The sequence below is a fragment of the Toxorhynchites rutilus genome, chromosome 2, assembly GCF_029784135.1.
Source record: "Toxorhynchites rutilus septentrionalis strain SRP chromosome 2, ASM2978413v1, whole genome shotgun sequence".
In the NCBI taxonomy this organism is placed as follows: domain Eukaryota; kingdom Metazoa; phylum Arthropoda; class Insecta; order Diptera; family Culicidae; genus Toxorhynchites; species Toxorhynchites rutilus.
The window spans coordinates 168378341-168450429 of record NC_073745.1 but is presented as its reverse complement, the minus strand read 5'-3'; the positions used below and the strand labels follow the sequence as shown (position 1 = coordinate 168450429).

Below are 72089 nucleotides of genomic sequence, written 5' to 3'. Positions count from 1 at the left end.
TTTGTGAAAACTGAATGATCAATTTAAAAGACCCTAACCACCAATAATCTCAAAAACAAGCATAAACAAAATAATTCAGTTCATATTATATGTCATATTATGTCACTTATGCATTGGTATTGTGAATGACTTTTAATAACTCTTCTTTGAAAGGGTCAATGGCCCTGAAAAGCGCCGTGTTTTACGGTGGCTGGTTTTGCCACCAAAGCAGTCTGTATAAACAAACTTTTTCCTTCTTCTACCTGCTGCCGTTTTGCGATTGCGTTTGTCACTCGCTGGAACTAGTTGTTGCCACCGAACCGAATGTGGTATGTTCTGTAGGCGGGTTGGTGTTGTGAATGACTTTTAATAACTCTTCTTTGAAAGGGTCAATGGCCCTGAAAAGCGCCGTGTTTTACGGTGGCTGGTTTTGCCACCAAAGCAGTCTGTATAAACAAACTTTTTCCTTCTTCTACCTGCTGCCGTTTTGCGATTGCGTTTGTCACTCGCTGGAACTAGTTGTTGCCACCGAACCGAATGTGGTATGTTCTGTAGGCGGGTTTTCTTATTGTCGTGAGCAGCTTTGCAAGCCAACTCGAGCACTCCGGCGGCCGAAACTCTATAACCGCTGTTAGGTATACTGGTGCTCCGGCACCAATCCGTTCGGCCTAGTTACCCTTGCGGAGCAGTCAGTGAATGCGACCAACAGGGAACTGCAAACCTGCACGATTCAAGTGGGACTTTGCCTTTCCCTTAACTTGTCCTCCTTTGTCACGTCCACACGTCCACGTTGCTGCTTGTGTTGCTTTGTTGATGTTATGCGATACGATGTGAAACGATGCCATACAACCACACTGATTTACGGTTTGAAAGAGAATGATATATTTTTCAGCGGGTCCGCGCGTTTTGTACTATAGCGGTACACGCTCACAGGATAGAGTCAAATCAGCAGACTCAGCCAAAGGGGCGAGTCCAACGAGACGAACGAATGAGCGTTAAAAGGCATCGATGGCAAAAAAATATATTCATTACGATTTGTTCGTTCACATGCAGTATTTCTAACATACACGAAGGCACCGAAGACTACTGGAATAGTGGAAAAGCCGCCAAAAAGTTCGGCACGGCGCAGAAGAATATCTCGGAAACCGACAAGAAGAAGGAGAAGGAATCATATGCTATCTACATCATAAGGTGCTGAATTAGGATCATTCCGACATCGGTTTCTCATCGAAGGCGAGGAGTGTCATGAGCTTCGTCAATGCATCTTTGAGCGTATCGTAGCGGAAGCCTCGCGTCTGACCCACTACAATAAGCGGTTAACCATTACGGCGTGGGAAGATCGCAATCAGTCTGTTGCTGCCCGGTGAACTTGCAAGCGGTTTCCGAAGGTACCAAAGCGGTGAAGAAGTATACTTGCACCAAATAAAGATTCGTAAGCAAACCCAAAAAAGGGTCCTTTACAGGACCACAAAATCATCTTTAATCTAAAGAGTTTATTGTTTTGTTATCACTCGATATCCTCATCTTGTTCGGATAAACCTGTTTAGCGATTTCGTTTGCCACTCGCCACAGGATTCACAGTTGGAAAATTTCTTCCCATCCAGCTTGGGACATGTTGTACTGTAAATTATATTTAATGCGACATGCCGAAGCACCACTCAGTGTCGCATTGGAGGCGATTTTAACCTGTTATTGAACATTTGCGATGACAGTGGTACAGCTTTCACAGTTGCAGAATTTCTTCCCATTCAGCTTGGAACATGTTGGGTCATAATTTGGCCCCCAACTCTATGTTTACAAAAATGTCCAACTAAATATGTCACATTACAGGTCCGTCCAATTAGCTAAATGTCGAACTAAATGTAAATTACTGTACTTTCAATCTGGAAGCAATTTAATTGGTGAAAATTGAATAATCGAGAAAGTCCCCAACCATCAATAAGCTCAGCACAACTGCCAAATTCTCATACTCATCATATCCTGGCAACAAATTATGAAAAAAATCAATTTGTGTTTAATTATTATTTTGGATAATATTTTAGAATGCATTAAACTGTATTTCGTAAACTCTTTTTTGAAAGGTTTAATAGCCCTGATAAGCGCCGTGTTTTATGGAATGGTTCCAATTTAGAAAACTTTGTACTCGTGGTTTTGAAAAAAACCATTTCGAACGCCCTCGATGCCGCCTTGTTCTGGATTTGCCACCAAAGCAGTTTGTATAAAGAATAAACTTTTTTTCTTCTGCTGCCTGCTGCTGTTTTGCGATTGCGTTTGCCACTCGCCACTCGCTGCAACTGCCCGTTGTTGTCTTGATGTCCACCGAACCGAATGTGGTCTGTTCTGAATGCGGGTTTTCTTATCGTCGCGAGCAGCTTTGCCAGCCAACTCGATCACTTCGGCGGCCGAAACTATATAACGGCGGCTAGGTGGACTGGTGCACTGGTACTAACGAGCTCGACCTAGCTACCCTTGCGGAGCAATTGGCGGATACTGGATACTACGGGGAATTGGAGACCAACATTGTTCGAGCGGGATTTTGCCTTTCCCTTCACTTTTCCTCCTTTGTCATGTCCAGACATGGCTGCTTGTGTTGGTTTGTTGGTGTGATGTGATGCGAAACGATGTGGTGTACGGTTTGGATGAGAATGATCGTTACGGCAGCGGAGCGGGGATTTGGGGATTTTTAAGCTGAATAGTTGGCTCGAGAATTACGCATGTGTGAGATTGCGACCAATGTTTCGTTCATATTTTTTCTTTTTCCTTTCCAATCGTGCTTCGTTGTATTTCGCTGCTGTTCTAGTTGCCCGTTTTGGTCGGTACGATTTGAGGAGCACAAAATGGACCAATCAAAAATGGGCACATAATGCATTTGGACAATGCTTGATATTTCACAATTATTGATATTCACCGTCTGCCACTCGTGTGAGCCAGACGTGTTTAAACTTGTTCGATTTTCAATCGCGTTTCGTTTGTTTTATAAGTTGTGCAAATTGCACTGTTTTTCCCCCGCGATTTCGGTTCCGTCTCATATTTCTCCGGCGCTAGGCCACCTACTTAAGGTGGCTAGCATCAAAACTGAGTTGAAGAGGCTAGCAGTAAAGCCATCATCAGTGACAACTGTTGCGATGACTCGTAACAAAGAGGCGAATGCATCTGCTGCAGACCGGCATGCAGAGACAAGTGCATCAAAACAACGGGCCAGCGGCTCAAAAAGACCGCGAAGTTATGATGCCGATTCACAGGATCCCAATTCTAGACTTCTAGCGAGTAACCATTTTGCTGAGCGAGCCAGCGAGTCGTCGATACCGAGAAAAGTGAAAGTTCCACCGCTCTTTACTACCACGAAGGAAATTGCAACGCTCCGGAATGAGCTTGCTGAGAAGCAAATTCATCCATTATTCAAACTGTGCAGTATAGGCACGAAAATCATTTGTTCTACTGTTCCAGACTTCGATACAACGGCAAAATATCTTCAAATTAAAAAGTATGAATATTTCACCTATGATGCTCCAGGGAACAAGCCACTGAAGGTGGTAATTCGTGGCCTTCCGGAATGTTCTTCAGAGGAAATCATCAGCGAGCTGAAAAAAGTTAAGCTCAATCCGTTAAAAGTTTTTCCCATGAAACGTGCTGAAGGCAAAAATTATAGAAATTTGCTCTACTTGGCACACTTAGAGAAAGGTTCTATTAACATGACTGATCTCCGAAAAATTAAATCGCTTTTCAACGTTATTGTTGATAGGGAGCATTACCGTCCGAAGAAACGCGATGTGACACAATGTGAAAATTGTTTATCCTTCGGCCATGGCTCTAGGAACTGTCACATGAAATCACGTTGTGGAAAATGTGCTGGTTCTCACGAAACATCAAAATGTGATCGGATGGAAGCAAATGATGAGCCAAAATGCGCTAATTGCGGTGCCGAACATGAAGGAAACAACCGTGCCTGCCCCAAGAGAGAAGAATTCATCAATATTCGCAAACAAGCGTCCACAAAAAACCATCACAGGCTTGCCAGACGACAGCCTCCCTCGATGACAATCGAGAATTATCCTCCTCTCCGACACAATGTACCAAATCTGATGCCACTCCCTCTGAATCATGGACAGTGTGTGGTACACAATAGTAGTACGACCGGTTTGAACATGTGTTCTCACAAACATACAATCAGGCGTACTCTTAGCTTTGACGTCATAACGGCAGTGTGAAAGTAACCGGAACCGCATAAACCGTTGCTTAGTGATCATTGATCCTTGACCTCACTTCCATCATCAACGAGCACGAGGTAAGACGTTTCTCTGTTAAAACAGCTACGCTGGGTGATTCCCTAAAGAAGCTATATTCTGGAAACTCACATTGGCGATCCTGCCAGGAGTTGCTTAATATAGCAACATCTCAAATCCTGTAACCTGTCGATTTTTGCCAAGGTTTCAATAAATTAATAATTTTGAAAAGGGAATCACCCAGATATTGGTTGGTGGTTATTGTCATTTTCTAGCTATCTAAAACTAAAAGCGTTGTAGCGGAACGGGATGTCCGCGGAAGATAGAAGGGTAAAAAAGACCTTTGTGTTTCAGCGGAACGGGATGTTCGCAGCAATTTGAAAATGTTTGTTCGTAGAGTTGTAGCGGAACGGGATGTCCGCAGATTTCCATTATGAGGTAAATTGAAGGGAAGTGGTCCAGCACTTTGGCGGAACGGGATGTCCGCAGATTTCCATTATGCAGAAAATTGAAGGGAAGTGGTCCAGCACTTTGGCGGAACGGGATGTCCGCAGTGGAAGTCCGCAAGTTTCCATTGTGAGGAAAACTGAAGAGAAGTAGTTCAGCATTTTAGGAGGCGATCTGGCGTAGTGGTAACATCCATGCCTCTCACGCTAAAGGTCACGAGTTCAACTCTCACTCCCGACATTCTTCCAAAAATGGAAGTATAAGTGACGAACCAGCCAAATGAGTTGAAAGTCACTATAATACAGAAAAAAAAAAAGTTCAGCATTTTGGCTGAACGGGATGTTCGCAAATTGCTTGTAGAGCAAGAAAACTGTGAGCGGAACGGGATGTCCGCAGAGTAAGATGTACACAAACAAAACTGACTCAAATGCCGTTGCAATCGTCCTTCTAGCGAAGCGTGATGCCCATATTGGATCCATGTTCGGCAGTGCCAAAAAAAATAAACTGAGATTGGACGAGAAATGCGCTACATCTATTGTGTGAATCCAGCGAAATGTGGAGCAATTCGCCACAAGTCTTGTGCTGTAAATGGCACATTACGCAGCTCGGAACCGAGCACTGGGGAGAATTTATCCTGCATCATCGTGTTCTATTTTCTCATCGCTGCAATGATTTGGTTCGCCATCTTCACGTATGTGTGGCATATGAACTTCAAGACGATCGGAACGATTCATGATCGAATTAGTAAGAATGTATGGTACTTCCTTTTGATTGCGTGCTCCTTGCCTCTGGTTCTGAAGGTTACGGTTATGCTTCTGAGTGAAGTCGATGGAAACCAAACAGTTGAGGCTTGTTTCGTGGATTATGTAAATCCTCCCATAAGAGGGTTACTTCTAGGTCTAGGGATTTTGACTTTTGAGATGAGGATTATCGACGGTAATTAAGTTGAAAAATTCCTGTGAGACAATTATTTCAACTCGTGTCAACAAAAAAGATTCGCCATATCATCGTTCGGATGGGAATCTGTACCATGCTTGCGTTCTTGTTTATCATACCTACGATTTCCTATCATTTACAGGAGTACACAATAGCGAGAGTTGATCAATTGATGAAATAAATTATTCGTGAAATATCATCGATATACAGAGACTTGACAAGTGCGTGCAAGATTCGGCATCGATCGAGTATCGTTATCCTCCGAATAGATTTTTATTTGTCTGTTCGTATCCGCTATTGTTATATCATTGTGGATAGGGACATACTCGACCGTGGAAACCTGGGGTCGTTATTTTCGAAGGCGCTTCAGACCAGACGTCAAGGAACCAGTTAGATTGAAAAACACAAGGTGAAATCGCACAGACCTTCGCGAAACGACAGGAAATCCAAAATCAAGGTTGATTGCCGATTTCCACTATGGCATGGGCAGGTATCATGTCCTCATGTGTGTTTATTTTGTGTAATAGTAATCCACGAAACACGGATGCGAAAAAGAATCAGAGAAAAAAATGAACTTCCACTGAATCAATACTCCCTGTTTATTTACCTTCTGAGATGCTCCGGTCTTCGTCAAAGTATTTTGTTTGTCATTTTATGTTTTGTTTACATCCAGTCATTCGTTTTATGCTTTCCATTTCGCATCGACTCCTTACAGGGGAATGGACAGCAGCATTTTTCAGTGCTCCCAGTGCAAGTACAACATGACAAAGGTGGGTACCCGATGCAAAATCAGTGGGTGAAACATCAATTCGGCTTTAATTAAGGATACCTTGTCGCACAGAGAATATTATTTTCAGAAATGTTGCATATTTACCAATCAAGTTAGATGTGCAAACGAAGCGATTACTGTTATCAGCATATACTATTTTTCACTTTAATTTTTTTTTTTTTTGGAGAAGAGGGAAGATGTGTGGTACACAATAGTAGTACGACCGGTTTGAACATGTGTTCTCACAAACATACAATCAGGCGTACTCTTAGCTGTGACGTCATAACGGCAGTGTGAAAGTAACCGGAACCGCATAAACCGTTGCTTAGTGATCATTGATCCTTGACCTCACTTCCATCATCAACGAGCACGAGGTAAGACGTTTCTCTGTTAAAACAACTACGCTGGGTGATTCCCTAAAGAAGCTATATTCTGGAAACTCACAGACAGGATATTCCTCAACGATCCACATCCGTTCAATCACGACTCGCAGCTGCTGTCCAGTCAGTGCAGTTAAATCCAACTTCATCCTGGGGTTCCCCAAGTACCAATGCCACCTCAGTCCTTCCGTCGAATGATGACTCCCTATTTACACCTGACCAAATGATAGTGTTCGTCCGGGATATGTACAGAGAGCTGCGCATTTGCCGTTCCAAGGAAGATCAAATTGATGCTGCAACTAGAGTGCTGCTAAATTTCATGAACAAATATGGACCCTGAAGACACTCTCAAGACCCTAAATTGGAATGCTTGTTCTGTAAGGAACAAAAATATTGAACTTACTGATTTCCTTAAGAAAATTGACATTGCCATCATCACGGAGACGCATCTCAAGCCAGACCTGAATATTTACATCCCCGATTTTCGCCTCGTACGACTTGATCGGATCCATTCTGGAGGTGGTGGAGTGGCCATCGCGCTGCAAGGCAATATTGGATGTCGCCTGCTACCAAGCTTTCAGCTCAAGATGATCGAGGCCATCGGTGTCGAAGTGGATTCTACCGCCTAATCACCATCATAGCAGCCTACTGCTCCAAACATTCCACTCTTAGCGACGGGTCGGCTGAAGCTTTTCATCAAGACATATCAAACTGACTAGGCGACGAGGTAACAACGGCGTAACGTCAACGGTTCCATTATCCAGCAAGGACTTGAGGAAGGTCTCTATACGATCCTGAGCCCAGATACACCCACCAGGTTAAATACTAGGTCTGGTGTTCACGCTATCATCGATATTTTCATTACCAACATGATGAACATCTCTGATCCTGTCGTTTATCAGGAGCTCAGTTCTGACCACTATCCTGTGGTGGTCGAAGTGGGTTCTTCTGTTAATAGAACCCAGTTTTACCGACGCAACTACCACCGTGTCGACTGGGCAAGGTTTCAACAGTGTGTCGACTCCTTCGTTAATTATGCTGCCATGCCGGAGACAATAGATGACATCGATCAGTGTCTGCAACGGATTGATGATGCGATAACCCGGTCTCGTGACCAATATGTACCAACACCTCAACTGGTGAGTAATTCTCTGAACCTAGACAGTACAACCAAAGAGCCTATCAGGCTCCGTAATACAATTAGAAGACAGTACCAGCGTACGAGCCACCCTCATTTGAAGACAAGTTGTAATCGTCTCAAAAAGATTATCCATGCCAGAATGATGGATCTCAGAAATAGAAGATTTTCAAATCATCTCCGCTCGCTTCCAGACTGTGCAAAGCCTCTCTGGAAACTAGCAAAAATTTTAAAAAATAAGCCAAGACCCATCCCTCCACTTTCCTCTCCTAATCAGAATTCGAATTCTTTCCTACTCATTACTCCAATTGAAAAGGCTAATGCCATAGGTCAGCACTTCGTGAACTCTCACAATCTTGGTCGCACCATGATCAGTCCACACGAGCCTGTAGTAGTAGAGGACATAGCTAGGATTGCAGAACAACCAATAGTTTTATCAGAGGATTCAAAAATATCAGCTGATGAGGTGATAGCGGCCATAAAATCCACCAAAAAACATGAAGGCTGCTGGAATCGATGGAGTGGTCAATCTGGAGTTGAAAAACTTGAGTGTTGACTTCTTTAATCACCTGACAGCAGTATTCAATAAGTGCTTGGAGCTTGGCTACTTCCCTTCTCAATGGAAGTCAGCTAAAGTTATTCCAATTCTCAAGCATGGCAAAGATCCCACCAATGCCAAAAGCTATCGCCCAATCAGTCTGTTATCCTCCATCTCGAAAATATTCGAAAAGATGATTGTCAGTCGTTTACTGGAGTTCTCAAACCAAAATGATGTCATCCTTCAGGAACAATTTGGATTCAGAAAAGGTCACTCATCTGTACATCAGCTTGCACGGGTAACTAACATCATTAGGCGGAACAAGAGCATTTCAAAAACATCCGCGATGGCATTGTTGGACGTCGAGAAGGCGTTCGACAATGTCTGGCATGATGGCCTTGTGTCCAAGCTTCATAGATACAACTTTCCGATCTTCCCGATCGTCCGATCGTCAGTAGCTATTTAGCGGGCAGATCTTTCAGGGTCTTTCTGGGGACTTCTTATTCTGATACGTTCAGAGTAGATGCGGGGGTTCCTCAGGGTAGCGTTCTAGGACTTATCCTGTTTAACATCTTCACATCAGATGTTCCTCCCCTTCCAGGTGGTGGTATTCTGTCTTTATTCGCCGATGACACTGCCATCATCTATAAGGGTCGAGTGATCCGTGCTCTAACGAGAAGACTGCAGGAGGGCCTCGATGTTTTGTCCGGCTATTTCAGTAGCTGGAAAATTTGTATCAATGCGGCTAAGACACAGGCCATTCTGTTCCCACACTCTAGATCACATAAGCTTGTTCCGCCTAATGATGTGTATGTCAGCCTCAATAACACTCCCATTGAATAGTCGAGGGAAGTGGTTTACCTGGGTCTCACAATCGATGCCAATTTACTATTCCGTCCCCATGTGGACAAAATAATTAATAAATGTAATATCCTCAAGAAAGTTTTATATCCACTGATCAATAGGAGATCGTCATTGTCCATCAAAAACAAGCTTGCTATACACAAGCAAATAATACTTCCGTTGATAGAATACGCTTTGCCGGTTTGGGAGTCATGCGCAAAAATACATCATACTAAATTGCAAATTGTCCAGAATAAACTACTTAGGATGATACTTGACAGTCCTCCAAGAACTAGAAACACTGAGATCCATCGTCTAGCTGGTCTTCAAATGTTGGTTGAGAGAAAAATAATAATTCTGGCTAGGTTCAGAGAATCTTGCCAAAGATCTGATCATCGCATCATCAATGATCTGGCAATTTAGTTCAGTATAGTTTAGTTTAAGTTAGGATTAGTTAGGTAGAATATCAAATTTTCTTTTCATTAAATTAGCTCTATATCTCCTATTGAGAAGAGATGTATACATGGTTAGAATACCTTCCAAATGAAAAATCTATGTTGGTCATAGGAAAATAATTTATATATTAAAGCTGACGGGCCCTTCAGGCTTAACACTTAAACTGTAAATAATATGTAACCATAAACCAGTGTAAATAAAACATCATTTTTACTACTTTTTACTTCACAATTATTCAATTGTTTATCTCAAGAAAAATGAAATGCTATTCGTTATGATAGATGCGTAGATATATTTCCTATCAATTGATGCAAAAACCTTTGCGATCTATTGAGAAATGCTCGAGTTATAAGCGTTCCAAATCTTGCATTTTTTCCTACTTGTGTAGGGATTAATAGTTTATTATATTCTACAATATAAGTATATTATAATACAATTCGGTATATTTTCAGATATGCGTGTAAATGACAGACGAGGAGTGGATCAAAGGAGCCTAGAAGAAAGAGGAGCGGAAAAAGGTGGGACAGAAAAAGGTTATCGAAGAAGAAAGAACAAGTTTTATCTGACGGAATAAACTGAATTTGTGACCCATCATACAGACAAGTTTTTGGAATCTTTATAATTGGCGACGAGGAAAAGAGGATTTTTCCTAAGGTAAAGGTTTAAAATTCGCTTAGTTTGTTTTGTGAGTGAAAATAAAGTACATATAAAAGTGGAGCTGAAGTGGAAAAGAAATTGAGGTAATGTTTTATGCTCACTGCGATTGAAAATTTTTCTGTTTACTCTCTATGGCAACGGTAAATACCACTGTACCCAAGTGGTATTTACAGTTGTGTAGCATTGGCAACAGCTGTTTTCATGTTCCCAAACGGTATATGTTAGAGCCGTTATATATAAATTATGATTTATGTCGATTTGCATAAACTGATTTTAATTTTATGCTGTGTTTTCGCTAATGATTTTTTGACGTAGGACTATGTCTAACCGGAAGATATAGGGGGTGAAATGGAAATCTAGGCACTGAACAAGTAGGAAAAAATGCAAGATTTGGAACGCTTATAACTCAAGCATTTCTCAATAGACCGCAAAGGTTTTTGCATCAATTGATAGGAAATATATCTACGCATCTATCATAATGAATAAGATTTCATTTTTCTTGAGATAAATAATTGAATAATTGTGAAATATCAAGCATTGTCAAAATGCACTATGTGCCCATTTTTGATTGGTCCATTTTGTGCTCCTCAAATCGTACCGACCAAAACGGGCAACCAGAGCAGCAGCGAAATAGAATGAAGCACGATTGGAAAGGAAAAAGAAAAAAAAATGAACGAAACATTGGTCGCAGTCTCACACATGCGTAATTCTCGAGCCAGCCAGTCAGCTTAAAAATCCCCGCTCCGCTGCCGTAACGATCATTCTCATTCAACCCGTACACCACATCGGTTCGCATCACAACACATCAACAAACCAACCCAAGCAGCCATGTCTGGACATGGTAAAGGAGGAAAAGTGAAGGGAAAGGCAAAATCCCGCTCGAACCGTGTTGATCTGGAGTTCCCCGCAAGGGTAGCTAGGCCGAGCGCGTTAGTACCAGTGTACCAGTCCACCTAGCCGGCGTTATATAGTTTCGGCCGCCGAAGTGATCGAGTTAGCCGGCAAAGCTGCTCGCGACGATAAGAAAACCCGCATTCGGAACAGAACACATTCGGTTCGGTGGACATCAAGACAACAGGCAGTTGCAGCGAGGGGCGAGTGGCAAACGCAATCGCAAAACGGCATCAGGTAGCAGAAGAAAAAAGTTTGTTCTTTATACAAACTGCTTTGGTGGCAAATCCAGAACAAGGCGGCATCGAGGGCGTTCGAAATGGGTTTTTTCAAAACCACGAGTACTAAGTTTTCTAAATTGGAACCATTCCATAAAACAAGGCGCTTTTCAGGGCCATTAAACCTTCCAAAAAAGAGTTTAGGAAATACAGTTCAATGCTTTCTAAAACAATATCCAAAATAATAATAAAACACAAATTGATTTTTTCATAATTTGTTTGCCAGGATATGATGAGTATGTTAATTTGGCAGTTGTTCTGAGCTTATTGATTTTCACCAATTCTTAAATTGCTTCTAGATTGAAAGTACAGTAATTTACACTTATCTCGACATTTAGCTAATTGGACGGACCTGTAATGCGACATATTTAGTTGGACATTTTTGTGAACATAGAGTTCGGGGTCCAAATTGTGACCCCACATTGAAAGTCGACACTGTACCACTGTCATCGTCAATTACAAGTTAAAATTACCTCTAATCCGATACTGAGTGGTGGTACTGCGGCGTGCCATTGAATGTAATTTACTGTAAAATATGTCACAAGCTGGGAAGAAATTTTCCAACTGTGAAAGCTGTGGCGAGTCGCAAATGCAATCGCTAAACAGAAAGGTTTAGCCGAACAAGATGGGGATATCGAGTGATAACAAAACAATAAACTCTTTAGATTGAAGATAATTTTGTGATCCTGAAAAGGACCCTTTTTAGCCTGCATGTGAATCCAACGAGCGAACAAATCGTAATGAATGTATTTTCTTCTTCTTCTTCTTTTTGGCTTTAAGAGGGTTTAAACTTTTCAGTTCATTCGCCTCTAGCTCTGAGAAGAGCCATTGAGCACCAGTCTTGAGGAGGCTGGTGAAAAAGAAGAAAAAACCATATTCAGCGGACCTGTCTGCTCAGATGTAAAACCGGGCGAATGCAGGAAAGGATCCTATGCCATATAAGATGTTTAATATGAGCTGTAACGTAATTGTATTGTTATTAATTAGTACCAAAGCGGCGACGAAGCATCGTAGAACCAAGCTCTAGAACAAAGGGAAAGGGAGGGAGTGGGGGGTGGGTGAAAAGGAAAGGAAAGGTAAGGAGAAGGGGTGGGATGGAGTGGGAAGGAATGATGTGATGTTGGGTGATTTATAAATGTAGTTAGTTTAATGGTGTTAGTAAAATGCTGGATAAGTATGAATTAGTGTTGTTAGAATTGAGTAAATAAAATAATAATATGTTTAATAGGTATGCTGTTTGATTATATAGTACTGCTGCATATGCTGGAAAAAGTTAATTTGTGAGTTATATATGGAAGATGTTTATGTTTATATATTTTTATTTGTTTTAATATTTTTGTATGTTATATGTTTATAGATGCATACACATACATACGCCATTTTTGTTAGATTTGTAATTTTGTACATAAACCTGTGCATGCATGCGCATGTACATGCATACATATATATACATTTTATTTACTTATATCTACATGTATATGCATACGCGGCGGTGAAGTGACTAACTGAAATAAGAGTGTATTTTAGATTTTACCAAAGAAGCCGGTTTCTTTCAGAAACGCAATCAAATTGGTTTCCTGTGTCTCGTCTCTACTGAGAATGTCTCGGAGACTCTGACCTATATTGTGTCGGACACAAGCATCTTTGGTGTGTTGGCATTCTAGTAGAAGATGCCTAACTGAAACTTGGGCTGAGTTACATGCGCAAAGTGGTCTTTCGGTTTTCTTCATTAGGTGTGAGTGTGTGAAAAAAGTGTGTCCAATTCGAAGACGGGTTAGCACCCGTCTTTCTTTGCTGTTGTTTTGATCAAACCAAGGAAGTGTGGTATTTTTGATTTGATGGAGATGGGTGGGAGGGCTATTTAACCAGCCTATGTTCCAGCATTCGCGAATTTGCTGTTTGACCCAGCGAACTATATCAGTTCGAGGACAGGGTATAACTGGTGGTTCCATTTTGCTACCCTTTGAAAGTGAGTAGCCGTGAGATGGTTGAAGCAGGCTTTAATTTTTGGTGGAGGGTCGCCTGCACGGACAGTCTTGAGAAGATCAAGATTCACGTTCGGCGGTATGACGTTCCATTTTCTTCCCGTGGCAGTTGAAAGTGCGCATATATCGGGAAGGTCCTGATTTGTGAGGTCTTTGAACCAGTTTTTAGCTCGAATTACTAATGGTACATGGGGGTCATTGTCAGGAAGTGAAAGTTGTCGGATGGCTTTACCTGTGATAATTCTTGTCACAAGGTATTTGAAAGGTAGATGGCCACTTTCCGCCATGACGGCAGAAGTGGGACTCGTGATGAAGGCTCCTGTTGCTAGCTTTATTGCTTTGGTGTAGATGGGTTCAATGACGTTGAGTACTCTGTCCCCACCACGGCTGAAGATGCCTGCTCCGTAGAGAATTTGAAGGATCAACCAGACATTGATAATTTTCAGCAATGTTTCTCTGTGTCCAGAGGATAAACTTCCTGTAATAGACTTCAGGATATTCATTTTACCGTTCGCTGTTTTTTTGACTAATTGAGCATGATGTAAAAAGTTAAGCCTGGTATCGAAGGTTACGCCCAGTATTCTTAGTGTTCTCTTCTGAGGGATTTCGGTTTGATTAAGCTTTAGGGCGGATTTCTTTTTGAGTGTTTTGCCAATGTGAATGAATCGGGATTTTTCTGGCGAAAATTGGAATCCTATGTTTTGGGCCCAGTTTTGTATGGAATCAATTGTACTTTGAAGTCTCTTTCTCTGTGCTAGCCCAAAGCCACTGACAGAAACAAGAGTGATATCATCAGCATAAACAAAAATGTTTATACTGTCGGGAATTAATTCAAAAATAGGTTGCATGGCAACATTGAAGAGTGTTGGAGAAAGGACTGAACCTTGGGGAAACCCGTTTTCAAAAATTTTCAATGAAGACTTGTGATTGTTGATGATTGTTTTAAAGGTTCTGTTTTCCAGAAACCCTTTGATGAAGAAGCCTAATCTACCACGAACCCCCCAGTTGAAAAGATTTTTCAGAACTGGGTACCTCCATGCTCGATCGAAGGCCTTGCTAAGATCGAGTGATACAACATCTGCGTGCAGATTACTTTCAGCGGCGTCGTCTAGGACTTTTTCGAGAGCTACGAGGCAGTCTTCTGTACTTTTACCCGCGCGGAAGGCAAATTGTCTAGGGTCGAGCAGCTTGTTTGACTCTAAAAAGGTCGTTAAGCGCCGGTTGATAATTTTTTCCATGATTTTACCGACGCAACTCAGAAGAGTGATGGGACGGAAGTTGTCCAGCAGGTGATTATTCTTGTCTGGTTTAGGCAGAGAGACCATTAGGCCCTCTTTCCAGCAATTTGGGAAAATTCCACTGTTCCATACATTGTTGTAAAGTTTTAAAAGAACTTTTTTCCCAAGATAGGGTAGGTTTTTCAGCATTGGGTAGCTGATGTCATCTGGTCCAGTGGAGCCGCGTGTTGCTTTGTTTAAAGCCCATTCTAGTTCTGAGAATGAAAGATTTCTATTGAAGTCAAAATCTGCATCGGTGTCAAAATCTGCATCGGTGTCAAAATCAATGGGGATTTTTTCGCATTCTGCCTTGCGAGTTTGGAAGGTAGTATCGAAGCTTTGGATAGCTGAGGTGGAGGCAAAGAAATCTCCGAAGGCCTCTGCTATCGTTTTGCGATCATTTGTGTACTGACCGCTGATTAGAAGGTTATATTCATTGTTCCTTTTTTTCCCATGAAGCCTGCCAATTTTGCTCCATAATTCCTTTGACGACGTGTTGGGATTAATATCGTTGACAAATTTAATCCAGCTGTTATGCTTGGCTGTTTTAATAATAGCTCTAGCATTTTTGCGAGCCCTTTGGAATTCCTCTAGCAGAGTGTGCTTAGATGGGTTATCCGGATGGGCCTTTCTTAGTTTGCGTAAGGCTTTTCTTCTGTCTTTGATAGCTTTATTTACTTCAGGTGTCCACCATGGGACGCATTTTCTACCAGGATTTCCGCTGGTTCTAGGAATGTGCCGTATTGCAACCTCAAGGACGGCTTGGGAAAAGTCTTCGGGTGTCCAATCTTGTTTGGTTGAGAGGCAGCTTTCAATGTCACATTGATAGCCAGCCCAGTTTGCATATTCAAATTTCCATCTCGGCCTTGTTGAAACTTCTGGAGAAGGTTGGCCAAGGGAAATACATATTGGGAGATGATCGCTGTTGCAGCAATCATCGTGGGTGTTCCATGAAAGCTTTGAACAAAGTTGGGGAGATGCGATGGTGAGATCTATGGCCGAAGAAGAGCCAGAAGCAGAATTGATTCTGGTGTGTTGGCCGTTGTTCAGAAGAGTGAGAGTATTATCGGAGAGAAAATCCTCTAAAATGGACCCTCTTCGATTGAGGTATGAGCATCCCCAGGCATATGAGTGTGCATTGAAATCACCCATAAGGATAACTGGGGAGGGAAGTTGGTTGAGAAGATTGTCCAGTTGACCCCGTAGAGGAGCCACATCGGACGTAGGAGAAATGTATATGCTGGCTACTGTGATTGGAAACGGAAGGTTTATGCGTATTGCCACTGCTTGTAGAGCGGTGTTAACGGGGAGAAAATTGTGGGGGGTGCCGATTTTTATTGAAGTTGCAACCCCGTTGAATGAAGGGTTGGGTCCTTCTTTGAAATAAGTGGTGTAACCTTTGATAGAATCTTTGTGAAAATTTCTCTGCGTCATAGTCTCTTGTAGAGCTATGATTGTGGGATTATATTTATTGATTAATGTTTGTAATTCCGGAAAATTTCTTTGGAGACTTCGAATGTTCCACTGAATAGCTAGTTTGTTCATTGGAGTGAATGTATTGGCGGGTTTGGTGGATCTTATTTGCCCTTGGAAGGGGTGCTGTTCTTTCCGGATCTCTTGTCATTTTTGTTTTGTTTGTTATTTTTTGTGTTGTTGTTCTGTGTGTTGTTGTTTTGTGTGTTGTTGTTTTGTGTGTTGTTGTTTTGTGTGTTGTTGTTTTGTGTGTTGTTGTTTTGTGTATTGTTATGTGTGTTGCTGTTTTGTGTGTTTTGGTTTTGCGTGTTATTTTGTGTGTTGTTTTTTTGTGGTGTGGTTTCCTTTGATTCCTGATTGTTTCGTGTCTTCTTCCTTTGTTTCTCTTTATTTTGTCGAAGTTCATCTTCTGAGGTTTTTAGCTCTTCTGAAGATGTGTTTTTGGAAGATATCTTCCTCTTGGTTTTCCTTGGGGCCTCAGATATTGTCATTGAAACATCGGAATCATATTCTGATTCGGTGGTCGAGGTATCAGATTCGGACATAGTAGTGTCAACTGTGGATGGAGTACTTTCGCGACTTGTTGCCGGACTGTTTTCAGCTGAAACGCAACTACATTTGCACTTGTTGCAGCTAGCAGTCGGTTTTTGAATAATATTTAGCCTGTCTTGTAGGACACTTGAATATGAAGGTCCATTATTTTTAATGTTGTAAAGATCCTTGGCTTGTTTATATGAAATGCCTTGATCTATTCTAATCTTGGTTATTCCGTTTTCTTTTAGCCATGTTGGGCACTTCCTGCTTGAAGAGGAGTGGTCCCCTTGGCAATTAATGCAGTGGGCGACATCGTTACATATTTTAATTTCTGTGTCATGTTCTTTGCCGCAATTTCGACAGAGTGGATTCTCGCGTTGGCATCGTTTCGACGTATGTCCAAAGCGGAAGCACTTGAAACATTGCATCGGGTTCGGGTAAAAATTCCGAGTTCCGATGCGAAGGAATCCAAATAAAATTACTTCTGGGATCACTGTCCCACGAATGGTAAGAATAAGGGTAGCTGTGGGGATAACTATATTGTTTTCCTTCCTAGTGATCCGTTTAACATCGATCACTTGTTGGTCGGCAAGTTCAGTGAGAATTATTGATTCAGGAATATCAATCACTTCCCGGCATGTGACAACGCATTTGCGTTGATTTAATGTTGGATGATATATTACCTCAACAGGTGTTTTATCGAAGAGTTCATTTATTAAGAAGAGCTTACCGATGGTGTCCTCGTCTCTGGCCGTTAAGATGTACTGCGTTCTCTTCTTATCGTCCTTTGATGGTCGGGCGTTGTTTTTATCAAAATCTTTCACGAAATTGGCGATGGTTTTGCTCACAACAAATGGGTTGGATGGTAACACATGATCTCCTGTAGCACGCAAGAGTAAAATTTGAAGATTACCGTTCAGAGGGTCAGCCCACTCTGGAGCGGTACGTTGAGTCGGCTTTCCTTGGTAAAAATTTGTAGCCCGGCCTCCCGGAGGCCCGGAGCTACTGGACGCCATGATATTGCCTAGCTACACCCTGGGTATAGCCGGCAGAATGGTTTCGGTTTACACAAACTTCACAAAACACTATTCGGATATGTGCGAGAAAACGTTTAACACACTCAATGGAGAAAAACGAAATAGCCCAAAACTGATTTCACTGTAACGCGAAAATTTGGAAAAAACGTACTAAAATTTTTCAGTCGTATACACTTTCAGTTCAATCACTTCACCGTTGAAATTCGTTTGCGTATATTCACGCTATGTATTATTTGGTTCTAAACACTAAAAGAGTCACTATGAGGGTAGCGTCAGTGATGCCACGAAAGCGCGCGCTTTTTCCGGCTTTTTATCAGTATGTTCGGACCTAGATTCAAGACGCAGAGGCTCGAGCTCACGTTCAAATGCTTCCTTGTAGTTTCCATGAGTTAGCCAATTGATGGATTTTCTTCGTTACCGAAAAATAACCCACTCCTTGGCAAATGTCGAGTGATTTCTTCTGACTATAACAACAACAAAACTGTATATCTAAATAGATAAAACAACGATACGATGATCACAATGTTGAATTCTAAACCATTGTACAATGATCCAGGAAGTGAATTTAAATGGAAATTAGCAGAGATTACATATGATAGCGCGCTCTAGAGATTACATATGATAGCGCGCTCGTTTTCATGTTGTCAAAAATAGGGTGACCAGAATTTTCGATGAAATGAAAAATGTAACTTTCTTATCTTTATAGATTGAGGTAAACAGAGTTCGACAATGTTGAAGCCCCAGTTTTTTGAAGCAACTTTTTAGAACAAAGTGTTTTCCTTTTTCTCGAAATAACCGATATAGCGTTTTTTTCTAAGTTACGATAACAAACTTCGATTGGAGAGGTGACACTTAGACGCTACGCCACTGTGCTAAGTTATGTTTGTAAGACATTTGTAGTCTAATTTTTATGTAATAATTTTATGTGCGATGATTTGTTTTCAACGGAAGCATGCGGGAATGCCCTCGATAAAAAGGCGAACCAGCCCAGGAGGCTGGGAACCTCTCAAATAAAGAATTAAAAAAATAAATTAATGCTTTCATCTGAAACAGAACAGTTGCCTCACAAATTGGAAAGTTATTATTTACAGATGTTATCCACCTATTTACTGCACAATGTTTTATTTACACCTTTTAATACATATTGTTTTCACATAAATGATTTTATTTGTAAATATACAGATTCTTACTACTCTAATAAAAAAAAACAGCTTAAATTGAAAAATATGATTCCGTTTACAGTAAGTGTTTGTCATTAGAAATATCTATCAAACTAACTGATTTTTTTACCTCTGCTAAACATAAGTGAAATGCAAATTTGAAATCGCAGTGTGTCTCTGCGATTTTGATAATATGTTCTGCACAATCATCAATATGCGTGTTGTGCAGAGCGATCAAATTTTGTATCTCTCTGATGCAATACTCCTTGAATAAAAGCGATTCTCCATATACATTGAGTTCATTTCTGTCAAACACTCGGGACTGAAAAATAAACGACTTTTATATACTGGTACATTAACCACTGCATTTTGAATATACCTCCGATTTCTCGCTGCGATCTGGGATTTGTTCGTCGTTCTCTGTTTCGTAAGCCATCAAAATCAGTATCATAGCTATAACGTGCTTAATTGTGAATTTCCTAGTTAACATTACTTTTGTTAGAGTTTGGAGGAACACTTTTTGTGCATACGAAGGGATAACAGTAACAATATCTGGAAAGAATAAACATTAGCTTGATAGAAAGAATATAGCTATCGAAAGCTTACGAATTTTTGTTTTCTGTGTGTAACTAAAAAGATTTGTAACCAACTCGGCCGCTTCCTCTCTGATGTCTGAGTCATCATCGTTTAAAAGCGCTATCAAAGTTCTGCTAAAATTCATATATAGCTCGAATGTTTTATACTCGGGAAATCTTCTCGAAATGATCCTCACGATTCTTATAGTGGTTGCCCTAAAATCAGCAAATCAGCTGTTTGATTATCTAATGATATTTTTTTTGTAACTGAAATTACCTGATACTGCTGCACTGAGTGGCTGAAGACATACGTGGTAGTAAATTTATGCCAAGGGAATCGTTTTTCAATTCCACGTAATATATGCATTGAATACACTTGTAGATGCTCGATTTGAGTTGGTCAGAGTTGCAGGTTGTCATTTCGAACATCGTTTTAAGATTTTCAACATTGTCATTATTCGTCAACAAAATCTGTATACCTGTTATACTGTAGCTCAATATAGTGTAGGCTTTCACGACACAGCTATGATAAATATTGCGTTCAATGATAGTTTTCAGATGACTATGACACTTTTGGGACTTTATAAACTCGCTTCTTATCGCCTTTATTTTCGTTCGTTTGCAATCATTAAGATGACGTATGTAAAAAAGCTCCATTTTGTCCAGTTCTAATTGGTCTGCATTCGAGCTATTTTCATTGAAATCCAGAACTAACAGAATAATATTCATAAGCGACTCTATATAATCGTAGGTGTATTTAGTCGAATCAATGTCACAGAGAAAACATTCACTTGACACATTCTCGTCATCGTTATACATAAACATCACCAGCTTTATTAAGACAATTCTTCGCATGATTGAATCAATACCATAGTAAGCTTTCTGCTTTGTTAGATTAAACAAATAATCGACGATGTTACTGAGATCATCTAGAAACTGGTCGTCCTCAGTAAAAATTACATTTTGACACCTGCGAAGAATATGTTGAATACGATGAAGTTTATAATATAAATTAAATATCCTACCTGGCCAAAATTTCGATCAGAATATCTATAATGGCACCATATAAAATAAAGTTGGATTTTACCTCAAACAGATAGTTTGATATTGCGGTGTACAGCTCAATCCAGTTGTTTAGTTGATTACTTGATTCAGGCATTACACCAAGTGTTCTAGTTTTCACTAAATATAGAATTTGTAAAAGTGCACCATGCAGTGAATTTGGATTGATCTTCTTGTTGTTGGATCTATTCAAGCTTTCCAGTAATAAAAATATTCTATCGAAAATTAAGTCTGGTGAGACAATTATTGCTATAAATTGTGCCGCAAGGTGCCGCGTTTGTAGTTCTGCACAACCGGAGCAAATTGACACGATAGGCACGAATCGTGATAACTAGTGGATAAGAGGGAAAAAACATTAGACAAATAGGGTATGATGCGTTTATAGAATATCGAACCTTAAGATTGGATTCACTTCCTTCCAACGCTGAGGGATATAATCGGCTTAGGAGCAGAAGTAACGGATGAAGTTTTTTACTCCTTCCGCCACTAACGATCAGTTGACTAGCTTTCTCCAACTCCGTAACAAAAAAGTCATATAGTTGAGGGTACCTATTAATATGTGAGGGTTAAAACAGAACGCATCCTATAGAAACACTAACCGTAAAAAGAATATCCGTCCTGTCATTTTGTTCCTGATGTTTAAATTTTCCGAATCCTTCGTTCGCTGTACACCAAATACTCTTATCATCAGTGCGGAATACAGCAATGTAGACGAGTTTCTCTCCTAGAATCGTAAAAAAGGTATTTTTATTTGATTATTTTTTTATTTTATTTTGTTTTTTATTATATTTATTTTTGCAGACTTATCTCACTTCTTAACTAGGCGAACCTAGCCAGAATTTTCACCTGCCCCCGGGCTTCTGAATGCCAAAGGGGGACTAGGCTCTGCGGAATGCACGTATCTGCATGCTCGTGCTGTTTCAGTCCTGACCGAGGAATTGTCGGACAATCGCACAGATGCTAAGAATGACCGACTTTTGGATGCCGGCCAATTCCTTCTCGATGTTCAACACCTTTAGCGCTTCCAGAAGTGTCTTCGGGATAATTCCAGTTCCAGAGAGAACGACTGGAACAATTCTTGGGACCTCCCTTAGCCCCCACAGTTCCTTGAGTTCCACGGCCAATGGTCGGTACTTGCAGATTTTGCGACCGTGGGTCTCCTCCAGATTCAGTGGTTCAGTGGAATAGCGACATCGATGATGGTGACTTTGGGGTCGCTCTTGTCGTAAACCATTATATCTGGGCGGTTGTGGTGGATCGAGAGGTCGGTCAGAACAGTGCGATCCCAGTACAGCTTGAAACGGTCATTTTCCAGGACAGGTGCAGGCAGGTACCGGTAGTTTGGTACGTTGTCTTCCAGTAGAGCACGCCAGTTGTCGATGAACAATACGGGCCACGTTGGTGTGGCGCTCGGTGTAGGCTGCGTTGGCCAAAACGGGACAGCCGCCCATGATGTGCTCTATGTTTTCCCCGCGTTGAGGAAAGTCCTCAGGACACGGTTTACTCGACTCAAGAACTTGTCTCGCAGCTCCGTCTTGATATCGGAGTGGCGAATCCCGGTGAGCTGTCTGAATCCAAGATATTTATAGGATTCGCCACTAACCATGTCTCTTATCAACTCTCCGTCATAGACCTCGTAGCCTCCGGATTCGGTGAGTTGTCCTTTCAGCAGATGGACACAGCGGCACTTGTCGAGGCCGAACTCCATGCAGATGTCCCTGCTTATATCTTCGACAACCCAGATAGCTACAACTGGACGCTGACGTGAATCAGCGTAGACCTTGAGATCGTCCATGTAGAAGGTATGGGTCACTTCTTCGGTGGCGCCGTCCCCATACCTTAACTTCTAGCCATGACCGTTCCTATTGAGCGTCCTACTGAGGGGGTTCAGTGCCAGACAAAACCAAAGCGGGCTGAATGAGTCGCCTTGGAATATCCCCCTCTTTATCTGCAGCGTTCTAGTCTGCAACACATTTTCCCCATCGCTAAGGTGCAGAGACGTACTCCACTGCCTCATCGCATGCTGCAGGAACCTAACGACGACGGGGTCAATTTTGTAGAGCTCCAATACCCGGACGAGAAACGAGTGAGGTATGGAGTCATAAGCCTTCCTGTAATCGATATAGGCCATGCTTAGGTTCCGCTGGTTATAAACCGCCTGGCCGACTATGGCTGCGTCGATGATGGCCTGGTCTTTGAGGCCATGCGTATTTTTTCTGCATCCTTTCTGCTCTTCTGCGATGATATGGTGTTGTTCACAGTGGACAGAAACTTTGGCGGCACGTTATCGGTCTGTACTTTGATGGGTTCAATGTGTTGCTGTCTTTCGGGAGGAGGAATGTGACGCCACGGGTGGCGAATTCAGGGAGGTTGTGTGGGTCACGTAGCACCTTGTTGAAGCACTCAGCTATCTTTTGATGTGCGACGGTCAGCTTCTTGTGCCAGAAGTTCTGAACACCATCGGGGCCCGGTGCTGCCCAGTTCCTCAGGTTCCGCGAGGCTTCGCGGACATCGTTCTCTTCGACGATGATAGCTGGCATCTCTCCAATTTCACCACAACTCTCCTCCTCCCGTCTTAACCACATTTGCCCTTTCGCGATGTTGTACTGGGGTTTCCCAAATACCAGCCCAGAAGTTCGTCACATCGCTAATATCTGGCAAACCTTCGCGGTAGTCGGGCTTCTCGTCGCTAATGTGGTCGCAGAACGCTTTTTCGTTATCTCTGAACATCCGATTTTGTTCCTGGCGCTTTGCAGAGTCAGAGTAACGTTTCAGCCGTTTAGTTAGGACGTTCAATTGCTGTACCAGTGTGTCGAGTTTTTCCGTCAGCTGGTGAGCTCCCAGCTGGCGAAGTTCAGTAGGCCGCACGATCACAGCAACTTGGCGACATAATTTCACCGATCTGCTGCCTCTTTTGTACGCCATCAGTCTTCCAATTGCGGCGCGCTTGTTTAGGATCCGTTGCTCCAATCTCCTTCGCCATGGAGGCTCACGCCTTTCACGGAGATGTTGGAGCAGTCCGCCTCTTGGCCTAATAAGGCTTCCTAAACTTTTGGCGGTCGCCACAGCAGCACAGTAAACTTTCAGTTGCAGCTCCTCCATGTTCTCAGCATCAACCAAGTGCAGCGGAAGAACGTGCTCGTTCATGAGCTTTACTGCACTTGTCAGCCTGCGGGAATGCTGCAACTTCGGGATCCTGGGGCGCGACAATGGGTCTGTGTCGCGGAACTGTGAGATCGCCTCGTCGTAGTGGGAAACCAGATCGCGTAGTAGTTGTTGATCTGGCTGTGGATCTTCCTGCTCAGTGGGTTGTTGTACTGTGGCCTCCACTGGTGCTGATTCGCGTGCCCCACTCGCGAATGAAATGCTCAGCCGTACTGAACTTCGTCTCGACACATCGCTTGCTCTGTTTGTTCTGGAGCTTAGTTCTCTCTGCACCTGCTGCTTGATCTCGTCGACTTGCGTTTGGGAGAGCATGTTGTTGCGTACTATCGCTCTACGCCTCGCGTTCATCGCGTTCTGATCAAGCCTCCCGACGAACTCTGGATACGCTTCCTCGAACATTGTTAGTATTCGAGGGCGACCGCTCATGTCCGTCTTCAAGGCAGTGCAGATGTAATAGGCGCGGATCACAAATTCGTTTATTTCGTGTGTCCACATGATCCGGCGCCTAGTGGTACCCACAAGTGTGGACGACTGTCGTCTGGCAGTCGCAACACGTCTCGTAGGCGCAGCGTTTCTTGGGTGATGTCGATGGCTGCTGTTTCCGTGTGGCGGTAGCTCTTTGGGTTGAACCCGGCTGGTGGCCCGCTCTTGCACCTTGCCCTCCAGCCGCTGGCCGCTCGCTCTTACGCCCGTTCCAGGACCAGCTCCAGTTCGGGGACCCTCCTCGGGTGATCGCATTCTTATTACTCTTCGTGATCGTAGCTCCATTTTATTGGGTGTATCTCCTTTGCCCGAGAGACAGCGGGGCGGCAAGGTATATTAGAGTCCCACCTTGCCAGAGGAATCTTTTCGGGGCGCCGCCCCTAACATGGAGACAGACGCACCCCTAAACCTCCAATGACCCGGGAGGCCTTCCCCGGGAGAGATATAGCGCTCTGACTCGCTCGCACCCCCTCACTTAGCCACTTTCGACACCCGTTCTCGGAGCCAAGACCAGGTGTGTGTTTCCAGTTCACGCCCGATCCAAAAATGTCGTCATATGATCTTCGTGGAGGCGTGAGATAGGAACATTTGAGACCAACGGGCAGGCTCCTACCCTAGTGTTGATCCCCATTTGAGAACCGCTATTTTTATTTTTTATTTTATTTATTTTTTATTATATTTATTTTATATTTTGTTTCCTTGTGTGAGGTCAAAAACAAACAGAACTGTTGCTATATTACATCGTTCGCTAAGCAGATTCAATTCTATGAGATTGGAACGATCCTCGTACCTAGGGAGGTTCTGAGAATCATTCCAGGGTAGTCGACGTAAAGCGAAGCGTATAAATTTGCGTTGAATGGACTCAATTCTCTGGATGCTGTTTCCGTAATACGGAGCCCAAACTACGGATGAGTACTCCAAGATAGAGCGAACCGGAAAACAGTACACAGCTTTGAGGCACTGTATGTCGGAAAAATGTTTGGTGATACGAAATATCTAACCAAGAGCTTTGGAAGCTTTAGAAACTACGAATGAAACATGTGTTAACTTTGAATCCAAAATAATTCCTAGGTCCTTAATGTTTGTAGTTCCATTCAGAGTAGATCCATATAGTTCATAATCGAATCGTATCGTTGATCGTTTCCGAGAGAAAGAGATGACAGAGCACTTTGAAGCGTTGAGCGACATACGATTGGATTTACACCATTTGGCAAAAGTTGTCAACTGTTTCAGAAGAAATGCGGCATCTTCGTAGTTTTCCACGCACATAAAAAGTTTGAAGTCATCCGCATAAAAAAGTTTCTTACATTCTAGAATCAAGTTGACGTCGTTGAGGTATAGCAGAAAAATTAAAGGTCCCAAATGACTTCCTTGTGGAACACCAGATGTAACCTCGAATGATAAGGATGTAAAGTCTCCTATTTTACACGCATTATTCGGCCGGTCAAGTATGACTGCAGCCAGAGCAACAACGATCCATTGAAGCCGATGCGATGCAATTTAGCAATCGTGATTTGATGATCAATTTTGTCGAAGGCAGCGGAAAAATCGGTGTATACGGCGTCGACTTGATATTTAGATTCGAGTACTCTGGATATAAATGACGTATAAAGCATTAGGTTTGTTGGAGTAGAGCGTTTAGGGACAAATCCATGTTGTTCTTCAATTATGTAATTTTTACATGCGTGTTGGATAAAATCGAGGGCAATTATTTCGAAAAGTTTGGAAATGGCGCATAAACAAGCGATTCCGCGATAATTCTTCACATGCTTCCTGCACCCTTTCTTCAATCCAGGGATAACATAAGACTGTTGCCATGCATTGGGGGAAGATTCCGCATAGAATAGAGTGATTGAACAATGGGTTGATAATGGCAGAGACAAGCTGTCGGCGCAATGTTTCAATACAATGGATGGAATTCCATCGGGACCAGAGCAAGATGATGATTTTAGCTTCGAGCAGTCGTTATATACGTTACAGGATCAGGTTACAGGTCTCCAAAAGTCGTTACGATGTCTCGAGAATTTCTTCAATGAACTACTTTTAATAGTCTTCAATCGGCGAAGGGTAGTGTTGGACCAGGGTGGGTGAACCGGTTCTTTCTTCCGTTTCTTCGGAACAAATTGGTCAATTGCATATAGTAGTACATGAGAGACTGTCATAGCATTTCATCATCATTCATTTTGAAGTTCATGCCATTTTATAGCTGCAAGGAAGCGGCTCATAGATAAAAAAAAATCGCATGCTGATAATTGTGGTAAATTGAATCAGCGGTATTTGAGAAACTTTCTCTTGTGGGCTGGGAAAAGGTCACGAGTAGCGGAGGATAGTGTTGACATCGTTTCACAAGAACAGAGGGTGCTCCAGTAATGATAGTGCTGGGTATTAATTCATGACTTATGTCACAGAGGTCAAGTATCCGATTGTTTTCATTGAAAATGTCATTCATTTGACATAATCCAGCAGTACTATACAATCTCTAGCAATCTCATTAAGTTTTATTATTATTAGATCTTTTATTTTCACAGGCTCAGTTACATAAGTTTGAAGGAGCCAAACTCCTAGCTGTATTGTTACTAGTACACCCAAACTAGCGTTGGCAGAAATGATGCCATTTCGTGTGAAATCCGACATATTTTACAGTACTACTATGACAAAGGCAAAAATGCATCTCAAGCTGCCAATAAAATTTGTGCAGTTTATGGACCCGATACAATTTCCACCGCACAACGATGGTTTCAACGTTTTCGTTCTGGTGTAGAGGTCGTCGAAGATACGCCACGCTCCGGAAGGCCTGTCGTCGAAAATTGCGACAAAATCGCTGAATTAGCCGAGAAAGACCGGCATAGTAGCAGCCGTAGCATCGGCCAAGAGCTGGGGATATGTCATCAAACCGTTATTAACCATTTGAAGAAGCTTGGATTCACAAAGAAGCTCGATGTATGGGTGCCACACACGTTGACGCAAAAAAACATCTTTGACCGTGTCGACGCATGTGAATCGCTGCTGAATCGCAACAAAATCGACCCGTTTCTGAAGCGGATGGTGACTGGCGATGAAAAGTGGGTCACTTACGACAACGTGAAGCGCAAACGGTCGTGGTCAAAGCCCGCTGAAGCGGCTCGGACGGTGGCCAAGCCCTCATTAACGGCCAGGAAGGTTCTGCTGTGTGTTTGGTGGGATTGTCAAGGAATAATCTATTATGAGCTGCTTCCCTATGGCCAAACGCTCAATTCGGACCTGTACTGCCAACAACTGGACCGCTTGAAGGTAGCACTCATGAAGAAGAGGCCATCTTTGATAAACAGAGGCCGCATTGTCTTCCATCAGGACAACGCCAGGCCACACACTTCTTTGGTGACGCGCCAGAAGCTCCGGGAGCTCGGATGGGAGGTTCTTTTGCATCCGCCGTATAGTCCGGACCTTGCACCAAGTGACTACCACCTGTTTTTGTCCATGGCGAACGAGCTAGGTAGTCAGAAGTTAGCCACAAAAGAGGCCTGTGAAAATTGGCTATCCGAGTTTTTTGCCAATAAGGAAGCGAGCTTCTATAACAGGGGTATTATGAAGTTGGCATCTCGTTGGGAACAAGTCATCGAACAAAACGGCGCATATTTGACTAAAAACAGATGATTGTAACTAATTTTATGATCAAATGAAAATTCAAAAAAAATACCGCAGGACTTTTTTGACAGACTAATATATCTGCGTAAGATGCATTTGAAAACTCTTAATAAACGTTACATTTTTCGTAGAGCGACCCCCCATATATAAAAATAAAAGACGTAGTTCTACGTCAATAATAAAATAATAATCATTACAATAATATGGACAGCCCAGTTAACGAATTCTGCTCATTAACTGGGTTGACTTTTCAAACGTCAAAAAACACCGAGGAGAACGTCAATGATTAATTTGAAAATATGGAAGCGCAAAATAAAAACTTATTGATTTAGCCTACAAGGAGAAATTGTTAAACATATGTGTCAAGCAGCACTATGATTCGAAAGCCGAATATCGGCCACATTTATCCGGTTACAATAATATCGAAACTCTTACCTCCGTATTGTCTAATGACAACAATCAAGATATTTAATGCGTTTTTCTCACCACAGTCTTCAGACATTCAAGTGTTTTTCCGCTGTTGGCTGAACAAAAAAGCCTATAACATGTGCGTCACGTTTCAGTGTTTAGGTGAAAATATGAAAAAATTATCGTAATCTCTCTCGCTCTAAATCTTCTGTGCTAGAAAGTGTTTGGAGTTGAGATGAATTTAAAAGCAATTACTGACATTTGTTTTCATTAATTGTTCAAATTGTTATTTCATTATTTCGTTTTTAGTTCGTTACAAAATATTTACATTATGTTTTGATTTACCTCTAAGCTAGCGATGTCTGTAATTCCGCTAGCTCTATTAATGGAATTAATATATTCGAGGGAATTTCTCAATAGTCCAGTTTATTTCGCATAATTTATATGTTGTAATAATGGTCTCACATGATCGTTGTTGCCATCTTTCTCATCTTTTGACGTAGGACTACGTCTTACATTAAGGGTGCCAAATCAGAAAACAGGCCACGTTTTTATGAAATAAAGTTAACGTTAATAACTATTTTTGCTGCGAACGGATTTTAGCGATTTGCATATCAATCGAATCGGAATTTTTCTAAGATTTGTTTGATATGCTATACATTAGAATCCTATAGTCTGTATATGGTTTAAATTGATGGAAATTGGAAGCATTACTATTTCCTCATACATTCGTTCTGTCCATTTGTGTGCTTTCCCGAACAGATCTGTCAATAACGGGCAACTTATGCAGCCGCTTGAATAGAAACAACGAAGGGTAAGAAACTTGCATACTAAGTGAGGTGTCGCTAGCGTATAAGTATTGCATCTCCTCTGAGGAAATTCTCAGAATCTTTCTGTGCTCGAAACAAAAAAGGTCGCTTATTGGCGATCTAACGCAAAACGTAAACGATCGGTGAGACATGTGGATTTTGTTTTTGAATTAAGAAAATGATGCTAATGTAACCTAAACCTCAAAAAACAAATCACGAATATTTTACTTCCGTGCTTTCCAAGGTAGTTCTCACATGCAGGAATCGTGCATTTTTCTACTTGTGTTTGATTGTGCTCTCGAATTTCCTTCTTTAATTCAACCATTGTCAACATTTTTATAGTTTTCACTACTGAAAGAGGTAAATAAATAACATGTTATATATAAAATTGCGCAGAATTAAATTTCTCATAAACTCATCGCAATCAAATATTCTTTTATGATTATAACATTGTAATTTGTGGAAAGAACTACAAACCTTCCATAAGCCCACATGTCAAAATTTGAAACCATCATCACTTTCACCGCAGCGCCGCCTAGGTGTAGATTTGTACGTTAGATCGCCAATTCTGCTCGTTTTATGTTTTATGTGCTGTGAACGCTAGCGAATATTTCACTTCAAGTACATCTGGCATTGCAATTAATACCAACCATCCGAGCTATGGCAAAGCAGGAGAAACAAGAGAAGAGTGCAAGCTAGCTTTGTTGACGGTTTTGACCGAGAATGGAGAAACGATTTTTCGTAAACGGTCATTCTCGCGATGTTCATTCATTTTTATCGCTGCAACTGTGTGCATCTGTTAGACGCATGTTTGATGCTTGTTAAATGGCGATGTACAGAAGATGCCTCTCGTTAAATACTCAGTGCAATGCGTGCATTGATATAAAGAAACAAAATGCGACATATGACCAATTCATCATCTTGTGTGGACACCGACTGGACAACATCGTTGCTGGACGAGCTGGACGGCGAGGGATCGAATGCCTTTCTCAAGGCAAAAGGGTGGAGGTGGTAGTGCTGGAGTAGAGTAGAGTTTTCAAAGGGCCTTTCTCATGGCTAGAGACGAATGAACTGGTTTTATGAATAAGGGCTTCAGATTCTGGACTGGACATGATTGTACGAATAGAAGATGCAGCTTACAAGCAGTATGAGAGATTTGAAGAGCTTGAACGAACAGTATCCTCTGCGTAGAACGAGATACACACTAAACCAAAGGTCGAGATTTAATTTTTAAAGTGGCACCGATAGCATGACTATCGAATTTCATCCATAGTCGGAGAATTCTTTCACCGGAATCATCTTTGCAGTGTTCAATAAATTTGAGTTCTCCTATCGCACCGTTAACTAACCCATCTTCAATATCAGTGTTGATAGTGATCATGTAGGGCATGCCGATGATTAATCGCAATAAATAAGGTAATCCGCCGGTCTCAACAACGCTTATTTTATGAAGTTTAGTTCGAGCACCTGTAGCCTGTGAAAATATCATCAACAATAAAAACTCTTCCGTCTCGATCACGTAATATTTTATTATTATACTTTTCTATGCCAATATTATGATGGAAGAGACGTATTGCATTCGGTACATTTTGCCTGCACCACTCGGCTGTCCGAAATCGACTCTCAATCCTTTTAGTTTCAGATTCAGTAAGTACCACGCCATTACCAATTTTAGTGAGTATGGAGGAAAATTCAATATCGGTTTGCCGCATAACTTGCACTAATGGATAGAAATGGAGAGATTGCCATAGTATAGGTCCATGAATGCAGTTTCTACATGGTTTGAACACTGGTCGCGCATTGACAGGAGGCAATTGACGAAGATCACCACAGAATATAAGATGAATTCCATCAAATGGATCATCGTAATTTCCAGTGATGTCTTGCAATCGAGTGTGGATTGTATTAAGTACATCTGCACCTATCGTACTTGCTTCATCAATAATTATCGCTTGCCTAAAAAGGCATTACGATATAGTTGAAGAGCTTCAAATCCAAGCTTTGAATTTTGTCTGCGTGCCATTGTAATACGGAAAGCGGAATGAATTGTAGTACCACCAATAGCTACAGCTGCTTTTCCTGCCGATGCACAAGCAACATATGCATTTTTCAGCGAATTTTGCGCTTGGCCAAAACGATTAAATCTCCATTAATATTCGAAGGGTAAAAGTTTCGCCACACACTGCAGAACCATTGAAAAATATCTGCAAAGGTGTGTTTGTTCCATCATAGCTGTGCAAGATATCAATCAAATGTAGAATAAAATTTCGTTGTTCTACATTTGTAGCGCACACCATAGTACAATGATCTTGTTTACTCAAAACATTGATACGTTTCTTAATAACCGCTGCCAGAGCGCCAGTAGGCAACTGATCGATATCATCTTCGTTGTGCATGGTAATAGCCCTTACGAATTCATTGTGTTTCTCGGTTGCCCTGTTTCGTTGATGATCATTTGTACTCTCTTCGGATATACGAAGATATTCATCGACGATTTGTTCGAGGTTAATGCCACAATCATATTTTTTCAGCATGCTCAATATACCAGTCTCATTTTGGTCATACAAATCAATGTAATTGTTATTGTCAAAAAGGTCGCGAGCTTCGTTCCGAAATGACAGAAACAAAAGAACCATTTCACGCTTGTAATCATTCAAGTCTGTCATTTTATAACATGTCCACCGCAATACTCGAGATTGTTTTCGAAGTTTCTCATACTTTTGTATAATGTTTAGGGTCCACACATCGGTAGAGTCATCACCGATGCCTTCCTCGTCCATTTGTTTTGAATGTTTTCTCGATTTTATACGTTCATGTGGCCACATAGTTGGTATAAATTCCACTTTTCTACTGGCCTCTGATATTGGTTGTAAGTTACTGATTCCCCTGTTTGTTTTATTTACATATTCGACAACATACGCAGCACATGAATACTCTTCCAAAATAAATTGAAAATTCATGTTCGAGAAAAGTTCATTGGCAATCCATGGATTATATGGATTGGTCCAGAGTTCATCCATGGATCATTTCAAGAGAACGGTCGGTCGATCTAATGAAGCTCGAATAACATCCAAGTAATCATAAGAGCAATTACAATCAGAAAGATATTCATCAAGTGTTGAATATGTCTTTTTTATTTTCATATTTTCATGCATTTTCTTCGCTTTTACAACAGTTGTTTACGAGCGGAATTATTTGATGTCATTGGCAACAAAATTCTAGTTCGATCCATGGGCCAATAAGGGATGTTGAACCGACATTGTTCTTCAATCCGCTTGTAACAAGTGAAGATGTGCTTATGAGTTTGATTACTAATAGGGGCTGTCCACATACCACGTGGACAACTTTAGGGGGGGTAGGGGTTACGAAAATGTCCACGCTTGTCCACGGTGAGGGGGGAGGGGGTTTTGATATTGTCCACGTGGAAACGTTAAGTATTTTTTAAAGTAGAACATTCAAGTTAGAAGTCAAAATTGAATGAGATCTGTTTTGTATTTACACAATTTTTAGAACTTCACGCCCGCCCTAAGTACTCACTATTCATCAATAAAAATACTGAACTGCCTGAGAGTGCTGCTCTGTCAAACATCCATATTTTTTCATATGACTGAACCTCTTTCCTGAAATGTATATTCTGAAGGTAACGCACATGAACTAGGATCCAATTTATTCCAATCGGTAATAAAGGGCCATTAAATCCACCAGGATATAGACATCCAATAACACAAAGAATGTTGGATTTTGTGTAGTATTAAAAATCACGACTTAAGTGCGGATTGAATTCAGCTTTTGCTCTTGATGACAAAACTGTTTGGTTTGTTTTCGAAAACTCCCAAGGATTTCTGAACGAAAAACAAATTCTTCCATGAGTGTACGGGCCGTATCTCTATAGATCTTTTTCTTGCACTGATGTTGTTCTTCATTGATGTCTGGTAATTTTTGTAATACGCTTGTTTTGAATTGTCTGGAAAGTTCATGCTGCTACTGCTGATTAATTAAAAGAAAAGATTAATCTTTCATGCACATGAATTAGTAGATCCACTACAGATGTCGAAAATCACCGAAATCACAGAAACGAAACATCACGAAAAACATGCATGAAACATGCAACAATGCATGGACTACATATTAACCCATATTACGGAACCCGATCGGATTTGACAAATCGCAATCCGAACGAAATAAACTTTTGCATTCTGCATTTCAAGGTTGCAATATTTGTACAATTCGATAGGATTTGACTCGATCAGATTAAGGGGGATAGAGACACGAATTTCGGACGTTTGTTCGAGCTCCGAAAAAGTAAAACGAAGAATATTTTTACCATCCATTATATCACTATTTGTTATATCAATAAAACAAAAATTGAACGGAAAAATATATATCCATAATTAGAAGCTGATCGAGTGAGGGGGTTCAAAAAAAAGTTGTGCCATGGCGTACAAGATTCCAGCACTTCTGGTTCTCTGAAACAAACAAATCGAACAGATTCTGAATCAGTAAAGATGCCACTATCGTATGAACCTCGGACAAGTCAAAAACGTGTTTTTTGATAAAATGGCGGAAATTTGAACAGATTCTGAATCAGTAAAGATACCACTATCGTATGAACCTCGGACAAGTCAAAAATATGTTTCTGGATAAAATGGCGGAAATTTGAAGGAAAAAAATGCTGTTAAAAATTTTTTTTGAGTTTCTTGATTTTTTTAAAATAGTAAAGTTACGAAATTATGATGTTTTATAGGTTCATGCGATAGAAAGATACATACAGATTGTATTCATATAAACATAGATCGGATAAGTAGAACTTGAGATATCGTGTAAACCAGTTTGAAAAACATATTTCGAGAAAAACGCGTTTGAAGTTAATTGTTATGGCCGTACTAGATAAGATATCGCATCACTAAAATGGCTATAACTTGGTAAAGAATGAGATTTCCAAAAAGTCTCTTCTATGGTATATTCTCAAATGTCTGAATTAGAGAAATGTGAAGAAAAAAAAATTATTTTTTTTTCAAATTTTTAGACTAGAATACCCTCTTAAAGAACGCAACATTGTGCTAATTTCAAATCCGACCGATTTCAGGAATATGGGTTTATTTTACCGAAAACACTTGAAGAGACTTATCCCAAGCTGCGATTCGTTCGCGACGCGACGAAAATACATATTTGTAGCGAATTGTAAAGGGCAAATCATTTACAAGAATATTGAGTTAAAAAAAATCTTAGCAAGTGAATGGAACCCCGAAGCAGGTTTTCGCTTGAAGAAAGTTATGGCTGGTTCTGGTAGGACTGGAAGAAAATCTGTATCATGAGCTTCTACCAAGCAACTCGTTTCGATGAATTCCAACAAGTACTGCTAGCAGCTGAACGTATGAAAATCAACGATCCAGAACGCTTCTAGGGCACTTCTAAAACTCCACCCGCCTTACACACCAGATATTGCATCTTAAGATTATTAACTGTTAAGATTCTTGTAAGAACTTCAACTTACTGTAGCATAAGTTTTGAGAGGATGGAATTCTCAAGTTGCATGAAGGATGCTGAAATATTCAGGAAAAAACAGAGCATCTATGATCGAAAAGATGTATGCCTACAAAAATATGCTTTTGGTTTTTTCCTTAGAATCGGCATGAATCTTTCAGGACAATATTCAGCATGATTTAACAATTAAGGGTTGTAGGTCAACGGAATCATCGATCACGATGATACTGCAGATGTTTTGTTTTTACTAAAGGGTGTGTCACATCAAATTGCATCACGGAAAAAACGCTGTAGAAATTTAATTTTTAGGAATTATATCTTCAGCTTTCGCTTATAATCAGATAAGAGTGTATAGATCACGTTGGCCATGCTTCACTGTCAATTTTTCGTAAATTTGGAAAAATGTCGTCGAACGAAAAAGAGCGTCGTGAATTAATCCTTTGCACTCATTTCGAGAATCCGGAGTTGTCACATCGGGACATTCATAGTACTCTGCTGACCGTGGATTGGACGATTCCCAGCATCTTGAATCGTCCAATCCACGGTCAGCAGAGTACTAAAACGATACTTCGAGAACCTAACCATCGACCGGAAGGTGAAGAACGGCAAAAATGGATGCTCCGTCAGTGAGAAAGATCACAAGCGCGTAGTTAAGCAGTTTAGACGTGATCCGAGAAGTTCGGTGCGGGATGCCGCCAATAAGCTGAATTTGTCAAGTTCATTCGTCCAGCGGATCAAGCAGCGGGAGGGCCTGCGTACATACATGGTTCAGAAGGCTCCTAACCGCGACGAAAGGCAAAACATGGTGGGGAAGACGCGAGCCCGGAAGCTGTACACCGAAATGCTGACGAAGCCGCATTGCCTGGTAATGGATGACGAAACCTACGTCAAAGCGGACTTTCGTTAGCTGCCGGGCCTGTTGTTCTTCTCCGCAGAGGACAAATTCAGCGTTCCGGAGGAGAGTCGCAAGCAGAAACTATCCAAGTTTGCCAAAAAGTACATGGTGTGGCAAGCGATCTACTCTTGCGGAAAGCGGAGCGCCCCCTTCGTGATGACCGGCACGGTGAACGGGCAGGTTTACCTTAAGGAGTGCCTACAGAAGTGCTTACTACCACTATTGAAGCAGCACGAGGGCCCGACCATCTTCTGGCCGGATCTCGCTTCGTGCCACTATTCAAAGGACGTGTTGGAGTGGTACGAAGCCAACGGGGTCACCTTCGTGCCAAAGGAAATGAACCCGCCCAACGCGCCGGAGCTTCGCCCAATAGAGAAATATTGGGCGATTATGAAGCAGGCCCTCCGGAAGAACCCAAAAGTTGTCAAATCGGAGGCGGACTTCAAGAGAAAATGGATTTCTGTTCAAAAAAAAACTACAACTTGACGTTGTACAGAACCTTATGGACGGGGTAAAGAGGAAGGTGCGAGCATACAAATTTTTAGACTAGAATACCCTCTTAAAGAACGCAACATTGTGCTAATTTCAAATCCGACCGATTTCAGGAATATGGGTTTATTTTACCGAAAACACTTGAAGAGACTTATCCCAAGCTGCGATTCGTTCGCGACGCGACGAAAATACATATTTGTAGCGAATTGTAAAGGGCAAATCATTTACAAGAATATTGAGTTAAAAAAAATCTTAGCAAGTGAATGGAACCCCGAAGCAGGTTTTCGCTTGAAGAAAGTTATGGCTGGTTCTGGTAGGACTGGAAGAAAATCTGTATCATGAGCTTCTACCAAGCAACTCGTTTCGATGAATTCCAACAAGTACTGCTAGCAGCTGAACGTATGAAAATCAACGATCCAGAACGCTTCTAGGGCACTTCTAAAACTCCACCCGCCTTACACACCAGATATTGCATCTTAAGATTATTAACTGTTAAGATTCTTGTAAGAACTTCAACTTACTGTAGCATAAGTTTTGAGAGGATGGAATTCTCAAGTTGCATGAAGGATGCTGAAATATTCAGGAAAAAACAGAGCATCTATGATCGAAAAGATGTATGCCTACAAAAATATGCTTTTGGTTTTTTCCTTAGAATCGGCATGAATCTTTCAGGACAATATTCAGCATGATTTAACAATTAAGGGTTGTAGGTCAACGGAATCATCGATCACGATGATACTGCAGATGTTTTGTTTTTACTAAAGGGTGTGTCACATCAAATTGCATCACGGAAAAAACGCTGTAGAAATTTAATTTTTAGGAATTATATCTTCAGCTTTCGCTTATAATCAGATAAGAGTGTATAGATCACGTTGGCCATGCTTCACTGTCAATTTTTCGTAAATTTGGAAAAATGTCGTCGAACGAAAAAGAGCGTCGTGAATTAATCCTTTGCACTCATTTCGAGAATCCGGAGTTGTCACATCGGGACATTCATAGTACTCTGCTGACCGTGGATTGGACGATTCCCAGCATCTTGAATCGTCCAATCCACGGTCAGCAGAGTACTAAAACGATACTTCGAGAACCTAACCATCGACCGGAAGGTGAAGAACGGCAAAAATGGATGCTCCGTCAGTGAGAAAGATCACAAGCGCGTAGTTAAGCAGTTTAGACGTGATCCGAGAAGTTCGGTGCGGGATGCCGCCAATAAGCTGAATTTGTCAAGTTCATTCGTCCAGCGGATCAAGCAGCGGGAGGGCCTGCGTACATACATGGTTCAGAAGGCTCCTAACCGCGACGAAAGGCAAAACATGGTGGGGAAGACGCGAGCCCGGAAGCTGTACACCGAAATGCTGACGAAGCCGCATTGCCTGGTAATGGATGACGAAACCTACGTCAAAGCGGACTTTCGTTAGCTGCCGGGCCTGTTGTTCTTCTCCGCAGAGGACAAATTCGCGTTCCGGAGGAGAGTCGCAAGCAGAAACTATCCAAGTTTGCCAAAAAGTACATGGTGTGGCAAGCGATCTACTCTTGCGGAAAGCGGAGCGCCCCCTTCGTGATGACCGGCACGGTGAACGGGCAGGTTTACCTTAAGGAGTGCCTACAGAAGTGCTTACTACCACTATTGAAGCAGCACGAGGGCCCGACCATCTTCTGGCCGGATCTCGCTTCGTGCCACTATTCAAAGGACGTGTTGGAGTGGTACGAAGCCAACGGGGTCACCTTCGTGCCAAAGGAAATGAACCCGCCCAACGCGCCGGAGCTTCGCCCAATAGAGAAATATTGGGCGATTATGAAGCAGGCCCTCCGGAAGAACCCAAAAGTTGTCAAATCGGAGGCGGACTTCAAGAGAAAATGGATTTCTGTTCAAAAAAAAACTACAACTTGACGTTGTACAGAACCTTATGGACGGGGTAAAGAGGAAGGTGCGAGCATACAAATTTTTAGACTAGAATACCCTCTTAAAGAACGCAACATTGTGCTAATTTCAAATCCGACCGATTTCAGGAATATGGGTTTATTTTACCGAAAACACTTGAAGAGACTTATCCCAAGCTGCGATTCGTTCGCGACGCGACGAAAATACATATTTGTAGCGAATTGTAAAGGGCAAATCATTTACAAGAATATTGAGTTAAAAAAAATCTTAGCAAGTGAATGGAACCCCGAAGCAGGTTTTCGCTTGAAGAAAGTTATGGCTGGTTCTGGTAGGACTGGAAGAAAATCTGTATCATGAGCTTCTACCAAGCAACTCGTTTCGATGAATTCCAACAAGTACTGCTAGCAGCTGAACGTATGAAAATCAACGATCCAGAACGCTTCTAGGGCACTTCTAAAACTCCACCCGCCTTACACACCAGATATTGCATCTTAAGATTATTAACTGTTAAGATTCTTGTAAGAACTTCAACTTACTGTAGCATAAGTTTTGAGAGGATGGAATTCTCAAGTTGCATGAAGGATGCTGAAATATTCAGGAAAAAACAGAGCATCTATGATCGAAAAGATGTATGCCTACAAAAATATGCTTTTGGTTTTTTCCTTAGAATCGGCATGAATCTTTCAGGACAATATTCAGCATGATTTAACAATTAAGGGTTGTAGGTCAACGGAATCATCGATCACGATGATACTGCAGATGTTTTGTTTTTACTAAAGGGTGTGTCACATCAAATTGCATCACGGAAAAAACGCTGTAGAAATTTAATTTTTAGGAATTATATCTTCAGCTTTCGCTTATAATCAGATAAGAGTGTATAGATCACGTTGGCCATGCTTCACTGTCAATTTTTCGTAAATTTGGAAAAATGTCGTCGAACGAAAAAGAGCGTCGTGAATTAATCCTTTGCACTCATTTCGAGAATCCGGAGTTGTCACATCGGGACATTCATAGTACTCTGCTGACCGTGGATTGGACGATTCCCAGCATCTTGAATCGTCCAATCCACGGTCAGCAGAGTACTAAAACGATACTTCGAGAACCTAACCATCGACCGGAAGGTGAAGAACGGCAAAAATGGATGCTCCGTCAGTGAGAAAGATCACAAGCGCGTAGTTAAGCAGTTTAGACGTGATCCGAGAAGTTCGGTGCGGGATGCCGCCAATAAGCTGAATTTGTCAAGTTCATTCGTCCAGCGGATCAAGCAGCGGGAGGGCCTGCGTACATACATGGTTCAGAAGGCTCCTAACCGCGACGAAAGGCAAAACATGGTGGGGAAGACGCGAGCCCGGAAGCTGTACACCGAAATGCTGACGAAGCCGCATTGCCTGGTAATGGATGACGAAACCTACGTCAAAGCGGACTTTCGTTAGCTGCCGGGCCTGTTGTTCTTCTCCGCAGAGGACAAATTCGCGTTCCGGAGGAGAGTCGCAAGCAGAAACTATCCAAGTTTGCCAAAAAGTACATGGTGTGGCAAGCGATCTACTCTTGCGGAAAGCGGAGCGCCCCCTTCGTGATGACCGGCACGGTGAACGGGCAGGTTTACCTTAAGGAGTGCCTACAGAAGTGCTTACTACCACTATTGAAGCAGCACGAGGGCCCGACCATCTTCTGGCCGGATCTCGCTTCGTGCCACTATTCAAAGGACGTGTTGGAGTGGTACGAAGCCAACGGGGTCACCTTCGTGCCAAAGGAAATGAACCCGCCCAACGCGCCGGAGCTTCGCCCAATAGAGAAATATTGGGCGATTATGAAGCAGGCCCTCCGGAAGAACCCAAAAGTTGTCAAATCGGAGGCGGACTTCAAGAGAAAATGGATTTCTGTTCAAAAAAAAAACTACAACTTGACGTTGTACAGAACCTTATGGACGGGGTAAAGAGGAAGGTGCGAGCATACGGGCTTGAGCTCGAAGTATGAATAAAAAGAAAATGCCAAAAGTTGTTTAATAGTTTTTATTTTACTGTCTAAAATTTTCAAAAGGACCGGTCTACTGGGCGAATTTCTACAGCGTTTTTTCCGTGATGCAATTTGATGTGACACACCCTTTAGGTTCATTATAGCCATCAGGTACTACCGAACCTGTAAAAGCGAAAGTCATTGATGTTTAGACGAGAAAATTCTGTTTTCAAACAAAGTGGTTGATTTCATTGTCTGATTTTTTGAAAACTCAAACAGCCAGCCAGCTTTAATAAAAATACTTGAGAATAAGCTCACAAAGGTTATTTTAAAATGGATATGGTGATAACGTGAATGGAATTCGGAAGAAAATAACAATGTTGAAAAACATCGAAGATTTGAAGACAAAACGCTACCATTGGTAAGGCTATAATTTTTATCAATAAAAATATGGAATAGAAAATAGAAACAAACTTGAAATGAAATTTAAGCGACAAAATAGAATTTCTTGATTTTTTCCTCAAAACCGGAGGAATGTCCACGTGAACAACAGAGGGAGGGGTATAAGAAATGTCCACGCTTCTCCACGGAGGGGGAGGGGTTGTCTAAAATCATGCTTTTTCTGTCCACGTGGTATGTGGACAGCCCGTTAGCACTAACGGAAGAAAGAAAATTGATTAGCTCCACGGTAGTGGGCATGTCCTCTAAAATTCCCTCCCGAGAATCGTTATGTAGCCACAGCAAAATGTGGGCATGTGGACTTTCATTGTGGAAGCTCAATTCGTTTGAAATAATCAACAACATAATAGTCACCGAGAGGGCTGAAACTTATAGAAGAAAGTATAGACATTAGAGAATCAATTAATCTATTAAAATAAATGCAACAGTTATGTAGCTCCGGGAGAGTGGACTGTATAACCGAAAATTTGGGCTCAGCGTAAACAAAATAAACAACCGTACGCGTGAGCTTTCAAACATTAACTGATTTATTTCTATTTCATACACTGAGAGTAAACTAATTTGAATTTGAGTGGAATCAAGATAGTTACATTGTGTGGGAACACTGATATAAATTCACTTGAGTATTGTAACTAGAACATCCTCCAGGCCGTTGAAATGACCGCATTTCAAACGTCAGATGTTGACTCCTCCTCGTCAAGTGGCAACAAACACAAGTACTTTATCGCTCGTTTGATGATAGAATCCTTCGTCTTCAATGTTACCACTCTCACGTGGCCATCGCTCCCGGGGTGTAACTCCTTAATACGCGCAAGACTCCACTGAAGTGGAGGAAGATTGTTATCAACGATGAGCACTAATGCCCCCACCTTGAATCTGGTTATATTGAAATCGCGTTGACGTCGTTGTAGTTCTTGAAGATAATCTACTGATCAGGTACGCCAATACTTCTGCTACAGGTCCTGCCATCTGGACAGCCTTTCGGGTTTAATGTGCTTATACGATGGTTCGAGAACTGCTTGAAACTCTCTGCCCACCAAAAAATGAGCCGGTGTAATAGCTGTCATACCATCGGGATCGTCAGAAGACGGAATCAACGGGCGGGAGTTCAAAGTGGCCTCTATTTGCGCCAACACTGTCGTCAGTTCCTCATACGAGAGTCTGTGGTTCGCTAAAATTGTGCGTAGGTGAAATTTGGCAGACTTCACTCCGGCTTCCCATATTCCACCAAAATGGGGACTACGTGGAGAAATGAAGGATCAGTCAATATTTCTTTGAACGCAGGATCCATTCAACTTCTTCTTGTGCATCTCGGTTTCAAAAAGATTGGCAAGTTTCACTAGTTCATTATTTGCACCAACAAAATTGGTGGCATTGTCAGAAAATATCCTCGTTGGTAGACCCCTCCGACTATCGAACCGTTGAAGAGCAGCCAGAAATGCATCCGTAGAAAGACTTGATACTGCTTCCAAATGAATAGCCCGTGTAACCATGCAAATTATAACACACATATATCCTTTGGTCGTGACACTTTTCTTGATAGTCGAAACTGCTTTCAGCTTAAACGGCCCGGCAAAGTCTATCCCAACGTTGGCAAATGGATACGCAGCTTGTACTCTATACTCCGGTAAATCTCCCATCAACTGTGTTGTTCGTTTTGGATTGGCACGGTAGCATGGAGTGCATTTATGAATTACATCACGTATGGTAAATTTCGCTCGGAGAGGCCAAAACTGTTGCCTCACAACAGCAAGTAAGGCTTGCTGACCGATGTGCATGTAAATGACGAATGATTGTCACGGTCACAGGATGTCTGGCAGGTAACAGAAGCTGATGCTTGCTGCCATATGGTATTTGAGCATGGCGTATTCGTCCTCCTACACGTACTGTATCATCTCTTCCATCAATGAAAGGGTTCAAGCATTTTAGTGAATGATTAAAATTCTTCTCTTCCTTTAGTGCACGAATTTCATCTCCGAAACACTTTTTCTGGATCAGTCGGACTATCAGCAACAATGCACGCCTCATTTCGTCAGCAGTAGGCAACACCTTTGATATGTACTGCCTCCCACTTCTTATATAGTCCGTGAAACGAATCACATATGCCATAGATCTCTGTATAATCGAAAACCGGCTGATGCTGTCGAATATCTTCAATCTATGGCGAACGTTCGTGTTGAAGAGAGCAACTCCTCGTAATTCTGGAATATCAGCTTCCAGAGTCGGCGGCGGATCTTCCGTTTCAAAGTTGGCTTGTTTCAAGATTTCCGGACCGGTCCACCACATTTCATTTCCTCGCAGTTGATTCGGTTGGACCCCTCTTGATATAAAATCGGCGGGGTTCAATTTGGATTGAATGTATCGCCAGCTAAACTCATTCGTCAATATTTGGATTTCCTTTACACGATTCCCAACGTAGATCTTTAGTAAATTTGGGGCCTTTTTGATCCAGCAGAGAACTATCTGAGAATCGCTCCATAAAACAACGGACCCAAACTGATGGAGATTAAGCAATCAATTTTACAGCAAGACGAGACGATAGAAGAACTGCTTATAGCTCCTCGCGCGGTGTGGTAACTTCCTTTTTCGACTCCTGTTTTTTCGGTAGTATTCTCGATTTACTGCAAACCAATTTCATTTCAGCTGTTCCATCTCGGAACACTGATCGAGCGTAGAGACAAGCTCCATACGCAAGATCGGATGCATCAGCGAATCCATGTAGCTCGCCACTAATACAATGTCTACTCAGTACACAACGTGGAATCTCCAATCCGTTCAGTGCTTGCAGTCGCTCACGAAATTCTATCCACAATTCCGCCAAATTTTGTGACAGAACGTCGTCCCAATGTAGTTCAAGAAGCCACAGTTCCCTCATGATTAATTTCGCTGTTGTAATCACCGGACCAAGGAAACCCAGTGGATCGAAAATTCTGGAAATTTCGCTTAAGATCATCCTCTTTGTGAAATGTATCGATTGAAGTGCTTCTACAATCCGGAATGTAAATACATCACTGTCAGGATTCCACACGATTCCGAGTGTTTTCATCAAGCCGTTGATAGCAGCGTCTTCAATTACTCCAAATTTCTCTCGTTTCTCTTCGGGAACCATTTTCAATATCTCCTTTGAGTTCGAGCAAACCTTGTGTATGTCGAACCCACCGTCGTTCAGCAAGCCGGTCACCTGTCGCAGCAGCACCATGGACTCTTCCAAAGAATTCGCACCGGCGAGCATATCATCGATATAAAAAGATTTCTTCACAGTCGTTGCAGCAAGCGGATATCGTTGTTCTTCGTCATTAGCCAGTTGTCTCAATGCCATCGTTGCTAAAAATGGTGATGATGCGAGACCGTACGTCACTGTTTTCAACGCATAAACCTTCAAGGCATCATCACTATTGTTTCTCCAAAAAATTCGCAAAAAATCGTCATCGATCCCAACTTGTCGATACATTTTCGGAATATCTGCGCTGATCGCATACTGGAACGTTCTAAACTTCAAGTGAATCGACACCAAGTCATTCTGTACTGTCGGACCAACCATTTGGGTTTGATTGACGGACACTCCTGTCGACGATTCCGCAGAACCATCAAAAACCACACGAAGTTTAGTGGTTTAGCTAGTCGGTTTCAGCACGCAATGATGGGGTAAATAAAATATTTCAGTCGGATTTTCATTCTGCGAAGGCGTAACTTCCACCATGTGCCCTAACTTCGCATACTCGTTCATAAATTCAACATATTGTCGTTTCAAATCCGAATTCTTATTCAATCGTCGTTCAACTGCATAAGATCTTTTTCTGGCCATGGTTTCGGAATCGCCAAGCTGCTCTTTCGCTTCATTGAAAGGTAGCCAAACGAAAAATCTTCCGCTTTCGTCACGTCTATATGTGTCGAGGAAATGAGTGATGCAAATGTCTTCCGATGAATGTTCCGTCATTGTTGTTTCGTCGTAAGAATCAAAGTACCAAAAGCGTTCAAGTAATTTACCGACATCATCTTTAGTTACTACCGTGCAAAGCGTACCTCCGATTCCCAATTGGTTAGTTGGAATTAAGCCACTCACGATCCAACCAAGCGAAGTTTCTTGTACAGCAGGCAAATTATCCGCCAACTATAACTGTCCTTGTTTGATGAGCTTGAAGAACAAACCTGATCCGATCAAGAACGTTGAATCCAGGATCAGCCAGCTAAATCTTCTGGAATATTCAGTTGGGCCGTTTCGAAATGCTGCATTGGAAGATCCCCTCATAGTCATTCACTTTCGATTTGATTCTCGCGTGCACTTTGTGCTGGATGGCTATCTGGTTGCCACCAATACCAACGATCGTATAATTGGCCCTTTTTCGTTTAAATCCAAGCTTAGCTACCATAGCTTCCGTGATAAAATGCTTATGTGAAGCGGAATCCAGTACTGCCCTGCACTGCATCATTCTCTTCCCAGAACCGTGGATGAGTGCAATGGCTGTGGCCAGTAATGTGTCTTGATCAACTTTGACATTCGTGCAAAGAACAAATTTGCTGGTTGTTGGCGTCACCGTAGTATCAGCGACCTCTATCGTTGGTTTCGATGAATCTATTTTGGATACAACGTTCGATTGTTGTAACGCCGAATCCTCTGAATGGACTTCGATGGGATGCAGTGACGTATGATGACGTTTGCTACACTGCTTGCACGAATCAGGCCCAACGTTATTACGGCTGCCACCGTGTGTTTAGAATCCGGAAGAGCTCATCCGTCGTGACAATTTTGATAAACTCGGTGTTATGAATATCACGATACTGTCACGTCACGGGGAAAAACAAGTATATTTTTTTTTTTATCCAAAATATATATTTTTATTAAGGCTCATATGGCGTCAACCTGACGGGGCCGGGAGTTCAATATTTCGACAATGTTTGCCTTATAACTATGTTAGTAATATGTAACCGATTACTCGCGGTCGGCTCGAGGTTAGTATTACAAGTGTTCTCGTAATTGGGATGTTGCTGTCTCCAATGCTCTGTACGTGTGCCCGACACGGGATACTTCCTATTGGGATGCAGCTGACCATTAATCAGCAACGCCCCCCTAGTCTGTACCCCATATTTAGCGTGGTGCTTCTTCTCGAGGAATCCAGGATAGAATGGTCACTAGCCGGCGCAATCATCAGCTCGTGTAGAGTTGTCATGAGCGGTACAACCTTTGGCTTTTGTTGAATCATCAGTGGACTGCACAACCTTTGGCCCGTGTATCTGTAAAGAGTGTGTGTATGTATTGCCGCGACTAAGTAAAAGTTTATAGATCGGATAGGAGGGATACGAAACAGGGACACAACGAAGGAAACATCATTAAACGTTGACATCGGCGTTTCTGAGGAACAGGTATAGATGAAGCAGATCAGGATCACGGCTACCTAAGATATCCCGGACGGGGATGTCCGATTGTCTGCCTTTTGCTCTCAGTGCTCTAGAGAGCTGAAAGCGAGCAGCATGGAACCGGATACACGACCAGACAATATGCTCGATGTCGTGGTAGCCATCGCCACAATCACAAAGATTGTTTGCTGCGAGCCCAATGCGATAGAGATGCGCGTTTAGGTTGTAGTGATTGGAAATAAGCCGAGATATCACGCGAATGAAATCACGACCGACATTCAATCCCTTAAACCAAGCTTTCGTCGAAATCTTAGGAATAATCGTGTGTAACCAACGACCGCACTCATCTTCACTCCACATGCGCTGCCAACTAACGAGTGTGTCCTGACGAGGAATGTGAAAAAATTCGTTATAAGCAATTTGCCTTTCAAAAAGTGTGCCTTCTGAAGCGCCCACCTTAGCTAGCGAGTCCGCTTTCTCATTCCCCGGAATCGAGCAATGAGAGGGAACCCATGCTAAGGTAATCTTGAATAATTTTTCGACCAAAACACTCAATAGATGTCTTATTCTTGTTAGGAAATAAGATGAGCGTTTATCAACTTTCATTGAACGAATTGCCTCTATTGAGCTGAGACTGTCTGAAAAAATAAAATAATGGTCGATGGACAATGTTTCAATGATCCCTAGTGCGTAGTATATCGCACCCAGTTCAGCGACATACACGGAACAAGGATCTTTGAGTTTGAAAGAGGCACTGGAATTTTCATTGAAGATGCCGAAGCCAGTGGACCCGTTTATGAATGAACCGTCAGTAAAGAACATTTTATCAGATCTAACTTTCCCATATTCTGCCGAAAATATCGGCGGAATAGAATCGAAGCGTAGATGATCTGGGATTCCATGGATTTTTTGTCGCATGAACAGATCAAAATTGACAGAGGAATTGCAAAAGTATGGGAAGCATAATTGGTTGGAGATGCCCGGTGAAGGGTACACTTCATGGGTAAGGAAATCATGGTACAAAGACATAAAACTTGACTGAGGAGTCAGTTGGAGTAGATTTTCGAAGTTATCAATCACCAATGGATTCATGATCTCGCAACGGATGAGAAATCTGTAGGATAATTCTGTGAATCGAAGAGTAAGCGGGGGTACTCCTGCCAAGACTTCGAGACTCATCGTATGTGTCGAATGCAAACACCCCATTGCTATACGCAAGCAACGATATTGTATTCTCTCCAGCTTGAGAATATGAATCCTGGCAGCTGATCGGAAGCAAAAACTGCCATATTCCAACACTGATAATATCGTTGTTTTGTACAATTGAATGAGGTCTCCTGGATGGGCACCCCACCATGTTCCGGTTATTGTTTGGAGAAAATTGATTCTTTGCTGGCATTTCTGTTTCAAATACGCAATGTGTATTCCCCAGGTACATTTAGAGTCAAAATATACTCCAAGGTATTTGAAAAACATCGAGTGTTTGATCGCTTTGCCGGATAGGTGAAGCTGGAATTGGGCGGGTTCGTGCTTCCTAGAAAAAACGACCATAGAGAATTCAATACCCAGCTTGAGAGCCCACGTGAACAGGTTGTTCAGGGTATCTTGCAAGGATTTTTGCAGAACGGCGGGATTAGTACCCGTGATGGAAATAACTCCATTGTCTGCAAGTTGTCTCAACGTGCAATCTCTAGTTAGACAATCATCTATATCATTGACGTAAAAACTGTACAAGAGGGGGCTTAGGCAGGAGCCTTGTGGCAGGCCCATAAAACTGTATCGAGAAGATTTCAAGCTGCCATGATTGAAAAACATGTGTTTTCTGAGAGTAAATTGTATAGGAAATTATTCAGAATTGGCGAAAGTCCACGATTATGAAATTTCTCTGAGAGAATTTCCATGGGAACTGAATCAAATGCCCCTTTGATATCGAGAAAAACGGAAGCCATTTGTTCTTTGCGAGCAAATGCGATTTGGATTTCAGAAGATAGCAGCGCGAGAAAATCGTTCGTCCCTTTACCTCGGCGGAATCCAAACTGCGTATTTGACAGCAAATTGTTCGTTTCAACCCACTTGTCCAAACGAAGTAGAATCATTTTCTCTAACAATTTACGAATACAGGATTGTTTATATGAGTATATTTGTCGCTTGTGTTTTGAATCTTGTCTTGCTTTTTAAGAAAGAAAAGATAAACAAACAGCAATTTACCCGCTTGGTGGCATTTTTAGAACGAAATCCTGATGTCTCCGTAGGACGTAAATTTTTCTATTCGGATTCGATAATTGCGCTATGGGATGTAATTGAGAACAAAAAATGTAGCTCCCGTAGACCAATTGAAACTTGGCGAAAGGTCTAATTTCGATTGTCCCAAATAAATAGAAATATTTTGTTTCTATAATAAGGATTAGACTCACAGAGACTTGCAACCCCATAAAATGGCAATGGAGGCCACTGGCCCAAAACGATCATTATGATTGATTATGTATAATATTGATTTGTTGATATTTTGAATATAAAATAATAACTGTAATGTTTTTCCATCATTGCAGAGCTGATTTTTGTAATTCAAACATTCGCAATTGGTGGACAAGACCCGAATCAGGACGATAGTTACATATAATAAGACCATTGACCTTTTGTTTTTACGTAATAGATATTTTCAACGATATTGTTTTGAAGACATACTTTGAATGAAAGAATATTTAAGTTTCAAATAAGGAAAAAATGAATCTATCATTGCAAAGCTTTTAAATTAATAATTTTTAAATTATTCTCTAGTTCTTTTTCCATAATTTTGATATCCGTCTAAAGAAAATGTGAATAATTTTCTTTTTCTTTTCAATTCATTTTCATTACATATGTTCAACAACTACATTATTCAAGAGCAACCAAGTATTCCTCATCTTTGAACCAACGTTTGATTCAACAAACTAACGCACCATGCAAATTATTCATGGAATGAGTCCGAATAGTTGGCATTGAAATACCGAATCATCGAGGATAGTCGCAAACTTATCATTCTAAAACATACGTTCAATTAAATGGAATATTATCTCATACACTTATTAATTTTACTTACATAACGTTCAAACGTCCGAAACTTTGTAACCAATAACGTTCAAACGCCCGAAATTATGCAACTGACATGTCTCTTATAAACGGGAATGAATTCTTTCACTTCACGGAGTTTATTTTTACACGCAACTGTCCGTGACAATGATGATAGACACAAAAAGAATAAGTGAAGTGTAAATGACGTGAAAGCGTTTGTGACAGTGATGTCGTGATCAGGCCCATTGTATTTGTGTCCGATTGATTTCCAAATTTGAATGATTATATTGCGTTCCGTGACTGTATTCCGCATTTCAACTCTAACGATACATAACTCCCGCAATGAAATCCGGTAGATAGAGCGAACTGTCTTCATTATTAGGCAGTTAAATAGACTATGCTGAACACATTAAGCGAGTATCCTCGAGTAGCGGCAGCATGACCAAGAATGCAACATCAAATAATAATAAAAATTAGAAAGATGGCAACAACGATCATGTGAGCACTTATTAAGACAATTATTACAACATATAAATTATACGAAATGAAATGGATTATTGAGAAATTCCCTCGAATATAATAATCCCTTTAATAGGGCTAGCGGAATTACAGACATCGCTAGCTTGGAGGTAAATCAAAACATAATGTAAATATTTTGTAACGAACTAATGAAATGACAATTTGAACAATTAATAAGAACAAATGTCATTAATTGCTTTTAAATTCATCTCAACTCCAAACAATGTCACCCCGGTTATGTCCCCGACATTACCCACCCGTCTTTTTTTTTAATTTCAAACCAACTTTGCAAACGTAAACAAGTTGACAAGTAAACAAAACATGCTGTGAATAAAGGTCCCACAAATATGCACCCGTTTGTGAGTAACAGAGTATCAAATTTTTGATATTTCTTTTCGATACACCCATTAGATAGAAAAAGACGATGTGTATCTGAATCATCCACTCATTATCGGTTACATATTCGTGAATGGTAAGTAGAATGACACATTCCCCCTTATTCCACGCGGCGAGTGACGTAAGATAGCAAAGTTTCTCGATTCATTGTGGAAGCTACATTACTTTTCAACTTATTTTCGTTACCCGAATCGATAACATATGAGGACACGACTTTAAATTTCACTTAGTAACAAACTATAGTCACGCCATTCACCTACGGGAATGCAGTGACTTGAGCCATCTCACCTTACTCGCCGCGCGGGAAGGAGATTGTGGTTCATTGCATATTGACAGATGTCTAAGCACTGATACTGATAAATGCCTTTCATCAATACAATCAGGGTCCATTTTAGCGCAACCAAACAGTGATAATAATTTACGAAACGTTAGTGGTGAATGATGAAATGTAATGTATTAAAATATTAACTAATTTAAGATCTACTTTTGAAGGAAGAAATTAACTTACCGACCATGATTCTGCGTCGTAACCATTTATGGCGCATTCGAATCCGTCAGCTACAAACTCTCCTATAGAGTCGCCAAGATCGGTGGTTCGAAATAGTGCTCGTAGTATATTCAAAGCATGGGTTCTTGTTTGACTTGTGGATCCGGTTCGACATAGTTCTAATAAATTCTTCATGGAAAACTGAAATCCTTTAGATGAACTTACTTGAAGTTCAGATGTGATTAAAGCTTGCATCATATACGGAATCCCAGCACTTCTTCTAGTCGGACATATTTTTTCAGATTTAATAACACTCTCACAGTTGCTGTTGATCGCGGAAATCATCTCCTGTAACCATTTCATTGGTAGTTTATGTAATTCCTCGTGTTGGGATCCCCATAGTCGGATACACAATTTACAAAATCCTATATAGGCTTGCTCAAAGGCTCCACGATGTTTAGTTTCCGACAACAGATCTGTAAAATGTGTTCCAATTTGCACAACTTGGTCACAGCTAATCAATCCAACGTAATCGTCTTGGGTGTTAACGATGGATAGTTGAGTTCTTATTACAGGCGATTTGAACGCAATATCACCAAGAATTAATGAAACCTCTTTTATTGTGCGCCAAGCACACAGTAGCACCATTTGCGGTGTTGTTCTGACAGCTTCAACATCACTCGCAATGTCTACGTCGATAGTAGCCTCAAACGATTCCATTTCGACATCTTCGTCGTATATACAGTTTTCCATCATGCTGAAATCATTCGGCAAACTGCCCTCTGGAGATGAATTATTCACAACGACGGCAACAACACTTGATAATTCTCGACAGGTATGCAAAAGCTTCCAAACAAATTGCACCCATCGATTGCACTTTGCGATCTCCTTAAAATCCAATTTGTTCAACAAGTGACGGATGCAAGCCAGTGAACCGAACATGGGATTTTCTCGAGCGGCTCGAGACAACGATGTTTTTGCTATATGCAAACCATGCTGAAGGGTATGCTCGCACCACAGTAATGTTTTGTGGACCTATAAGTACAAAAAATAATTGTTTGCCTTTTTTGCTATTGACGAATTTCGCGCCAACTCGAACAGATGATGACTCAATGAAACTCTCTGGGCGTGAAGATCCTACCTAATTTAGCAACTTGGCAAACTTAATTTTCCGAAAATGTATCTAGACTAACATATGGAAAGGGCTTAATATTTTTGGACATTTTTTATAAAATTGTCTCATTTGAAAATGGTAAGTCCTACAAAAAAGTGATCTATCGAAGAGTTTTAGGAAAATAATTAATTTTTTAGAAAAAAACTAAACAATATTTTTTGGAATCCTACACTGAAAAAATCGATTTCAAAAACTAAAAGTCGATTTTCTAAAAATTATCATTTCGGATTTTGATGAAATGGCAGATAAATACGTGCCCTACAACTCTTCCATACATCGAAACTTCTGCATATTTAAGGCAAAAAAGTTTTTCTTACAAAAACTTTTTCAAATTTTTTCTCAATTTTTTTTGGGTGTACAGTTATTGACAAAATCAATAACAGGTAGAAATGGATTTATGGTGACCCTTGGATGCTAAAGTACAGTTTTCAGCCTGACTACAAAAATACAATATGTTTCAATTCAGAGAGCAACAACATCTCTCAAACAATAGCCATCTGCCAAAAATCTCTTGATCGGTCGATCAGGTATCGAATAGTTGTTGTAGATTTAGGTATCTATTAAGAGCCACTGTAAGTCACTGTAGATATGATCATTTATCTGCCATTTCATCAAAATCTGAGATGATCATTTTGAGAAAATCGACTTTTAGTTTTTGAGAACGATTTCTTTAGTGTAGAATTTTAAAAAGTATTTTTTCAGTATTTTTTTCTCAAAATTCAATTATTTTCTTAAACTCTTCGATAGATCACTTTTCTAGTAAGAAAATTTAAAAAAAATATCAAAAATATTTAGCCTTTTCCATATGTTTGTCTAGATAAATTTTCGGGAAACTAAGTATGCAAAGTTGCTTAATTATATATGGTCTTCACACCCAGAAGTTTCATTGAGTTCTGAGAACATCTGGTCGAGTTGGCCCGAAATCAGTCATTACTGAAATTTTTACCCTCGAGTGGACTACTGATACCGATTCTTCGACTACAACTGGAGCCTCGATGGCTGTGTTGATGAAACATAAATACTCCAGATAATAGGCTGCAGAAAGAGCGTCATTTGGCTTACAACTAGTCATTAATTCTTTAACGATGTCGTAATTAATCAGATAATTATAGTTATCGAAATACATTTTGGGGCAATACATGAGAATATTCATGCAGTACACTTTATTCGCTTCATAGCTATCATTTAAAGAGTTCAATAATATGCCCACATGACGCTCGTTCCACATGTTAGAATTTTCGTTATCGTAGAATATATAGCTAGCTATTTGTAGTAACTGAATAAGTATTTGAAATGAAATTGTTCGACGACTGTAGTTTGCACCGACAAATAAGTTGTCTATACAAAAATGATGCAGTTTCTTTACAAAATCGTAGTAATAGTGACTTTTTCCATCCGTGTCGGACTTTTTAATAATGCTCAAAAATCCAGATTTCAACCGATTCATTGCATTTTTCATGTAGCAGGTAATTTTTTGTCTCAGCGATGGTGCCTGAACGTTGATATTAGTCTCCAGAAAGAATAGTAAACATTCAAGGTCTTCTTTGGTGAAAAGTTCGGTACTTTTGTGGCATTCCGTCAGCAAATACAAAGCTGCCATTCGGGTGGAGTCATCTCCTGAAATCATGGCCAACTTGATTTCTCTATAAGAAAGCAAATTCTTCCATTTCAATGGATTCGAATCAATCTTATCGAAAAGTCCGCTTTTCTTCGCTATCCCCAGAGATGTCAATATTATCCCGAAATTAACAGTAACTTTACTGTCAATCATACAAATAGCAATCTCTGGGTAAGTCTTGATTGCTTTGCGGATCAAATCAAACAGTGCCTGCTTGATTCCAGCGTTGTTTCCGTTCTTCATAATTTCCATCAATATGGGATTGATCCACTTATTGAACCATTCTTGCTTATTTTCATTGTATCCATACGACATCATCAATGTTTCATAGCAGTTGTTTATATGCAAATTAACGTTAGCTTGATCATTAACGGCGAGAGACCTGAGCAAAAATTCAATCACATTTGGGACTGCTCCCAAAACTGCTTTCGCTTTTACTATAGAGCAAATAGCGCTGATCAAAATACACTTAGTATTTATGTTTATGTTGACATTCCTGATATAATCATAGATGATATGGTTTAACCGATCGTTTATTTTAACTCCCAACTGAATTGTCAATCTCAGGAGTTCTTTGCAGAGATATCGCACGCTGTCCATGTAATGATCCAGATGCGATAGCGAGTATCCTAAGTTCACAGCTAATATTTCCACCAGCTCTCTATGATCACGATCCAGATACTCTTTGATTTGGATCGATAGCAACTTCTTAGTCATTTGCGAGAATCCTCTAGCTACTCCTAAGACGATACTAGGTTCTATGGAATTTTCTTCCGATATTTCTTTCAGCACATTTGCGACTTTGGTAAAAATCTTGAACCCCATGAAGTCTGGTCCATTGAAGAAATCTGTTTCCATTGTACATATTACTCCATTGAGCAGACATAATTTCTTAGCAGAGTTTTCCTCGGAAAAAATACGTTCTGTTAATCGCAGATAACGTTTTTCTATATTGGCACTCAAGGTAATCAATATTCCGCAATTGATTTTCGTATCCATTGGAACCTCCGGGTTATTTAACAAATCCCAGCAAATAAGAATTACTTTCTCGACATTTTTCTCGCCTTCATACGAGTCATTTAGCTTGCCAGGATACTGATTGAAACACGAAATCACAACACGAAGGGTTGTATGGATGAATACACTGATCTCACTTTTATCAGCCGGTGAAATGTTGCGACTACAAAAAAAACTGTTTTGTACATGTCCGAACTATTACTGCCATGCCTTATTTACCTCATTTGCTCAATATATAACACTAATGATTTGTTCAGAAACGATAGAATTTCCTGCAAACAACATCGTATTGCTTCTATCCCAACCTTGAAATTATCGAAACAGCTTCCAATGCTAGCAATGATAGCGTTGCGACTAGCTAGGGTATGTTTTTGTGGTATATCATAACTTTGTATTCTGTTCCGGATCGTATTGGATAGGCCTAATAACACTATTTCTTTCCCAATTGTAACTTGACTGAGAAACCTGTAGCAAATATATGAAAAGTTAGACGAGATTCGTATTTCCTTTTATGAATAATAATACTTTGAAATAGTATTTCTGACCGCATGCTTCAGTGGAGCTTCAATAAATAAATCGGCTAGAATCTCTATGTTTGAAAGGAGACCTTTTTCCATATTTGAGATATATTCTGCATACTGCAAGAGATAATCGTTTTCGGTATTCATAATATACAAAAATAATGATTACCTCTTTCAGTATTTTGATCTGTTCATCCACGGACGATGCATCCGTCAAGCCGGATATAAATTTGTTTTCTCCTAAAAATATATCAGCTTAGTAAAATTCTCCGAGCATAACAATAGAAATTCAAACTTCGTTGGTAGAAATATGATGAAGGCACATTGAATAGATCCATCCGAATTTCTGAGTTTCTTTTAACATTTTCATTTGTTCTGATTGATGACACGCGAAGAGATAACCCATTCATCTTGTTGGAGTTTGCAAATTTGCTTGTTATGAACTACTGTAGACACCGAACACAATTTTTGTTGTCAATTCGCATCTTCAAGAGTACAGTGTCGCCACCTATGATAGTTTCGATTGACGAATTTACGTTGGATTTACAACCAGATGGCGCAGCGAGTAAAATAGGATGTTTTGTTTTTTTTGGTATGAAAATCGTTCAAATTTTCTAGAAAAATCAAAATTTATCTTCAAATTTCCCGGTTTCTTTTCCTCGCTGAAAAGGTTAGAAAATCATCATTTTACAACGTGCTATGTACATTACGAGGAATGGCTTGTTATAAGTATTGCAACTTTATTTTTTTTCAACTACGTAAACGATGAATAGGGTGTTTTGTGCTAAAAATACTGCAAATCCTTCTCTTATCGACCCCTACATAATCAATGATATCAGCCAATTTGATATGATATCGATTTCATCGCAATTATCCATAGTATCAATAACCGGTATGCATTATCAAACTTTAAATTTTCGAAGATTATCTATGACTTTGGTCAAATCGCGTGTTGAAACCATCGTAAATATACAAAACTCCAACTTTCTTAACATATACTAACGACATCCAATGGCTGAAATGAATCTAAATTGAAATAAAATGGATAATCACCACCGAATCTTGCTTTTCAGTGCGTAAAATAAACAAACACCCTCACTTTTGTGGTTCTGAGTTCTAATGTAGATGTCGCATGAGCTGATTCAGCTCTGCGTAAATTCGTCAATTGACGAATTTACGTTGGATGCATGGTTCCTGCATGCGAGAACTACCTTGGAAATACCGGATGTAAAATATACGTGATTTGTTTTTGAGTTTTAGGTTACCTTATCATCATTTTCTTAGTTCAAAAACTAAATCCAGATGTCTCACCGATCGTTTACGTTTTGCGTTAGATCGCCAATTGGCGATCTAACGTACAAATCTACACCTAGGCGGCGCTGCGGTTAAAGTGATGATGGTTTTAAATTTTGCCATATGAGCTTATGGAAGGTTTGTAGTTCTTTCCATAAATTACAATGTTATAATCATAAAAGATTATTTGATTGCGATGAATTTGTAAGAAATTATAATCGGTAATATGTAACCAATTGTGCACCCGTGGCCGAGTGGTTAGCGTCAAACCTAACATGCCGGGAGTTCGGGTTCGATTCCCGTTCTGGTCGGGGAAATTTTTCTTCAAAGAAATTTCCTCTGACTTGCACTGTGGTCACGCGTATTTTAGAGCTTGCCACTCAGAATGCATTCAAGGCGTGTTATTTGGCATAGAAATCTCAACTAAGTACTAATGAAAATGACGCAAGTAATACTACGTTGAGACGGCGGAGTTCCTCTAGGAACGTTAGTGCCATATAAGAAGAAGAAGAAGATGTAACCAATTACTCGCGGTTGGCTCGAGGTTAGTATTACAAGTATTTTCGTAATTGGGATGTTGTTGTCTCCAATGCTCTGTACGTGTGCTCGACACGGGATACTTCCTATTGGGATGCAGCTGACCATTAATCAGCAACGCCCCCCTAGTCGGTAACCCATATCTAGCGTGGTGCATCTTTCTCGACTCGAGGAATCCAGGATAGAATGGTAACTAGCCGGCGCAATCAGCAGTTCGTGTAGAGTTGTCATGAGCGGTACAACCTTTGGCTCTTGTTAAATGTTCAGTGGACTGCACAACCTTTGGTCCGTGTATCTGTGAAGAGTGTGTGTATGTATTGCCGCGACTAAGTAAAAGTTTATCGATCGGATAGGAGGGATATGAAACGGGGACACAACGAAGGAAACATCATTAAACGTTGACATCGGCGTTTCTGAGGAACAGGTATAGATGAAGCAGAAGATCAGGATCACGGCTACCTAAGATATCCCGGACGGGGATATGCGATTGTCTGCCTTGTGCTCTCAGTGCTCTAGAGAGCTGAGAGCGAGCAGCATGGAACCGGATACACGACCAGACAACATGCTCGATGTCGTGGTAGCCATCGCCACAATCACAAAGATTGGTTGCTGCAAGCCCAATGCGATAGAGATGCGCGTTTAGGTTGTAGTGATTGGACATAAGCCGAGATATCACGCGAATGAAATCACGACCTACATTCAATCCCTTGAACCATGCACTCGTCGAGACCTTAGGGATAATCGTGTGTAACCAACGACCGAACTCATCTTCACTCCACGTGCGCTGCCAACTTACGAGTGTGTGCTGACGAGGAATGTGAAAAAATTCGTTTTGCCTTTTGCCTTTCAAAAAGTGTGCCTTCTGAAGCACCCACCTTAGCTAGCGAGTCCGCCTTCTCATTCCCCGGAATCGAGCAATGAGAGGGAACCCATGCTGAGGTAATCTTGAATAATTTTTCGACAAAACACGCAATAGTTGTCTTATTCTTGTTAGGAAATAAGATGAGCGTTTATCAATTTTCATTGAGCGGATTGCCTCTATTGAGCTGAGACTGTCTGAAAAAATAGAATAATGGTCGATGGGCAGTGTTTCAATGATCCCTAGAGCATAGTAGTTAGCACAACACCAGCCGAGCCAAATAAACAACACTCAAACAAAAAAATCAGCATAATATCAATCAGCACGTAAACATTCCCACATCATGCCATCCGGACCGTTCCCGAAAACATAACTCGCCACCCGCATCGTTCCCAGAAATATGAAATATGTGAAAGATGAAGATAAGCACAAATTGTAAACATATTTATGTATATAAAAAGACAGGAACAATCTTTGTTCAGATTATTATTAGTAGAACCTCTGAAGCGAATAAACGCACAAGCGTGCACCGAATAAGTGAAAATAATTTTTTTAAGTTCATTAGCATGTAAGAAGTTAACTGGTCCCCGAATAGGGACCAGCGCGAGTGATAAAAAAAGGTGTTTGATTCGCCACGTAAGAGTGACGCGAACTAAGTGTTAGATTCGACACGTAAAAGTGACGCGAACTAAGACATACCGAAAATAATCCGAAATTCCGACCGCCAGACGTGTGGAAAAGGCTCCACGAGTAGCAGCCGCAAAAGGGAACTAGCCGCCACACCGGGAAGGTTTTGGACACCTCGTTGGTCTCAACCCAGGAGGATCCGACCGTTAGAGGTATCGGACCAAATTCAAAGACAAGGACTTTCGCCGACAGAAGCTGAAAACTTGCACTTCCGCTGTTAGATTGGATGTTAGAATGATAAGGATTTACATGTAAGTACCAAAAAACAAATAAGAATATCACAAAAAAGTGAGAGAAATCAAGTGAAATTTTTAGAAATATAAAAAGTGAATAACTTAACAAATATATTATTCAATTATAACACAACTATTTGCACTGAAGTGTATAATTCGAAAAAAATTATTACTGAAACAAGAAAAAGGTAAGAGTGATAATTAAGTGTGACAATTAATACTAAATAATTAAATAAAATAACAAACAATTATTTTCAGAGAAAAACGAAGGTAATTAACAAAATATTTTTTGATAAAAATAATAAATAAAAATAAAGAATAAATAAATAATTAATAATTAATAATTAATTATTTCACAGGAAAAAAAGGTAATTTACAAAATAATTTTTTTTAAATAATAAATTCATATAATAAATATTATATAATACAATAATAATACAATATAATACTAAATATTTTATTTCAGGTAAGGTTTAACATTTATCCAATATCAATATTTTTATAATCCAACAATATTTTATAATTTTTTTTTAACAATACCTCACGATTTTTATTTTGAACTGAATATAATTTTTTTTACAGAATGTGAAACAATATTTTTTTGAAAATAAATTCTTTTTTTTCACATTCTTGACAATTTTTTTTTCAAATATAATTTTTGAAAACTGGATAATCTATTAGAGGCATTTAATCAACTAAGATTAAATAACATGGAACAACTCGATATTAATCAAATCCTGAGCAGGATTGCTGCTCTAGAAGCCGCTTCCGCTCCACAAATAATTCCGGATTATAGCGATCCACCCCTATATTTTACGAAACAAGACGGTGCTCCCATGAACCCAGACACTTTTGAGAAAATTCCTGATTTGGTCAAAGACTTGCCGATATTCACAGGTGATCCAAGTGAACTAAACAACTGAATCAGTGATGTTGACGGTCTTGTTCAATTATATAAAACAACTGCAAACCATAGTGTTGAGTTACAAAACAAATTCCACATGGTATGCAAAACAATTCGACAAAAAATAAGAGGAGAAGCAAACGATGCATTAGTCGCCTCCAACATCGGAATCAATTGGGTAATGATCAAGAAAACTCTTGTCACCTATTACGGTGAAAAGCGTGATCTTGAAACTCTCGATTATCAATTAATGACAGTACAACAAAGAGGAAACTCTTTGGAAATATACTATGACGAAGTAAACAGATTGCTATCATTAATAGCAAACCAAATCAAAACCGATCACAGATTTAGTCACCCGGAAACATCAAAGGCTTTGATTGAATCATACAATAAAAAAGCAATAGATGCATTTATTAGAGGTCTTGACGGATACATTTACAAATTCATTCGAAATTACGAACCAACTTCTTTAGCAAGTGCATACAGTTATTGTATCGCATTCCAGAATGTAGAGTGTAGGAAAATGCTCACTAAACCAAAACATTTTGAACACACAGCAGCACCCAGAAATCTAATTCCAATCAATCCTCCAAAATTACCACCAACAATAAATAAACCAATACCTAATTTAACACAAAGAAATTTCAATTTCAAACCTCAACTTTTCTTCAACAATAACAACAACTTCAGGCCCCCATTCCAGTGGAATGTACCAAAACAAAATTTCTTCCAACCACCACCAAAAATTCCACCAAGGAAGCCATTCATTCCTCCACCAGAACCTATGGAGGTTGATCCATCCATTAGGACTAAACAAATAAATTACGGTAATAGACCACAAAATACAACTCAGGTAAATCCAATGAAGAGAACAAGACTCTTCAACATTAAAACCGGCCAATACGAAGATCCGCAAAATTTCGTTGAAGTCGATCCCAATGATTATCGTTTCACAGATAATGAATACAATGAAAAAGAACAGATTGAAGAATCATCTGAATACGAACGATACATGAGAACAATTGAAACACAAGAACGGGAAACACCCGAAGAAGATATAGAAAATGCAGAATTAATTTTTTTAGATTAAAGTTTGCCCTACCATATTTTCTATACTTTGGTAAGGCAAAAGAACCGCTAAAAATTCTAAAGTACACTGTTTGCCCGGAGGTCAAATATTTGTTATTTTTTGACAGATAAGGTTTGATTTGATATTTGCACAAACACTATTTTGTTTGCCACTCTTCAATTTTCAACAGTAGTAAACAATATCAAACACCGAACATGGAAAAAATCAACTGAAATATTCAAGGTAACCTAACCATGTACCGACAGGTTCGAAGAACAGACTGAAAAAAATATTTTAGGCATCCAATAATTGAATATTTGCTTGTCGTGTTTTGTGTAGAATATATTTGATCAGTATACGTTGACCAAATTTTATCTGTCAAAAAGAGTCAAATATTTGGCGTCGGTCAAACAGTGTATGAGCATTCTAATTGACACAGGGTCAAACAAAAATTTCATTCATCCTCGATACGCCAGTATCAGCCACAAAATAAAAAAAACCCTTTTATGTATCTTCAGTAGGCGGAGATATAAAAATTGATAAATATTCCAGCGGAAAATTATTCAAACCATATTCTAACGCTTTAATTAAATTTTTCCATCTAAATGAATTAAAATCTTTTGACGCAATCATAGGACACGACACATTGAAAGAATTAAAAGCAGTAATAGATACTTCTAATGCAAAACTAATTCTGGAAAACAAATTCATCATTCCTTTACTTCAATACAAACTACAGGAAGTCAACAAAATAAATATTCGAGATAATCACCTAGACAAGCAACAAAAAGACAAACTCGGATACGTTTTAAAAGATTTTCAGGACTTATTCCAACCCCCAGACGAAAAACTACCATTTACTACAAAAGTCAAAGCTGATATCAGAACAACTGATGAAAATGCAGTTTATAGCAAAACATATCCTTATCCACAAGCCTTAAAATCTGAAGTTAATAAACAATTGGAAAAACTATGGATGGGTTATACCTATGATATAACCGCAAGGTTGACGTAGGACTAACGTTGGCTTAGTAATCGATTACATCTCTTCAATTAGCAGTAATCCCACCTCGGATGATCCTCATTGGGTACGATATCGCCGCTGTTTAGAGCTATCTTTTGTGTGTATTGATAAAATTATTGATTAAAGTAGTGAATGAATGGAACTATTTACGAATTCAATTGCAAACAAATCCCAATGTAAGTCAGTTCATGCATTATGGTAGTAGTTATCGCAGCGAATAATTATCAACCAGTGTTTGCCAAATGATCCTCCAAAACTCATTGAAAAAATCGCTTTCGTTCGTTCAAATATGATCTTTCAGGAAACATTTCCCCCAGCGGTATTCTTTTGTTGTTATGTGTTGCAAATCACGACACAAAAGAGAACGAGACAACTCTGCATCGGCTCGAACTTTATTGCACACCAGCATGCAAGCAAAGCTATCATATACGCTTTTCGTCAGAAAGCTTATTTTCTTCTATGCCTCTAACATATGCATATCGACCTCTCCATGCATCATGAAACAGCAGGATCGTACGGACCACGCAAAGCGAAAGATTCATATTCAGCTAATGTAGCAGATCCTGATTTTTAAGTCTCAGAGAGTGCAAACTATATGATTATTTAGCTCGATAGAGGCTAAGGGAGGGTAGTCAGATTATATTTTCCATTTTTAACGCCGCTATCCCTTGAAATATGTATATTCATATAGACCGCATAGTTTTACTAGCAACACCGCTCCAGTGAGAAGCAAAAACTCTCGCGTTTTATCTCTTTTCCCATTCGCTGCTCTCCGCAAATGGTGACTAAATGATGACGTATGTATGCGCTATCAATTGGGACTTCTTACAGCAAACCGGACCAATAGAACAACTGTTATCAGCATTCTATGACAAGCTCTATGCAGTGCTTAATGACAATGTGCCTCGCAGAAGACGTTCATTCAGATCAATGTCTAGCAAACCGTGGTGGACCCCCGAACTCCGGAACCTGCGCAACATTCTTAGGAAAGCTCGTCACCGCTTCTTCAATTCGAAGTCTGTAAGCGATCGGAACTATCTTCGAAATGTCGAACTGCAATACAAGACAGTGCTGTTCGACAGTTACAGCAACTACATTGCCAGGATTCAGACTAGCGTAAAACAAAACCCATCGTGCTTCTGGGATCCACTCGAATCCCTCGTAGCGTCAACTTCAATGGTATCCAAGCCAACACAATCGCAGAAGCCGCGAACCTCTTCGCTATGTTCTTCGGGAGCGTGTTTAGCAAAGAGTCACCGGTACCAAGACGCGGTTGTTTTGCTCACATTCCTGCATACAACATCGACCTGCCAGTGATCCAGTTCACCGAAAATGAAATTGTGGAAACTATCGATGCCCTGGACATCAGAAAGGGATGCGGGACGGATGGTATACCTCCCCTACTGCTGAAGAACTGCTCGAGGGAATTAGCGGCACCAATTACCCTCTTGTTTAACCAGTCACTTCGTGAAATGACCTTTCCGGAAGCCTGGAAAGCTGCCTACATCGTTCCCATTCACAAGTCTGGCAACTACAAAAAAGTGGAGAATTATCGTGGCGTTACTATACTGTGTTGTATTAGTAAAGTATTTGAAAGGTTGGTGCACAACGTTTTGTACAACGTGATGTCCCCCATTATTTTTGAAGGACAACACGGGTTCATGAAGCATCGCTCTACTACTACGAATCTTATGTGCTACGTCACTGCCCTGTCTCGCGAAGTAGAAGATAGACGACAAGTTGACGCAGTATACGTTGACTTCGCGAAAGCGTTCGATACGGTTCCGCATACTATGCTCATCGAGAAAATGAAGCACATGGGATTTCCAGATTCAATCACAAATTGGATTTCCTCGTACTTGCGTTACAGAACCGCATATGTGGCGCTCAACTCAACTCGATCCCGAGTCTTTAATATTACATCTGGAGTACCGCAGGGTAGCGTATTAGGACCGATGCTATTCCTCATATTTATCAATGACTTGCACATGTTACTTTCCTCATCTAAACTCTCTTTCGCTGACGACCTAAAATTCTACCGTACTATCGAGACTTCCTCAGATTGTGATGCACTCCAGGCAGATATTATCACTATGTTGGTGTGGTGTAGAGACAACGGAATGCGTGTCAACGGCAATAAGTGCAAAATTATTTCTTTCGGCCGTTGCAATAGTCTTGTTATGCATCATTACTGGATGGAATCGACAGAGTTGGAACGTGTATCGTGCATCAACGACCTTGGAGTTACTATTGATTCCAAGCTTAGATGCGGTGAGCATGTGGCGGTTACGACCGCGAAAGCATTTTCCGTTATGGGCTTTATTCGACGTCACGCAGCTGAATTCACAGATATCCATGCACTGAAAGTACTATACTGTTCACTAGTTCGCAGTACGCTGGAGTACGCTGCGCCAGTCTGGTCCCCTTACCACGCTGTCCACACCTTGTCGATCGAGCGGGTGCAAAGAAAGTTTTTGCGCTTCGCTCTTAGACTACTTCCATGGAATGATGCGACCAACCTACCGCCATACCCTGACAGATGCAAGCTCATAGGATTGGAAGCATTATCAGCCAGACGAATTACGATGCAGCGGTTACTTATATTCGATATTCTTGGAGGTTCTATTGACTGCCCTGAATTGCTTGCACAGATCCCGCTCAACATACCTCCCAGACGTTTCCGGAACTCGCCTTTCTTTGCAATACCATACCACAGAACAAACTACGGCTACAACAATCCGTTCGATTCTTGCCTCCGCCAATTCAATCTTATTTGTGATGTGTATGATTTAAACTTGACTAAGAACGCTTTTAGAAATAGGATAAAATGTCTATCATAGGTATAAGCAAATTACAGTCTGTACGACTAGTCGAAGACGGTGTAAATAAATAAATAAATATTTTTCTTGTATCATTTATTGCTTTGCACTTTTCTGTTCAGTGGGTTTCGCTATAGTAAAATGGGACGATATATGTGGTTCAAACTTGTATGCAGGCTTCGAAAATGGTATGCGATGTTTGATACAGATCGGATATGCAATCAACAGTCTTCGTTCCTCTCTTAGTTTAATCACTAAATATTACACAAGTGATTACTGACATTCATACAAGTATCTGAATGATCCTCTCATATTTGGTTATATGTTCGTGAAAGTTTACTTGCATGACACATTGTGTATCATTCGATTTTAATCGAAATCCAAACACTGTTATCAACTTTTTGCCTGATCATCCAACGGTATGCGTAGAAGTTCAGTGAGCTGGCGACATGAAGGGATATCTTCCAATGCAGTCTTGAATAATCGAGCCAAAGCGTTGCATTTGTATCCGCTTTTGTAGACCGTGTTAGCAAAACGAATTCCGGAGTGTGAAAATGCATTGGGGTATGTAAGTATTGCCGACTTGAATGTATCTGCAACGCCAATTTTCCCAACTTCTTGGTTTCGGAATTTATATTCCGGTTATGTCAATTTCCCAGGCTCCATGTTTTTGAAATCTGTGTTAGGGAAACATTCCAATTTGCAAAAACGCAAACGAGTACAAAAGTTCCTGCTGCTTGCATCTAATTTGCTATGCCGATTTCCACAGGCTCCATGGTTTTGAAGTCTGTGTTAGGGAAACATACCGATTTCCAGAAACGCAAGCGAGTACAAAAGTACCCGCAGCTTGTATTTATTTTGCAATGCCGATTTCTTCAGGCTCCATGGTTTTGAAGTCTGTGTTAGAGAAACATCAATCCATTCCAGGGATCGTACCTCAATCGTTGCACAATCATAACTGAGTGGATTTCCGAGCGGCACTCGTTTATATACCGATTGGTGTGATTTCAATAGCCTGTTTTGAAAGCAATTTTAGGGCTATTGAAAAACGTTTTTGGATCAAAATGTAACAAGCATATAACGCGTAGACATTCTATCTTTCGAATGAAGTGTTTAAAGTGTTCGAATGAAGTGTTTATCATAAAGCGTAACGCTTTCGTTTTCGAAACTTTGAACTTACACCCCAGTATAGAAATGAAAGACGTAGTCCTACGTCAAAACTTTTACATGATGGAATCATTAGACCCTCACGATCACCTTACAACTCACCAGTTTGGATAGTGCCAAAAAACAAATGGATGACGTTTTAAGAGAACATTTAGGAAAAATATGTCATGTCTATATAGATGACATAATAATATTCGGAAAAACACTTGATGAACATTTGAAAAATTTAAGAACCCTTTTGGAAACATTAAGAGAAGCTCATTTCAAAATTAAACCTGACAAATCAGGTCAGCCTACCACAAGGCTCCTGCCTAAGCCCCCTCTTGTACAGTTTTTACGTCAATGATATAGATGATTGTCTAACTAGAGACTGCACGCTGAGACAACTTGCAGACGATGGAGTTATTTCCATCATTGGTACTAATCCCGCCGTTCTGCAAAAATCCTTGCAAGATACCCTGAACAATCTGTTCACGTGGGCTCTCAAGCTGGGTATCGAATTCTCTACGGAGAAAACCGAAATGGTCGTTTTTTCTAGGAAGCATGAACCCGCCCAATTCCAGCTTCACCTATCCGGCAAAACGATCAAGCACTCGATGTTTTTCAAATACCTTGGAGTATATTTTGACTCTAAATGTACCTGGGGAATACACATTGCGTATTTGAAACAGAAATGCCAGCAAAGAATCAATTTTCTCCAAACAATAACCGGAACATGGTGGGGTGCCCATCCAGGAGACCTCATTCAGTTATATAAAACAACGATATTATCAGTGTTAGAATATGGCAGTTTTTGCTTCCGATCAGCTGCCAGGATTCATATTCTCAAGCTGGAGAGAATACAATATCGTTGCTTGCGTATAGCAATGGGGTGTTTGCATTCGACACATACGATGAGTCTCGAAGTTTTGGCAGGAGTACCCCCGCTTACTCTTCGGTTCACAGAATTATCCTACAGATTTCTCATCCGTTGCAAGATCATGAATCCATTGGTGATTGATAACTTCGAAAATCTACTCCAACTGATTCCTCAGTCAAGTTTTATGTCTTTATACCATGAGTACCTTACCCACAACGTGCACCCTTCACCAGGCATCTCCAACCAAGTTTGCTTCCCATACTTTTGCAATTCCTCTGTCATTTTTGATCTGTCCATGCGACAAAAAATCCATGGAATCCCAGATCATCTACGCTCAGATTCTATTCCGCCGATATTTTCGGCAGAATATGGGGGCATAGTTAGATCTGATAAAATGTTCTTTACTGACGGTTCATTCATAAACGGGTCCACTGGCTTTGGCATCTTCAATGAAAATTCCAGTGCCTCTTTCAAACTCAAAGATCCTTGTTCCGTGTATGTTGCTGAACTGGGTGCGATATACTACGCACTGGGGATCATTGAAACATTGCCCATCGACCACTATTTTATTTTTTCAGACAGTCTCAGCTCATTAGAGGCAATCCGCTCAATGAAGGTTGATAAACGTTCATCTTATTTCCTAACAAGAATAAGACAACTATTGAGTGTTTTGGTCGAAAAATTATTCAATATTACCTTAGCATGGGTTCCCTCTCATTGCTCGATTCCGGGGAATGATTAAGCGGACTCGCTAGCTAAGGTGGGCGCTTTAGAAGGCACTCTTTTTGAAAGGCAAATTGCTTATAATGAATTTTTCCACATTCCTCGTCAGTATACGCTCGTAAGTTGGCAGCGCATGTGGAGTGGAGATGAGTTCGGTCGTTGGTTACACACGATTATCCCTAAGGTCTCGACGAGGGCATGGTTCAAGGGATTGAATGTAGGTCGTGATTTCATTCGCGTGATATCTCGGCTTATGTCCAATCACTACAACCTAAACGCGCATCTCTATCGCATTGGGCTCGCAGCAAACAATCTTTGTGATTGTGGCGATGGCTACCACGACATCGAGCATGTTGTCTGGTCGTGTATCCGGTTCCATACTGCTCGCTCTCAGCTCTCTAGAGCACTGAGAACACAAGGCAGACAATCGGAGATCCCCGTCCGGGATATCTTAGGTAGCCGTGATCCTGATCTTCTGCTTCGTCTATACCTGTTCCTCACAAACGCCGATGTTAACGTTTGTTTCCTTCGTTGTGTCCCCGTTTCATATCCCTCCTATCCGATCGATAAACTTTTACTTAGTCGCGGCAATACATACACACACTCTTTACAGATACACGGGCCAAAGGTTGTGCAGTCCACTGATCATTCAACAAGAGCCAAAGGTTGTACCGTTCATGACAACTCTACACGAACTGATGATTGCGCCGGCTAGTGACCATTCTATCCTGGATTCCTCGAGTCGAGAAAGACGCACCACGCAGACTAGGGGGGCGTTGCTGATTAATGGTCAGCTGCATCCCAATAGGAAGTATCCCGTGTCGGGCACACGTACAGAGCATTGAGACAGCAACATCCGAATTACGAAAACACTTGTAATACTAACCTCGACCCAACCGCGAGTAATCGGTTACATATTACTAACATAGGTAATAAGAAAAATTGTATTGAACTCCCGGCCCCGTGAGGCTAACGCCATATGAGCCTTTATAAAAATATATATTTTGGAAAAAAAAAAATCAGAATTTAAGGACCGAAGTCGAATTTCTTGGTTTCATTGTTTCAGAAGAAGGTCTAAAACCAAACGATAAGAAGGTTGAATGTATTCGTAAATACCCCGAACCAAAAAATCTGAAAGAACTACGCACATTTTAGGACTCTCTGGATATTATAAAGGGTGTAACACAAATAACAGTAGTCCAAAGCGACTCCTTTCTACGATATGGGGACTCAATTAGAGGAAACAACAATATATGTTGGATTTATTATCATGAGCATAACCAGATTCCCGGAGAAAACGGAAGATGTAATCATTATGATAGCACCACTCATTGCTTGTCCGATGATGGAGTGATTTTGTACACGCATAAACATCCACAGCTCCATTGGCGCACTACAACACATTCGATTACATTTCGAAATGGTGAAAGGTACAATGTCTTCTTTTTAGTGAATAATATTATCTTGCAAATTCTCCTTTTTTATGTAAACCTCCCTTATCTGTTGAATGTCATGCTCAGCTTTTGATTATAAAGATATACAGGTATTGATATTTTGGCCAACGGGGGAAGAATGGAACAATTGGATCATTATTCAATATACGATAAAACACTTGGAAAACTATTGGAACTATCGAACGGTCGCAGCGCATTCGTGATATTTTATAGGTTGATCATAAAATTGTGGAAGAGATAAAGCTGAAGAAATAGAGAGTTTGTGCATTTGGCAGAAGAGAAACCAAAATCACTCTTACTTCCACGGACTTTACAGTTTTAACAATATAAATCAAATCAAAATTTTATAACCCAATTATTTCCTTCTAGCTACTTATTAGGACGACTATCGGGATGCCGGAGCGTGTTTTTTACATTCTACGATTTAATATCTTATAATCGTAGTAATAGTAGTAGTAATAGTAATAGTCATTGTAATAATAATAGGAATAAGAATAGTAATAGTTATAGTATTAGCCATAGTAATAGTAATAGTCATTGTAATAAAATAGGAATAAGAATAGTAATAGTGATAGTATTAGCCATAGTAATAGTAATAGTCATTGTAATAATAATAGGAATAAGAATAGTAATAGTAATAGTAATAGGAATAGTAATATGATTACCATTAAATTATTAGTAACAACTAATTGCGCCAGTAACACCGGCTGAGTGTATCCTATGGCTTATCTTCTCCACTAACACATATCCTAAATTCCCGAGATATTTATGAGAGGTCGTAGAGTTCTCTGCATTTCTCTTAAGTAAATATCGAACTAACATTCCTTCCCTTTCCTTAGCAGTTGCAAGGACGTGGTCAGGACAATTCTTAACTGTTGGAGAAAGCACACCTTCATCTAAGAGATATTACTAATCATCAGCAACGGATGGAGGCTAGCTTTTAACTGAACAATTCTGAATTCGTACCACCTACGATATTGTGCAACTTGCTCAATGCTAATGCTAATGCTAATGCTCTGGATATTATAAAGGGTGTGTCACATCAAATTGCATCACGGAAAAAACGCTGTAAAAATTCGCCCAGTAGACCGATCCTTTTGAAAATTTTAGACAGTAAAATAAAAACTATTAAACAACTTTTGGCATTTTCTTTTTATTCATACTTCGAGCCCAAGCCCGTATGCTCGCACCTTCCTCTTTACCCCGTCCATAAGGTTCTGTACAACATCAGGTTGTAGTTTTTTTTAACAGAAATCCATTTTCTCTTGAAGTTCGCCTCCGATTTGACAACTTTTGGGTTCTTCCGGAGGGCCTGCTTCATAATCGCCCAATATTTCTCTATTGGGCGAAGCTCCGGTGCGTTGGGCGGGTTCATTTCCTTTGGCACGAAGGTGACCCCGTTGGCTTCGTACCACTCTAACACGTCTTTTGAATAGTGGCACGAAGCGAGATCCGGCCAGAAGATGGTCGGGCCATCGTGCTGCTTCAATAGTGGTAGTAAGCGCTTCTGTAGGCACTCCTTAAGGTAAACCTGCCCGTTTACCGTGCCGGTCATCACGAAGGGGGCGCTCCGCTTTCCGCAAGAGCAGATCGCTTGCCACACCATGTACTTTTTGGCAAACTTGGATAGTTTCTGCTTGCGAATCTCCTCCGGAACGCTGAATTAGTCCTCTGCGGAGAAGAACAACAGGTCCGGCAGCTGACGAAAGTCCGCTTTGACGTAGGCTTCGTCGTCCATTACCAGGCAATGCGGCTTCGTCAGCATTTCGGTGTACAGCTTCCGAGCTCGCGTCTTCCCCACCATGTTTTACCTTTCGTCGCGGTTAGGAGCCTTCTGAACCTTGTATGTACGCAGGCCCTCCCGCTGCTTGGTCCGCTGGACGAATGAACTTGACAAATTCAGCTTATTGGCGACATCCCGGACCGAACTTCTCGGATCACGTCTAAACTGCTTAACTATGCGCTTGTGATCTTTTTCACTGACGGAGCATCCATTTTGACGTAGGACTACGTCTAACCGGAAAATATAGGGGGTGAAATGGAAATTTAGGCACTGAACAAGTAGGAAAAAATGCAAGATTTGGAACGCTTATAACTCGAACATTTCTCAATAGATCGCAAAGGTTTTTGCATCAATTGATAGGAAATATATCTACGCATCTATCATAACGAATAAGATTTCATTTTTCTTGAGATAAATAATTGAATAATTGTGAAATATCAAGCATTGTCCAAATGCACAATGTGCCCATTTTTTATTGGTACATTTTGTGCTCCTCAAATCGTACCGACCAAAACGGGCAACCAGAGCAGCAGCGGAATAGAATAAAGCACGATTGGGAAGGAAAAAGAAAAAAAAAGAACGAAACATTGGTCGCAGTCACACACATGCGTAATGCTCGAGCTAGCCAGTCAGCTTAAAAATCCCCGCTCCGCTGCCGTAACGATCATTCTCATCCAAACCGTATCCACATCGGTTCGAATCACAACACATCAACAAACCAACCCAAGCAGCCATGTCTGGACATGGTAAAGGAGGAGAAGTGAAGGGAAAGGCAAAATCCCGCTGAACCGTGTTGATGTGGAGTTCCCCGCAAGGATAGCTAGGCCGAACGCGTTAGTACCAGTGCACCAGTCCACCTAGCCGGCGTTATATAGTTTCGGCAGCCGAAGTGATCGAGTTGGTTGGTAAAGCTGCTCGCGACGATAAGAAAACCCGCTTTCAGAACAGAACACATTCGGTTCGGTGGACATCAAGACAACAACAGGCAGTAGCAGCGAGTGGCGAGTGGCAAACGCAATCGCAAAACGGCAGCAGGTAGAAGAAGGAAAAAGTTTGTTCTTTATACAAACTGCTTTGGTGGCAAATCCAGAACAAGGCGGCATCGAGGGCATTCGAAATGGTTTTTTTCAAAACCACGAGTACTATGTTTTCTAAATTGGAACCATTTCATAAAACAAGGCGCTTTTCAGGGCCATTAAACCTCCCAAAAAAGAGTTTAGGAAATACAGTTCAATGCTTTCTAAAACAATATCCAAAATAATAATAAAACACATATTGATTTTTTCATAATTTGTTTGCCAGGATATGATGAGTATGTGAATTAGGCACATGTTCTGAGGTTATTGATTTTCACCAATTCTTAAATTGCTTCTAGATTGAAAGTACAGTAATTTACACTTATCTCGACATTTAGCTAATTGGACGGACCTGTAAGGCGACATATTTAGTTGGACATTTTTGTAAACATAGAGTTCGGGGTCCAAATTATGACCCCACATTGAAAGTCGACACTGTACCACTGTCATCGCAAATGTTCAATTACAGATTAAAATTACCTCCAATCCGACACTGAGTGGTGGTAATGCGACGTGCCATTGAATGTAATTTACTGTACAATATGTCACAAGCTGGATGGGAAGAAATTTTCCAACTGTGAAAGCTGTGGCGAGTGGCAAACGCAATCGCTAAACAGAAAGGTTTAGCCGAACAAGATGGGGATATCAAGTGATAACAAAACAATAAACTCTTTAGATTGAAGATAATTTTGTGATCCTGAAAAGGACTCTTTTCAGCTTGCCTGTGAATCCAACGAGCGAACAAATCGTAATGAATGTATTTTTTTGCCATCGCTGCCTTTTAACGCTCATTCGTTCGTCTCGTTGGACTCGCCCCTTTGGCTGAGTCTGTCTCTATCCTGTGAGCGTGTACCGCTAGTGTATAAAACGCGCGGATCCGCTGAAAAATATATCATTCTCTTTCAAACCATAAATCAGTGTGGATCGGTGCCGGAGCACCAGTATACCTAATAGCGGTTATAGAATTTTGGCCGCCGGAGTGCTCGAGTTGGCTTGCAAAGCTGCTCACGACAATAAGAAAACCCGCCTGCAGACTAGTTTCAGCGAGTGGCAAACGCAATCGCAAAACGGCAGCAGGTAGAAGAAAGAAAAAGTTTGTTTATACAGACTGCTTTGGTGGCAAAACCAGCCACCGTAAAACACGGCGCTTTTCAGGGCCATTAAAC

General features: G+C 40.7%; 1 protein-coding gene across 1 annotated transcript; it reads right to left on the bottom strand.

Moving 5' to 3' along the window:
• Positions 1–18945: 18945 nt before the first annotated feature.
• Positions 18946–54903, bottom strand: LOC129764657 (thyroid adenoma-associated protein homolog). The gene is made up of 13 exons (XM_055763964.1): positions 54729–54903; positions 54603–54673; positions 54438–54550; positions 54132–54377; positions 52224–54075; positions 50125–51138; positions 21238–21362; positions 21034–21187; positions 20602–20969; positions 19854–20546; positions 19608–19792; positions 19381–19553; positions 18946–19323 (listed from the first exon to the last, which is right to left on the bottom strand). The coding sequence occupies exons 1-13, from the start codon at positions 54841–54843 to the stop codon at positions 19078–19080; spliced, it is 5355 nt and encodes a 1784-aa protein (XP_055619939.1). The 5' UTR covers positions 54844–54903; the 3' UTR covers positions 18946–19077.
• Positions 54904–72089: the final 17186 nt, after the last annotated feature.

Excerpts from the sequence above, each read along its gene's own strand:
- LOC129764657 (XM_055763964.1), bottom strand. The coding sequence starts at position 54,843 with ATGAATGGGTTATCTCTTCGCGTGTCATCAATCAGAACAAATGAAAAT. Across the intron at positions 19,793-19,853 it reads ACTCAGTGCAGCAGTATCAG|GGCAACCACTATAAGAATCG; the intron begins GTAATTTCAGTT and ends TGCTGATTTTAG. Across the intron at positions 19,554-19,607 it reads CACACAGAAAACAAAAATTC|ATATTGTTACTGTTATCCCT; the intron begins GTAAGCTTTCGA and ends TATTCTTTCCAG.